At 39.9% G+C, this 57,757-nt stretch overlaps 3 protein-coding genes across 5 annotated transcripts; all 3 read left to right on the top strand.

The window, feature by feature from the left end:
- The first annotated feature begins 6,425 nt into the window (after nt 1-6,425).
- Nucleotides 6,426-22,921, top strand: cabp1b (calcium binding protein 1b). Of its 3 annotated transcripts, none has more exons than XM_085411268.1 (8): nt 6,426-7,142; nt 16,321-16,488; nt 17,369-17,399; nt 17,505-17,648; nt 18,286-18,395; nt 18,491-18,565; nt 18,679-18,751; nt 20,838-22,921. In XM_085411268.1, the coding sequence occupies exons 1-8, from the start codon at nt 6,426-6,428 to the stop codon at nt 20,861-20,863; spliced, it is 1,344 nt and encodes a 447-aa protein (XP_085267394.1). In that variant the 3' UTR covers nt 20,864-22,921. The 3 variants fall into 3 exon arrangements, with proteins under 3 accessions (XP_085267394.1, XP_085267395.1, XP_085267396.1); XM_085411270.1 differs by lacking the exon at nt 6,426-7,142 and adding an exon at nt 13,188-13,769; XM_085411269.1 differs by lacking the exon at nt 16,321-16,488.
- A 4,546-nt stretch (nt 22,922-27,467) lies between these two features.
- gpat4 (glycerol-3-phosphate acyltransferase 4) lies at nt 27,468-33,743 on the top strand. The gene is made up of 12 exons (XM_085411267.1): nt 27,468-27,635; nt 28,675-28,744; nt 29,435-29,723; nt 29,800-29,874; nt 29,969-30,058; nt 30,252-30,345; nt 30,439-30,554; nt 32,744-32,799; nt 32,890-32,975; nt 33,058-33,186; nt 33,278-33,357; nt 33,593-33,743. The coding sequence occupies exons 1-12, from the start codon at nt 27,468-27,470 to the stop codon at nt 33,741-33,743; spliced, it is 1,404 nt and encodes a 467-aa protein (XP_085267393.1).
- Nucleotides 33,744-35,559: 1,816 nt separating this feature from the next.
- rab11fip1b (RAB11 family interacting protein 1 (class I) b) lies at nt 35,560-52,137 on the top strand. Its single transcript, XM_085413833.1, has 6 exons — nt 35,560-36,032; nt 45,588-46,015; nt 46,092-48,000; nt 49,918-50,790; nt 51,106-51,220; nt 51,348-52,137. The coding sequence occupies exons 1-6, from the start codon at nt 35,692-35,694 to the stop codon at nt 51,552-51,554; spliced, it is 3,873 nt and encodes a 1,290-aa protein (XP_085269959.1). The 5' UTR covers nt 35,560-35,691; the 3' UTR covers nt 51,555-52,137.
- Nucleotides 52,138-57,757: the final 5,620 nt, after the last annotated feature.

Below are 57,757 nucleotides of genomic sequence, written 5' to 3'. Positions count from 1 at the left end.
TCTAGCAGACCTGATATACTTAATGTATAAAAAATAGTACAATGTTATTTATATTGTACCTTTCAAGTTAAATATCGCAAAGTAGTTCACAACAAAAAAATGGTACAACATGTGTTTGCTCCTGCTATTGGATTACTGTTATCATAGACATGATCTGAAATCCAGTGTTAGCTCAATTACCTTCTTTAGAAATCTTCTGTCATTTGCGATCCTCACACAATACACCTCAACTTGAGAACAGCAAACAGAAAGAGCCAGAGCACACTGATTATTTTCACAACAGCGCACCATTATTATTTTTACTGCCATATTTTTAGTTAATGTATTTTTTTTTTACACTACGCATATTTTATATGTCATTAGGTCATTTATTGTGGAAATTCTCACGTAGGAACTATTGTACTGCATGTTGGTTCCGCTGGTGCACCTGAGTGAGATGTACACCCATGTTGAAGGATGGAAGTGAAGCAGGAGAGGCCAATTTAAGTCAGAGGATGTTTAAATGTTCTTAAAAGTATCTGTAAGGTGTTTATTTCTGCCTCAAAGCAGGGGTCAGGCAGCAAGGTATGTTTTGTTTGTTATGTAGATCATTTATTTGTCTCTATTTCACCCGTCCTCCTATTTCATTGAATTTTATTTTGTGTTTTAGTTCGACGGTGGCGTACAACAAAAAAATGGTACAACATTAAAATAAAAAATTAAACTTCAGGAGTAGAACAGATTTCTACTTTCCTACCATAGAGGGTGTCACTTTCATTCTTCTTTCTCTCAAAACTTCTTTCTGGTTTAGTTTTGGCACCAGAAACTGGATAACTAATTGTCTGACTAATATAAAATTTGTCAAGCAGTCTGCTAGAAATGCATAAGTAAAACAGACACAAACAAACACAGTTCATATTAGTGGTGATGCTCATGAAATGCTTCACTTGTGGGGAACAAAACCCTTCCAGGAACTAAATATTTTACCTCGTCAGATGTATGACTGAGCGTCTGGTTCTCATGCTGAATGTTCCCATTGATTTAATGAGTCAGTAACAAACTGACTCATTAAATCATTGCCAAGCATGAAAGAAAGTGAAAGCATTTGCCTTAAATATCCAGATCACAAATTGGGACCATATGTAAGGGTGGGGGTACCCCACACCCCCACCCTTCCAATAGTTGGAAACAAGTTGCAACCAATAAGAACAACAGACTCTACTGTTGGAGGACATTGGACTTTAACAAAGCGTCTTTTTCAAAATGCACATGTGCAAAAAGTTATCAACAGTGGCAGTTAGTAATTAGCACTATTGCCTCACAGCAAGGACTGTACATCATCTCTTCCTGCTTTGAAAAATATGAAAGCTTAATTTGTCTTCAGAGTTCCCTTGACCAAAGCACAAAGCTGAAGTTAGTCCCTGAGCTCTGTGTGTGGGCAGCTGTGTGTGGACGATACGCACAGTTGCCCACTGTTCTTAATACTTATTATGGCTTAAAGGCAGACAAGAAAATTTCCTATGGGGATTATTAAAGGATAATTAACTAACTAGTGCGTAGTAAGGCTTGAGGGAAATATGACATCATACACCCAACATCCTCTTTTTTAGACACACCTCGCTGGTAATAGGCTGAAGCCCTTTTTGTCTTCAAAACTACCTTAATTCTTCATGGCACAGATTCAACAATGTGCTGGAAACATTCCTCAGAGATTTTGATTCATATTGATGTGACAGCATCACACAGGTGCTGCAGATCTGTCAGCCATGAAGCTCTTGTCCTCTCATGTTCTACTGGATTGATATCTGGTGGCTGTGGAGGCCATTTGAGTGCAGTGAACTCATTGTCATGTTAAAATAACATGACATTTGAGCTTCGTGTCATAGTGCATTATACTGCTGAAAAGAGCCATCAGAATATGGGTACAGATGGTCATGGACACGGTCAGTAACAATACTCCGATAGGTTGTGGCATTTAAATTATGCTCAGTTGGTATTAATGAGGTAAAGGTGTGCTATGAAAATATCCCCCACATCACTAGGCCACCATTAGCAGACTGAATTGTTGATACAAGGCAGGTTGGATACATGCTTTCATGTTTCATATGTCAAATTCTGACCAATTCTCTATTGCCCAGTAGAATATTTCTCTCATATTGGCTTCTATTTATTGACTCAAACACATGCCAAACACAAACTGGATATGACAATGAAACAGAGGAAATATGCTTGCAATAGTCTCCAAGATGGGCTTGAGTACAAGTGAGTGGGAATTGACGTGAATATTTGCTGACAAGTAACAACAATGGAGTCTGATGAACAGTTTGGACAAACATAATTCCACCTTAAAAATGACTTTAAGTTTTGTCACATTATCAGTTCCTGGGTTCTACGAGGCTGCCTGATGTCCCCGATTGTATTGTTTTAGTGTTGATATTACGTTTCCTCGGGCTGTTCCCTGGATGAAATGTTTTGATGACTGAGATCAAGGAACTCTTTGTTTGTATCGTAGGCCCCAAGCTGCAGTTTGGTGAATTATTTACCCAGCTGATTAATCTTTCAGTAATATGAACATGCGCCAAGGGGTGATGTTAATGAGGATGCCTGATGTGATAATATTGAATAAGGGGGAACAATTCAGGGGGAAAGAAATCCTTTAAAAAATGTTTAGAAAAGTATAGTTGAATTTTTTTTTTTACTGCAGAGGATGCAGTAAGATTGTTATCCCCTTTAGAGATTCAGTTAGTCTGTTAATTTCTTGACTTTCTAAATCTTATTCCAATTTGAATTTATTTATTTAAAATGGACAGTGTATATTAATTATATTAATATCAATGTAAATATTTCGGAGTTAGCCAAAAGGCTACTTTTCACCTCTAGTGCCTGGCAGTCCCCGTATCTATTTGGCAAACAGATACAGTGTTTTTAACAAGTGTTTGTGCCTTTCCTGATTTATTATTATTTTACATTTTTGTCACACGCACACACTTTTCATCAAAACAAATTTGAAATGCATTTTTTAAAAAATTTATTTCACTTAATAGGGGGAAACGGTTATACAAACCTGCCTGGCCTTGTGTGGAAAAGTAAATCTCCTATTTGAAATCGTGAATAAACTGTGAATAATCAATTTTTTCTAAAGCTGACTTCAACTTCACCAATCACAGCCAGGCCAGAGTACGCACAGACCTGTTGAATCAATAAATCACTTAAATAGAAGCTGTCTGACAGAGTGAAGCAGGCTAAAGGACTTCAAAAAGCAAAAAAGAAAAAGAAACTGAACAACAGATGAACAACAAAGTCATTTACATCTATCAGTCTGGAAAGGTTTACAAAACCATTTCTAAGGCTTTGGGACTCTAATGAACCACAGTGAGAGCCTTTATTTACAAACAGAGAAAACTTGGAACAGTGGTGAACCTTCCCAGGAGTGCCCTGCCTACCAAACTTACTCCAAGAGCACATCAACAACTCGTCCAGGAGGTCACAAAAGAACTCCCAATTTCCTCAGTTAAGGTCAGTGATCATAATTCAACAGAAAGTGACTGGGCAAAAATAGCATCCACGGGTGAGTTTAAAGGTCTTGATGATCCCGATCGCTTTTGAGAAAATATTCCTGAATTGATGAGAAAAAAGTTGAAATTTTTGGAAAGTTTGAGTCCCGTTACATCTTCAACTAACACAGCATTTCACAAATAGATCATCACACCAACAGTAAAACATGGTAGTGATAGTGTGATGATCTGGGGACGATCTGTTGTATAGCAATTGGTTGAAACATGAATTCTGATCTGTACCAGAAAATCATGAAGGAGGATGTTCGGCCATCATTCATACCCTGAAGCTCAAGCACACTTGAGTTATGCAGCAAGAAAATGAGCAAAAACATGCAAGCAAGTCTGCCTCTTTAAAAAGAAAGCTAAAATAACAAAATGAAGATTTTGGAGCGGCCTAGTCAAACTGCAGACTTAAATCCAATTGAGATGCTTTGGAATGATCTTAAACCGGCCATTCATGTCGAAAACCCTCCAATGTGCCTGAATTAAAACAGCAAAGAAGAGTGATCCAAATTTCCTCCACAGTCACATGAACGACTATCCACCAGTCATCACAAACACTTGATTGCAGTTCTTGCTTTTGGGATAGCTTTTTAATATGTGAAAACAAAGAACATGGGAAAAATACTTTTTGACTGCACTGTGCATCTCAATCTTAATGTTCATTTAATTTAACTATAAAGCTCCATAATAAGCCAAAAAATTAGCCTTAAAATGAGATTTATTTTGCAAAAGAGTGCTACACTGATGTACTTCCACCAGAAAATGATAGAATATTATGAATATTAGAATATTGTGAATATATATTATTATGAATTTGCAGTTTATGAACACAGGGCCGCAGCTGTGTGCACTGCAGCACTTGCCATGAAAGTTTGGTCATCTAACCCCTGTGAGAGTTGATGCTGGACTCCACTGGGTTGGGTTGGGGGGGTATGTAAAAATAGAAAGTGACGTGCCCTCAAAAAGTCTAAAAAACACGTAATTTTGCTTTTATATAACTTCATCGATGTACTTAAAAAAAATTATTTTTTATTTGTGGTGTTGTCTCTGTTGCAATATGTGTTTATTTTTGTTTTTGTGCTGCACATCTTGCCCTCCTGTTTTGTACAATAAATGGGCCATATTGCAGCCTGAGGCCTGAATGTCCCCTGCTGCAGCTCAGTGTCTACAGAAGGGGAGAGCAAAAAAGAGCAGGAGGGGGTAAGATGAAAGCAACATGATTCACACCTCTTCCAGAAATGCTCTGATAGAAATGTTTCTAAAAGCTAAGCTCATACTTCAGAGTGTCATCTCACTAGACTAAAGATGCTGCTGATTTTTACAGAACGATACAATAATGGCTCAGCACACGGTGACATCGACCCACGCTTGCTAAGATGCACAGTTGAAACGAAAAGGTATCAGAGGAGTTAAAGCGAGCCCATGTTGAAGTGTGTGTGTGTCGGGGGGATGGTTGCAGCAGAGTGAAGACACTTTGCTTCTCCCTAGAGCTGTGGAGACAGGGACACAGATGTTGTAGAACAAAAATTCCCCTGAGAGAGTAGGGCAAAATCTCAGCTTTGCTCTGTGAGCACAGTTCGTGAGAGCCCGAGTGTCTAATTGGCTGCATATATTAACATCATTACTTTTGCCCTGCATCCCCAGACATCTGCTGTGAGAATTATGACCCTGGATGTGCAGATGGGGCAAGACTGACGCTCTTATGTGCTTTTAATTTTATTTATTTATTTAATTAATTATTTTTGTTTTCACCATTTTTTTCATTTGAACTTTGCTGTTACTATTTTGAGTAACCCACAGTCAGATTTTCCATTATGCTGTTGACACCATCACACCCAGATTATGCAAGCATATTGTTTGTTTGTTTGTTGTTAGCAAGCAATGAAAATTGATTCACTGCATATGCATATTTATCTCCCCTACACATGTGCAGCCTATAGATAATTCACATTATAAAACATACATAAAATGTTAGTGAAAAAAAAGAGAAAATCCCAAGTTAACACCCTTTCGGTGTATTATTTTTTATAGCGAGATAGTAGAGATTTAACCAGTCTTTTCCTAAATCTGCAAATTGATTTGAAGGATTGGAGAAAAAATCATTTAAGAATCACTTAAAGTATTTCCCCCCCAAAGCTGTCATTTTATTTGACCTTTTGTGACATCATGTTTTACTGTTGCTTTGTGTTGTATATCTCAAGGGTGATCAGCGTTAATTCCAACTTAAAAGTCCTTCTAACTCGTGAAGTGTTTGATAAAAGTTCCAGATTTGCAGGACACAGGGGATCTACCTTGCCCGTCCTTGAAAACAATGACCACCGTCCACTCGCGTTAATGTCACTGAAGCCACTTGTTAGTCCTGACTGCTGTCTGGTCTAATACCATTTCTCTGTCGATGTTTGTGATTTTGATACATCATCCACTGTATGTAAAACATGAACGTGAGCAGAAACGTCCAAGCGACTGCTCGTTAAAAAAAAAAAAAAAAAAAAGGGGGGGGGGGGGGGGGGGGCAAAATTAATCGAGCTGCTCATTACGTGTGAAATTATGTGTAGTTACGTGGAGCGGAGTGAACTTGCTGCCGCATGTGACACGCGGCAGCGCAACACAGTGCTGTCATCCAAACTTAGCGGAGCCCCCGTGACTGACCGGCTAGCTGACAGAGCTCAACTTCTACATTTTTCTGCTGCCACTCTCTCGCTCAGGTGCTCCAACTTCCTCTCTGCGCTCTGTCAAGTGTTGATCGAGCGCGTGGATGTGGATTAAAGAGCGGGGTCCCACCGTCTGAGGCTGAACACCTGCACGTGGCGGAGGACTGCCTTCTTTTCCTTTGCTTGACCTTCATCCTTCCTCAGCTTCACTTCGCCTGTCAAACGAGCGCGGACGATGAGCTCATCTCTTCCCAAAAGCGAGTCGACCACCTCTCTTCTTAGAACATCGGGGCCCCACCGCAGGTCTGCCCACGGGGATCGCGGTCCCCACGGTCACAGGAGCCAGCGCTCTCACCACAATCATCCCGCCGGAGCTGGAGGCAGCGAGGACGCGGTCTGGAGGGAAGACTGCGAGACCAGTGTGCGGAGACCTCTCTGCCAACCAAGACATGCCGACTCTCGACATTTAAGTGACCATCATCGGACGCCGAAAAGTCATACTCACCGGCAGCCGACCACCCTGGCTGATGATGAAGATGATGAAGAATACACTCAGGAGGATGTGGGGCACAGGATGAACAGGCATCAGAAACAGCACATCGGGTCCTCGAGATCCAAACAGTCTCATCATCATCATCATCATCATCATCATCACCACCACGACTCCACTCGAGGTGAGGTGCCTCCCGCTGTGCATCCGCAGGTCGGATCCAGACACGACAGGAGAACCTCACCAACCCCATCTTATCCAAAACACCAGGACGATGCAGCTTTCTTCTTCGAGTCCAGCGAGAGAGTCGTCACCGGGTCATCACCCAGCCTCAGCTCAGACCCACCTGCGACAAGCGCACCTGTCCGGCCAGCGGCCAGCCGCAAAACCAAAAGACTAAACGCAGCATCCTCTGAGTATGACTCCAGTCTTCATCCAATAGTGAAATCAGTTTTTGGGCAGGTAAGGAGGTTTGTGGGGAGGGGAGAACATTTAAACTTCGAAAGTGTTCGAAAGTTGATCAAAGTGGGAAAAATTGAATGTCATAATTAATTTATAGATTGACCTTCTTTAAGTTTTCTAAATCTTTTTAAGTTAAATTAAACAATGTCTTGTTTCGACATTAAGTCTGCAGAGTTTTGTTGTAGCATAATGCAAAGGGCAAAATATCAAGCTGTATTACTGCTCAGTAGCAGCATGAATAAAAAAAAAAAAGCAGACTCATTAACCAGAAGAAACTGGAACACTCGTTTTTTTTTGTTTTTTTTTTTTAAATTATTTGCACTAAAGAGAAAAACGTTGTTATTCCCCCACAAAGATCAAAATTGCGTCTATTTACAAAGTGATGCGGCTTGCTCACTTTGAGGTCCTTACTGGATTGCACTACTGGATCTTCATGTTCTGTGTGGACATCACATTCAGACCATCTCCATTCACAGATAAAAAAGAAAATGTTTTGAAAGTCCATCCATCCATCCATCCATCCATCCATCCATCCATCCATCCATCCATTGTCTTTTTCTTATCCAATTCAGGGTCAAAGCAGATCTTTCAGTATAAAAGGACATAAATAAAACAATCCTAAATGAATAAAATAAATATTGCTCATTAGATATTCAGCTTTTTACTTGTGGGTTCCTGTTCGTTGCTGCAAAGGTTTGGTCCATTAACTGCAGCATACATGCTTTTCATAAGAGCTGCTGAAATTCAGCAGCAGGTTTCACAGGTGAGATGAAGGTGAGGCTGGACTGACAGGGTGTCACCCGTTCTGGGCAGATTAAAAATGAATGCATCTTTTCAGTCCGAATCTGGCTCCTGTTTGTTTTGGGTGTCCATTACTTTCACGCTCTCTGTAGTCTTTCATGCATCCCGATATGAATGCAGTCACTTTCATTGTTGCTGTCACCTGAGTGACAGCAGGGGGATCAGCTTACCCCCCTGTGTGGAAAATGTTTCAGTGATGAGAGCCCGTGTGTCTCACGCACACACACAACGGTAAGTGAAGCGTTTGTAGAGATATCATTCGTAACATTTGCCAATAACGTGGTGAGTGACAAATGCAGGCTGCGTCACTTCACCACCTGTTCACTTCCAAATAAACTAGTTTTCTACAAAGGGTGCCAAATTCCTCCTGTTACTCAGACAGATCAGGAAGCTGCACATGAGATTTTTCAACCCCCTCCACCCCATCTTTTTTTTCTCATTTCACTTAAAATCCTTCTTCATCATCTTTGGACGATAAAAAGCTAAAGAGGAGACAATTACCTCTCAGTGTGCTAATGTGTTCTAGAAATAACTCCTCAATCCAGGCCAGAGCTTCAATCAGTCTTAGGGGTTCCAGTGAGGCAAAATCCATCCAGCGGTGTGCTATATAAAGTCTCCAGAGCTGCTGATGTGCATAGAATAAGGAGATCTGATATTTTCTGCCTAGATCCCACATGGGAAAAATTCAGATTTTTGATTCAGGGGAACAGTGAGGAAGAATTACATTTGTGAAAGCTAGAAAAAGTATAAAAAGCTACAAATGTAATTTGAAAATGCAGGCTTACCAAACCAGCAAACCTACTGTAATTAATTCTGATTTTGGACGAAAATAATCAAATTCTCAAAGTGCTTTGTTTTGTGATATCGCCCGGAAGTTCAGTCATACCAAACACGGCCGTCAAAAGCTAAAATGAATTTGTGAGTGGACGCGAGCTAGTTGTGAGTCTGTGTGCATCAGTGTTTGTGTGAGGGAGCCAGCAAGCGAATGATGCATGTGTGAGGACAAAAAGTGAAGAAAGCTGAGAAGGCTTATGCAGGCATGCTTTCTTATTTATTTATTTATTTATTCTTTTGCACCTGCTCAGCGTCTTACCTAAGCTGTTTCATTTATTTGACAACACAATCGTCATAGTATGCCCTTTAGTACTTCTTAAATCGGGATGTGGCAGCTTGACACCGGGTCCAGCAATGAGGCATTAAACTCCCTGCAAACTCTTTCTTTTCATATTTTCTTATGTAACATCAAGATCTGCACACAATCCTAACAGAACACACTAGCTGCATGTAGAGAAGGCTAAAAATAGCCCAACAAGACCTGATTATGAGAGACTGGAGGAGGGCAGGGTGTTTTTTTCCTCTTTTTATTACTTTTTGTTTTGTCTTGGCAAAAATATTCAGGCTTCTGCAAGTGCGCTTCCTGATTGAGAAAGACGGTGAATGTTTTTTCAAGCCGTCATCTTAAAATTCACATTTTAATACGTGAATCATGATGACTCACGATGACCACAGAGGCAAGTGTGGGGGTTAGAATAAGGACAAATGTGTTTTGCCGCTTGCATTTTGCCGATTGCTTGTTATAGGGAGATTGTGGCACTGTGATTCACTCAAATTTTCTATCCTTAGAGCATCCATGCACCGTAATTAGCTCCCATTATCCCAGCACATTCTGGCCTTTGAACCATTCGGGTTTAAAAGGACACCTTGATCGAGGACAGAGCACTTTTACGTCCCAGTAGAAAATTTGTTTCTATTTTAAAAGTCCAACTACAGCTCTCGGTTTTTGTGACCTTGTTCTGCACACTCTCGCAGGAAATGTGGAAATGTAGTAGAGAACTGTTATTGAAAGATGTGTGATGAGAAATTATTATGAAGAGAAATCTCTTATTTTTTTTTCTAAAATAATAGTTGAAGGATGTGCATTGACCAGCAGAGGGAGCAAGTATCATTTGTACCAAGGTTTTTGAGCTGCCAGTGTGCGGGTGAGGGATAGAGGGGGTGGAGTGGGGGGAGAATGTCACATCAGGGAGCCAGGAGAAGCGAAAGGGCCGGAAAAGAAAGTGAAGGGAGCGGGGAGGAATCGCATAAATGAGGGGGACAAAGGATGTAAAATAGGAATAGTGAGCGCCTTTACTGGCAGACCTGATGATTGTTATACCAGCAAACGCTCATCACCTCTCACTTCCTCGCTCCCACCTGAAAAGACAATCTAAGGAAAAGGTCTTAAAACACAGATTAAGTCCACTTCCTGTTACTCGTCTTGTACTCGCACGCACTGATGTTTCCTTCTCTTCCTTTCCTTTTTCCTTTTTCCTTTTTTGACCTGGGTCATAGTGACGTTTGAGAGGGGATAAAAGGAGAGTGCCTACAGGGGGGGGGGGGGGGGGGGGGCACAAATGAGTAATATGAGGAGAAAGATCAGGGTGAAAATAAGAAGAACATATCTAGAACATACAAAGCTATTTTTAGACATATGGTAGGTATATTTATATCTCCAAGAAGGAGGTAAACCCCTTTTTTGAGATGAGGATTAGAGGCCCGTGCACACACATGCACATGCTACATTATGAAGTGTGTGTGTGTGTGAGTGCATGTGTGCCCATGTGATGATGCTAAATATTGATGCAGACCTGAGGCTGAAAGGGAAAATCAGTGTGAGAGACTGCGAGACAGACTAGAAGGGATAAATGACTCAGAGGGAGAGAAAAAAAAAATCAGCAATAACTGACATGCAATAAAAAGACACATGAATATTTTTCCCCTGCTGACACACTGGATGTTTAACTCCTCTCACATAAAAGCAGATGTTTGAAAGAAAAATACTTAAATACTGACTATAATCTGACTCCAATGAATGAATCAGCTGCAGGATAAAAACTGTGACGTCTCAACCCAAACACAAGAAGATGACGCAAGTGCGCACTGCGTGTCTTTTCACCGCTCGGATGTCCTTTGATGACGAACTCACAAACAAACCACATGAATTCTGTGGTCACAGTCTCCTTGTTTGTGTAATATTAACTCGGTGGCTTTAGAGGACAACGGCTGGTGAACTCATGTGAGCTTATTATTGCATCAGTCCCCTCCCTCACCCTCCTACTTCTCTCAGCTCATTTAACACAGCTGATGGCCGAGGATGGATGAAACAGGATTATGTTTGACCTCAAATCTCAAATAAATCGCAAAGGAAACGATTAATATTCCTGTTTGATTTAGATTCCTGCCTTGTGCGCGTATGTAGACTCTTGAGAAATGGTCACCCCATAACCATCTGATACTAATATCAACGAAAGTAAATGACATGCTTCTTAGTGGGTAAAGTATCCGAGAGTGAGTATGATGGAAAAGGGAAAGGATACAGCAAAAAGAGAGAGAGAGGGATGGATCTCATGCCCGTGCACACTACGGTGTGACATTATAAGAGCTGACGGCTCCTGTGTCTGACGTCTGATGTGTTCTGAAGTTCACAATGAGCCTGTGGTGAGAGGCTGGATGAATCACCCAAGGAACAACGCAGAGGAGCCGCTCAGATATTGAATGGGAGATAGATGTGAAGCAACTTGGGCGTGAATGTGTTTATTAGAACATCAGTGAATAGACAAGGTCGGACAGGAGGGGGAAATATTGATGCACGTCAGTGCCGCAGCAACCGACTGTTAAGTTACCACTAGGTGGATGTTTATGACAGAAAGAAGAACTTTTCCTGCATAAAATGACGACTACCAAAATCCTAAAAGCTTCTCCTCAGTTTTCTTTTTAAACATTACCAACATAATTAGATTTTCTATCAAACAACAGCTTGGTTGTAAGAAATAATCATTCATTTTATCATATGCAAAAAACCCAAACTGGTCATAAATAATAAATGTTTAAGGCAGAACTTGTTTACATACCTTAAAATATGCCTCAGAGGGAAGGGCTTTTACTTAAGAGGGACATGTCAATAAGAACATGTCTGAATTCTCACTTAAAACTCCTGCAATAAACACGCTGTGCATTTTAAAGTCATGCAATATATGTACAGTATGTATCACCAAATCACAACAATAGTCCCTTTAAGGCACTTTATATTTTAAGGTAAAGATGCTACAAAAAATAGAGGACACACTAACAATTAGATGGCCCCCCTAAGCACTTGGTGACAGTGGGAAGGAATAACTCCCTTTTAAGAGGTAGACACCTCCGGCAGAACCAGGCTCAGGGAGGGGCGGCCATCTCCCGTGAGCTGTTAGGGGTGAGGGGAGGAAGACGGGACAAAAGAAACACTGTGGAAGAGAACCAGAGGTCAATAATAACTAACGAGTAAATGCAAAATGGTATGGAAACACATATAGTGAGACAAAATGAAATGAGTGAATTAACTTTAAGCTCATATTTTTGTTTGTTAAGTTTTTATTGCACCCTGGAATAAAAGGTACAGCATTTACTTTAAATGTGAAGCCTAGTAGGACAAAGTGTTGATCAGTCAATTAGCCCACATTTGCATTTGCATGCATTATCCTTTTCACTACTGTTTTTACAGAGGCTTCATTTTTAGAAAGCCACATTTTTGGTCATTGTGCCTGACAACAAATGTATGCTTGTGTGTGTGTGTGTGTGTGTGTGTGTGTGTGTGTGTGTGTGTGTGTGTGTGTGTGTGTGTGTGTGTGTGTGTGTGTGTGTGTGTGTGTGTGTGAGGCTGAGAGAGAGCATTTATTTTCCGTCTGTGTGTGTTTGCATTTGCACACACTGATTTGAATCCTCCAGCGCGGTGGTTCAGAATCCATGTGTCATTTCTTGCACATTTTAGCTTTGATCTGAATCCGAGCCCTTCAAGCTTAACGTGACTTTGTGATGCTTCTACGTCTTTGTGTGTATGTGTGTGGTCGACACATACGGGGAGAGGGAGAGAGAGCAGGGATGGATGCTGGGGGTAGAGTGGTGGGAATAGGGGGGAAGAGAGAGCGTGTGTTATATTTTTAGCTCCACAGCCCCACATCCAAGAGTGTCTAATCGAGCGTGTGTACGAGTGAGAGAGAGAGAGAGGGAGAGGGAGAGATGTGTCTGTGTGTGCATGTGCGTGTGTGCATGTTTGGATTAGTGTCTCCAGCATCTTGCTCAGGGGAAGGTAATATGCTTGTCCGAACGAGCTTCTTCTGTCACATTCGTATAGATGGTTTAGAACTGTGGGGTGAGCAGGACTTGGGGGAGCAATTGAGGGGGAAAAGAGCATGAGACAGACTGACGGACAGAGAGAGAAGAGAGAGAGAGGGAGAGAGATAACAGAGACAGAGAGAGAAGAGAGAAAGGGTAGAGGGAGGGAAGACACAGTAGGAGAGAGGATAGAATGAATAAGCAGTCTTTCTTTTCTACTTCTGGCATTTGCATCTCGAGCTGATTACATGCATGCTTCCTCTCTTTCGCGCATCTTTGTGTTTTTTCTGACCTGTCCGTCATTCTTGTTTACATATTTCCCTCCCTTTGTCTCAGTGTCCCTCCCCCTCGTTCCAGTGTCCTTGCCTCCAGGTCCTCCCTGCACACTCCTCTCCGTCCTATTCCCCTCGTACCTCCTATTATATCCCTGCTCTTCTCCCTGCCTTCTCCCAAATGTCTTCCTTTATTAGTCAATGACCCACTGAACCCTCTTTCGCTTTCTAATCACTCTTATTCCCATGCATGCCTGGAAACACTTGCAAACACACATGCATACACGTGCACTTACATGCAGGCTCACTAACACAGCCACAGTTAGAGAGAAAACATAAGACAGGAAGATTTTTTTTTTTTTTTGGTTTGTTTGTTTTTGCAATGGGCAACTCTGTAAAGTCGCTTAAAATTTTCACCAAGAAGGTAAGGTCCGCTTTGAGGTTTTTCATTCTCCTTGAATCTCCTCCTTCCTGGTGCATGTTTTTCTAATGGTTTGTTCCCAACCTGACCGATGGCTAGTTGACTGGATCTGCACTGACTGAGCTGGCGTACTGTTAGATATTTTACATTCAGGCTGTGTGGAGAATAACAGCAGAATAATTTAAGATTAAAGCTCGTCTCTTATGTACTTTTAGCCAAGTCAGGAGCTTTTAGTTTTGATCTTTAAAACTCAGTCTGCATTTACACGTTGACATTTTTAAGGACTTCAGAAAGATTTCTCTTTCCTTATCAGTGCATGTATTCACATAGAGGTTCAAGGGGCTGGTCAGTCCTCTCGGTTGACCTGTCGACTGCATCTGTGAATTAGGATCACATCACTTAAGGTCAGTCAGGCTGCACACCACCTTATCAGCCAGGTGAAGATGCTACCTTGTTGAACAGCACCTGCAGGATGCGATCAGGCAGTGGAAATGTTGCAAACAGGTGTGCTGTTTTCACTGGCTCAGAGTCTTTGGGCTTATTAATACATCTAATTTTGGATTACATCTTTCACGTATCAGCGTATGCTTGAATAGACCATCAGTGTAGCAGGGAGACAGACCCACGAATAGAATTTCCTTTATTGCGCCAGCTGCACATCCTTGAGGAAGAACAATATGACAAGCAACTGTTGATGCCATCTGTGCAAAAATTGGTTGGAGTGCTGAAGAAGTTCTTGCTTGACTTCAGCGTTTCTTTGACAACCTCTCAGATTTTTCTTTGGTCTTGTATGTGCGTGTGTGTGCGTGTGTACGTGTATTTTCTTTTTTAGTTATATAAAAGCTAGCGCATGTGTTCATAGTACTTTTCTGGCACGATATAGCCACAGACAGCCCCGCTCCATGCATCACTTGGTCAGATTACCCAGTGGGCATCCGCTCCTGTGGTGAAAACTGTAGGAATGCACGAACTGGCAGGACGACTGGCATGGTAACAGATGGAGTGTGAAGGTCATTTGTAGAGCGCATAATAGTGTGTGTTTGTGCATATTGCACAAGCATGCATATTAATTTTTCATTGCATATGCATGCAGATGTCTTGTGCTGACAGTATAAAGCATCTGAACGTTGTACAAATTCATGTCAGAAAGATTTCAAACAACAGCAAAATGGTCCGCTGGTAACTCGTTGTGATATAATGTCTACTTCTCTACCTTTTAGCTTTAAATTCCTGCATTGAGTTGGATGTTAAAGTGCAGTAATTCAAAACTAGATCAATGTGACATGTTTTATAAGAGATATTGGTGCATTAAAATTAGTTAATCTCATCTTGACCAAAATGCACATTAGACTCTGTTTTTTAAATAGCAATCTGAGCTGTGTTGGTCTGCAGCTGGACCTTCTGGACCTTATTTGGCTTAGAAAAACTGTTTTAATTAACTTGTAGCCCTCTCGGTAATCACAATGACTGATGTGAGAGAACAACATTCGCCCCCTGGTTGATTGGCTAATTGGTGATTATAATTAAATGGCTGGCTGAACGTCAGCATCACCTTCAGGAAAACTGTTTTATAATGTGCACAACCCCCCCAAAAACAAAACAAAAAAACAGAAAACTAGCCACTTCTGGGTAATTTTAAGTAACAATCCCAGCAATAGTGCTGTAGCTGACTTGCATGGACTCACTATAACACTCTAAATGCCCTTATTTGACCTCGTGCTGAACTAAAAGAAAACCGTACTACTGCTTACAGATTTGCAATCTAAAAATAAATTGTGTCAGTCCAAAGCACAAGCACTCTTGTAGAAAAAAAATATTAAGAAATTCTTTGATTTTAGTAGAGCTTGGGTCTTATTTTGTTAGTTCTGGCCATTGCTTAGATAATATTGCACCCTCCATTTTCTGTGATAAGATCTGGGGAGCAATCATGCAACTGCTTTCTACTACTATTATTATTATTATTACAATTCATCCCTGTAGAGCAAAAAAACTGATATCAGAGTTAAGTGTGACCAGTGTGTGGAGTTGGACTTGTTGTTTCCCCACATCTCAGCAATTGTGGTGAGTGCAGTGTTATCGTAATCACTGGAAACAATGGCCAAAGCTACTCAAGTCAAACCACATTGTGTAATGAATCAAAATGATCACAATAACCTGTGAGGACCATTAAAAAATGATAGGCACTATTTACATTAGGCTATTGCTTTGTGACATGAAAAGAGGCCTGCATCCTGCTCTGCAGTGTTCTGCTGTGCAGGATGGTTTTTGCCGGATGGATTTATACGTAGATGGCATCAGTTGCTCTGTCACTATATTTTACACCCACTTATCTGTCACTGAGATCCTTTCCTCTGTCATGACTCACCTGACTCCACACTTTCCAATGACTGACAGACATATGTCTGTCATCTATGATCCTCCTCTGAACCCTCCCTCCTTCCCATCTCCATGTTGGCTCCTTGTTGAAACAATACCTCAACAAACTGAGTCACACTCTCTACCCCTGTCTTTGCCTCTTCATCCATATCCGGCTACCCACCGGATGCTTCTTCAGGACCAGAAGAAGAACTACAAAGCAGTGCAATCCTGTGAGGAGGGGGGATCTGGGGGGGCCTATCTTGAGCCACTAGTAGCCCTGGCCCAGAATGGAGCCAACATGCACAACATACTGGGGCCTGCATGCATCTTTCTACGCAAGGGCTTCGCTGAGAGCCGGCAGGCTGTACGTAAGTCCAGAAAATATCATGTGCATGCATGCCAAGAGAGATTATAGCACACAATGCAGTACATGCACAACAACCAAATCCCATGTGTGTAGCAATCACCTTCTACTGTAATGTCAGCACTTCCTGCATGTATTGAAGAGTGGTCGGGCTTAGAAGATGGGTTTTTTTTGTTGGATAATTTAAGTTGAATGCTGAAAGGGCATGTGAGCATCTGTTATGCATGAGGATGGATGCATTTTGTAGCTGGATGGAGGATTATTAGGACAGGTTATGGCAGCGGCAGAAATGCTACTCACATGGTGATTATTTCTCTTCATCTATTCCCAGCAGCTGACAACACGACTCAAGGTCTTGTTATTAAAGCCAGGAGCAATGCTGAAATCCTCAGTGCGGACGACTCTTCTGATGATGAGCTCTCATATGGGACTTCTTAAAGGATACAGTGGTCGAGACTAGTTATTCTAATTCAATGGACTGACACATATTATTTTGTATTAACATCTTCCTTTAGTCTCTGTATTTACCCTAAATACTAACAATTTTCACTCATTGCGCACACATTCGTTCTAAAGACACAGTAAATGGTTCTGATTCTTTTCTGCTGCAACAAAGGCCATACATTTTGTTTCTGGTATTTCACTTTGATCCCACTGCCTAATTATAAATAGAAGACTCAATGTTTTATTAACTGTGTGATCCCACTAATAATTTCTTTCTCTCTATAGCTGGAGTGAAAACTGAAAGCTCGTGGCACTCTGTGGCACTGTGGTTGCCAATTTACTTTTTTACAGTGTCATTTTGTATGCTGGGAATTGGCCTGATTTTTTAAGATATCAGCAGTGTTTGGGTACTAACTTGCAATATGATCCTCCACAGGATCGAGAGCTGAGGCCAGAAGAAATGGATGGTATGCTATGTTGTTAGTAAAAACTAAAGAGTGAATTTTACAGTATTCTGAAGTAGTTTTCAACACATCTTTGTCACATTTACACTTAATTTCATTTGGTCTCAGAGCTGCGCGAGGCCTTCAAGGAGTTTGACAAAGACAAAGATGGGTTCATTGGCTGTAAAGACCTGGGGAACTGCATGAGAACTATGGGATACATGCCAACAGAGATGGAGCTAATAGAACTGAGCCAGCAGATCAACATGAACTGTAAGTTAGAAGTGTGCCTGTGTGCTTGATTCATTGCCAAATATGCATAAAAATTGAAAGAGAGATTTCTCCCTAATATGCATTCACTTCTTTTATCCTGTAGCGCTGCTTATCCATCTAGATTGTTCTGATAAGAGCCGCCCAGTTTTGGAGAGATTGACTGTAGAGATATCAGTCTTCTCTTTTATGTAAAGGAACCAAATGCACTTACCTTATGGTGGATGCAAACTGAACGTGACACTCAGCTTGTGTGTTCTGGCTACAAGATTTGCACAGCCACAACCGGATTACCCAAACCTTTATTTGGAAGTTTAAAAGGTTGCCATTTGACATCCTAGTGTTCTTCACAAAAAGAATCAGGACATTTTAACTCATGAAATTCCCACTTCCTTGGTCTCTGGTCATCACTACATATTGCCATCTAATACCGCTATATTAAAGGTAAAATAAGCAGCTTTACGGCCAATCAGAACATTGAAGATTGATAAATAGTGCTAGCTGCCAGGATTTTGGGGTAAACTGACCCTTTAAAATTAGAGTTTACTCTTCACCATTACTATTCATATGATAATGTTGAAATGAAGAAAACAAAATTCTGCCAGTTTTTGCTCATAAAAGCTGACATTTTATCCGTCAGTGGGAGGACATGTTGACTTTGAAGACTTTGTTGAACTCATGGGGCCCAAACTTCTGGCTGAAACAGCAGACATGATAGGGGTGAAGGAGCTGAGGGATGCCTTCAAAGAGGTAAGGAAAGGCGGGATTTTTTTCAATGCTATATTTTCATTTAATACCAATAAATATTTTTTGTTTTTAGTAATATGTTTATTTCCCATTTTCAGTTCGATACTAATGGTGACGGCGAGATTAGCACTGCAGAACTCAGAGAGGCCATGAAAAAACTTCTGGGACAGCAGGTACAGAGCTGCTCTCGTGCCTGTAGCTTTCCATCCATCACTGTCCAGCCTGTCTGCTTTTAAACCTTTGTGCCACAGAAGCTCACACTATCACACCAACCTGACTTTTCTAGGTTGGACACAGAGAACTGGAGGAAATACTGCGAGACATTGACATCAACGGAGATGGACGTGTAGACTTTGAAGGTAGAAAATACTGTGAAGTATGTCTGGGAACACAGTATAACCTTTTTTTCTGCTTTTGTCCTTCTCTCTCAACCTTCAGTCTATCTCTGAAACACACACGCACACAGCTATTTCACATATAAGCAAAATCCCACTATGTGTCTGCCTTATATACCAATACCATGCTGAGAGTGAGGTGAGGGGATGAAGCAGTAGGTCTGGCTCAGATAATCTCCTTGCCAAAGGTTTATGTCACCTCATAGATTACCCACAGAGAGAAAGATGTATACAGCAGGATGCCGGGGATGAAAATTTAAGGCTGTTTTGCTGTTCTCAGCAGTGTTACTAAACTTAGAGATACATAATTTCAGGTTTTTGGGTGAAGATCAGAAAAGAACGTACAAGAAGATGTGAGGCAGGAGAGAACCATCAGGTTGCTAATGAGGCTGACGAGAGAATAAATATGAATACTCAGCACTTGGTTATGCGCTCGAGTGCCTCGGTAATTGTTTTAAAGCTAAAAATAGATATGGAAGCAAATATAATTGGGTAGAAAAAGAAATGAGGTTTAGAAATTGCTCTCATAGACGGTATGAATTGGGGTCTACTCAGATCTACTTGAAACCTCAAGTTCAGCTCTGTTTTAGGATCCTGTAGTATTAGTATGTATCCAGTACTTATTTAATATCGTGTGCATGCAAGTGGATCAGCGATTATGACTTTTATAAGCCCTGGTAACACCTGCAGACTGATTCAACCTGATGTGTAGTTTTGCTTTTTGATATCTTTATTAAACTTTAATTGATTTTTTTGTCTTTTACTGGGAACTTTATAGCTTTTTTTTAAGCTTTTAATATAGCACAGCAAACTGATATCAAGGGTAAATGTGACGTGTACTGGACACAAACACAAAGCTCAGAGAGGCAGAACTCTAATAAACAAGGACTTATTTTGGCTGTTGCAAAGTGCCAAACAAGTCGAAACGCAAGAAAAAATAAATACCATGTGATAACACACAACTCGGCAAAGGAAAGGGGACACAGGACTATTTATATACACAAGGCTAATCACGGAGCTGGGCAACAGCCACAGTAAAACACGGACACACAGAACGTGCATACCTGACTAATAACTCCACAAATAACAAAAAGCTGGAGGCTTATCACACTTTAAAATAAATGAAAAATCAAAACCTAAACCATAACTACACGTAAGAACCAAACGGAGATCAGGGAATAAATCTGGAGACATAACAAATACTGTCTGTTTAGTTGCTTAACGCTCCATCATCTCAGTGTTGTGGCTAGCATTTGGCGCTTTACCACTGAAAACAGCTGCCTGCTGCATCTGGAAACAATGCTACTGGAGATGTGAGAGTGGCTCACAGCAGTTTGTTATTCCATAAAGTTTAAAGGTATCACCTGTATACACCAGTTTTGACACCTCAGTATATATCAATAAAGACATATCTTGTAAAGAAGGTCATGAAATATACAAGAAACCACTCAGTTAAAAAAAAAGACCTTCAAGGGTTCCTCTCATTCAGCTTTTAGAGGAAGAAAAATCAAAGTGCTAGTCTGTGTAGCCAAAACAATGAGCTAAAAAGCACAGAAATGCTAAACATAGCTGTGTGAAATCCAGTGATCATTATCTTGTTTGAGCCCAAAATTTACCCAACTATCTTCAGACTAACATATTATTAGCCCCATGACATCATCAGTACAAAATAAAGGGCAAAAACCGAGTTTCTCTTACGTAAACTCATGAGCCGATGTGTCATTGACTATTTAACTTGCATATTTTCTTTGTTGACAGAGATAGATTGGCAGTAATAATACCCAAGTTAATGCATGGCCTAGAGATCAAGTCATGCTCATTTAGCAGCACACGATCTCTGGCGATATCATTAAGACATTTTTTTTGGAAGCAATATAAATATATTCAGCACTTTGAAGCAAATACAGGCTTTCTCATATTCTGCTGCTACTGAGCAAGGTCAGCTTGTGCTCCAGTATCTCCAACAACCATACCGTAGTTCTGCTCCGTTTTGGCCACCACAGGAGGTCCCTGCACTGTGTGAATAATCTCTCCTTTGTTTAATTTTCAGAATTTGTGCGGATGATGTCTCGGTGAGTTCCTGGCTGAGAGCTAAAACGACAGCCTGGATTCTCTGTTGGGTTTTGGAGGAAAAGAAGTGCAAGTAGCACAGAATACTGATGAAGCTTGAACTTCTGAATCTGTCAATGAAGAAGACAGCAAAAAAAACAAAACAAGAAAACATATCAAACCCTGCCCTGAAACTGCCACGCTGAAGCACAAATGCTGACGACTACAGTCGGGAGCAACACTGTTAAGAATAATATGCTGCTGCTGTTTCCAAGAGCATAAACAAAACCAATAGCTGCATTTCTGACTTTTGCAAAGTAGTTTTTACAAACGTATTTTCCTTTAACGACAACATTTCTAATGTTGATGTGCTTTTTTCTCCTGACTCAATGGGTGAAGCTGTTTTGCTCACCTACAAACTACATGCTATTACACTTTAATAATTGTAGCAATTAAGAAGAAGCAGCAGTATGCCAGCAAACACCCGAACTCATACAGCACATTCCTTTTTTTAATGCCGAGCGTATCTGAAGCACAAATACAAATGGCAATATAGAAACATGTTACGTGACCCCTGTCAAGCAGCGTGTTTGTGTTTTGTGCATACTGTTGTTTCTTTCCACCTTGTGCTGTACATGTGTTATGTCACTGGAGACTATCGTGACCCAGTATTTGTTCGGTATATGTTATGTAGCACCGATACAGTTCTCATGACTTTAATAACATTATACCTATTTTACTGTGATATATAGACTATACATATATATTTATGTGTGTGTCATTGCCACTGTGCATAAGACTGACGGACTCTTTCAACTGCAACTTGCTAATCTTGAAGATAGGCCTTACTTTTTATATATATGCTGTGTTTTGCTATTTCTGAATTACTTCCGCGAGTATATTCAGAATACACAAAACATGTTTTGACACTGAGAAATCATCCACGCCTGACTGTGCAAGCGTGGGATCAACAAAGAGGTAAATTATAGGTGGTAAAGAGATGGGGTTAGTGCTTTTATTATCATCAGCGAGCTTTGATAATTTTGAGTTTCTTTGTGAGTTTTGCTGAGTGAACAAAATATTTGTGAAGTTAAAAAAAATCTCACTTGGTGCAACATTTACACTTTTACCTTTAATACCTCAAAATCAGTCAAACGACCAACCTCACTCTCGAATTCCCTCCTGGCACACGCTTATTTTTAATACACTGCACGGACAAAGCTATTGGGCCACCTATACACTACACCTAAATCCCATTTCTTAATTCCCACTCTAACTCTGTTTGAAATGCTGACTATAAGTGATAGGTAAGTTCTCTGTCTAATTTTGCTACAGTGTTACAAAGTCAAATGATAAATTTAACTGAATCTAATTGAATTAAATGCACTTGATTGGCATATATTTAGATTATACAAAATATATTTTCTTTAATAATGACTTATTTGAATAAATTGACCTTTGATTTTATATAGTTCAGTTGCACTTTGCTCAAAATTATTGTTTCGTGTTTATGAGGGTGAAGAATCATTTTTTGTGTGTGATTGGTCGCGATCTCTATTCCACTTCAACCCAAAGGTGTTTGTCGGGGTTGAGGTCAGAGCTCTGCAAGTTCTCCCACACCAGCTATGCCTTTATGGACCTTGCTTCGAGTACATTGATGCTGGAACAAAAAAAAGGGGGCCTTACCCAAACGGTCCCCACTACGTTGGAGAATTGTCTAATATGTCTTGTTAAGATGAAGCTATGGGCGGTCCAATATTTTTGTCCATGTAGTGTACCAGCTTCCTTACCGTCATTATTATTTCCAAGGAAGCAGTGGAAGCTTCTTTATGGTAAAATAAAAAGCCAAAGAAAGTTTACAAACATTATTTGTGAGTCTAATCCAGTTTGGTAAGTAGATGCAATATTTTTCAGAAATTTGATGCACTGAATTACCTTTTCAAAACGACTGCGTGAAATGCGCTTTAGTTGTTGGGACAGCTAAATTATTTGTAGACTGTTCATGAATGGATGTGAGGGTATATGCATGCTGTTTAAAAAAAGAAGAAGAAAGAGTTGTGATTTTACTTGTTTTAACTGTGTGAAACTATGCATGCTAATAAACTACTGCAATTTGTAGCAGAATCTAAAAGAAATAAAGATTTTTATTCCAAATTGAGATTAGGCCATGTGTGAATGTGTGTTTCTTCTTAACCTCAAACACTGTGATGGGGATGTTTCCTTTCTTTCTTTTGACTGGAGTCGTGTCACAGAATTCACATTTTTATTGGACAATAAGATTCTTGTTTAAAGAAACTTTGAAAATATTGAGACTTGACTCTCATCAGACCTACTGTAGTATTTGCACTCCATACTAGCATCTGCTCACATCTTCACATAACAAAAAAGAAACCCTTGTTGGATGCCTCATTATCTTTCACTTCCACCCACTGCTTCCGGACTCTAGAGAAACCAAAAAGGGACATTTCTCCTCTTATGTGGAGTTTATTCAGAAGCAGAGACTGGAGGATATGTGCAAAATAGCTCCTTTATACAAATAGTCAGAGTCAACAGATAAATGCTGAGGTGGAGATAGAGTGATACAATCTGTGAGGAGTGAGAGTGCACTACTTGGAAATCTGAAGTTGCATGTTCAGTCTAAAAATGGTGAGACAGAAATACTTAATACTATAAAAAAAAACTTAGAAATGATTTGGAAATATGCTCAATGGACATTTTATTGGGTACACCTTGCTAGTACTAGCCTTGATCCCCAAATGCCTTCAGAACTTCTTTTTGACCCATTGAATGGTGCTGGAACCTTTCCTCAGAGATTTTGGTCCGTACTGACATGATAGCATCACACAATTGCTGCTCATCCATGATGAGAATCTCCTGTTCTACCATATCCCACAAATGTGCTCTGTGTGAACAGTGAACTCACCGTTATATTGAAGATACCAGAATGATATGATTTGAGCTTTGTGTCATGGTGCATTACCTTGCTGAGAAAAGAATCAGAAAATGGATACACTGTGATCGAAAGGGGATGGACATGTCCAGCAACAATACTCAGCTAGGCTATAGTGTGTAAACAATACACAGTTGGTACTAAGTGTGCCATGAAAATACCCCCAACACTATCATATAACATTTCCAGCTCGAACTGTTACTTCTTGCTTCAAGATTTGACATGCCGTGTGTTCAGATGCTCACATGCATACCTGGGTTTAAACAAGCGGTAATTTGATAGCGTTGCTTTTATATCAGCTCCCACCAGTTCTTCTTTTTCATTCTCTGTAAAACCTAGAGATGGTTTTATGGGAAAATCCCATCTGATCAACATTTTCTGAAATACTCAGACCAGCCTGTTTGGCACCAACAACCATACCATGTTCAAAGTCAGTAAAATCTGTTACCAAAACTCAGGTTCAAAAGTTAAAAAAGCATCACCAAACATTTCAGGAAAGTTTATAAATGAGCCGTGGAAGTATGGAATAAGGTAAGAAATGAAGATAAGATGGAAAACAAGGTGCTAGTAGTTTAAAATCTGCTCAAAACTGACTTCATATAGTAGAAACAAACACACTGTAAGCTGTGTTTCTCTTTCCTATGTTTTGTTTTATACACACTTTCATACAAAATAAAATGGAAACACACAAAATGGTGTTTTGACATTTCAAGTGGCCTGTAGCTGAACTTGTGTTTTGCTTTCCTTACACCTTCAGTAATTTTGGAAAATTAAACTTATGCTCAGTACATGAGCCCAAAGTTTCTCCATGCCTCCAGTGCTCCAATGCAGTTTGCACATCTGTCCAGCTTCATCCTTGTCTTTGCAGTTGGCTATATAATACAGGGCATTTTAAAATTAATGAGTTGCAAATACTTGGCAAATCTACACTATTTGCTTTTTTAACTTCAGAAATATCACAATAAAAACACCCAGGACACAACACCAAATGATCAGATAGCTTTGATATTTCTAATATAGATGGAAAATAATAAACTGCAAATATCAGTGATAACTGATGCAGGTGTAACAATGCAGCCAGTCGTATACATGTTATTTTAAATGGGTGGTTTAGAAGCGCAAGGGTGCTCTATATTACATTTTGCTCATTGGTGCAGATTAACTTCATTTGTTTCATTTATTTATTTAAAAGGGTCAATGTAATTTAACATAGTCAGAATATAAAGCATAAAACTGATGTAAATAACAGTAGCTCCTCATAACATTGTCATCTGTTTTGGTTTTCCAGGTGGGAATACAAAGCTGTAAGAACCTGACTTCATGTCATCTACAGTGTTTTCTGGCATACTTACTGTAATCAGATTAATACCACGTTCAATCCACAGTGCAGTGACAGCAGCCCTCATTGGCCACCTGTTGCCTTGTTAACTCTATACAGCTCTGTCTGCCTGTGATCTGCAGCCACAGCATGCTGCTGAGAGGCTGCACAGGCAGCACAGTGTCAGAAATCCCTGTTCTTCAGTCCGGACTGTCCAGATGGAACACCACCTGCCATCTCAATCCTTGTTGACGCGGCGGTAAATCCAATGGCCGGTAAGAACTACCTTTAGTAGTTTTAGACTTCAATGGCTAAAAAGTTCATTATTTAAATTAAGGGGCGATGATTATAAAACATAAAGTAAACTTGTTAAAACTCATAACAGATAGGTTTGAAAAAATTGAAAGAAAGAAGTAACACTGCTAAGTCTGCTAAAGTAACATTAAATGACTGTTCCTGTTTGTATCTTCGCGAATGACCACCTAAAATATCCCTGGCTATTATTCATCAAGCACATTTGTGTGTTTTGATACAACATTTATCATTTATATTATGTATAAGAACATCATGTCCTTTTTTTCCTGTGAAAGATCAGACTCTTCTCCCCTGCTACCTTTTCAACACAACTTTTGTTAATAAAATATAAAAGCATTTAAGGTAAAACGTTAAAATAGTTTATGTTTATTTCGTAACGAATTTCCTGTTCTTGACATTGCCTTCCCTTCCCAGTTATACAATAGGGTGCACCAGGCTCAAAATCTTAGCTCATTATCTATCAGTCAATCACACAGCAACTCAATGCATTTAGGTATGTTCACATGGTGAAAGGCGATTTAACTGTTCTACTGGGGAGTTTCTGCACAATCGTCTCTAGGATTTATACAGAATGGTCCAAAAGGAGCAGAAGAGGACCACATAAGGAGACACTCCTGGCAGCTAAGAGTAGAAAATTGAGCTGTTTCACAGGGTTCTCCAAAGTGGACGACAGAAAAATTAGAAACATGTTGACTGATATGATGAGTCTTGGTGTAAACAGCATGGAAGCAGAGATCCATCCTGAATGACAATGTCTCAAATGACCTCCACAGTCACCAGATCTCGATCCAATAGAGCACCTTTGGGATGGGATGGAACAGGAGTCACATTGTACATGTGCAGCTCACAAATCTGCAACAACTGTGTGATGCTGTCATGTTAATATGGACCAAATATGGACTACTTTCCACATCTTCTCGAGTTCTTCTCTCAGCCCTTGATATTTCTCCAGCTTCTCGTGTTCCTTCTTCCTGATGTAGCTATCACTTGGTACAGCTACATCTATCACTACGACCACCTTCCTCTGCTTGTCCACAACTACTATGTCTGCTGGAAGTCCCACAGGATCTTAGGTCATTCATTCTTGACAAGCCTTGTGTAGCACCCCTCTTGTCGTCATGTTGAACATCATGCCAAGTATTGTGTTGTATGTTTAGTCAAGACAAGTTTCTAGCTTCAGCCTCACGTCAAGTATAGTATTGAGTGTATCTTTCACCACAAGTTTCTAATTCTTGTACACCACATTAAATAATACCTTGTGCCTTAGTTAAATAAAGCATTTGAGAACTTTGAACTCTGCACGCCTGTCTTTCACTTGAGTTCAGTTCTGTACAGGCCCTCGGGCCCCCTTGACAGTATTGCTCACGTAGCTTTTGTAACCAGTTTCCAGATTCAGGTTAGCTACTCTTGCACTCAGTGCTCTGCCACACTTGGGGCTTGGTACCCAATCTCAGATGAGGGTGATAATATCTCCCCTATCTAAAACCTGGGGTTGAATATTTAGTCTTAGTTATCCTAAGATGCATTTGCTGTCATCACAGTAAACAGATAAACCTTTCCATTATTTTTCATATTTGTGCAGCTGTACAAGCTTCTAGCCAGTCACCTGCTCTAGTGATACTATAGTGAGGGAACCTCAAATGATTCTGTTATTAAAATTATTCTGTGCATCTACACATTGATTCTGACAGCAATCAAACATGTTCCAGTGTTTGAAGACAATCAGCCTACAGCTGTGAGCAGCAGCCACTAAGCCAGTCTTCAAAGGATGGAAGAAACTTTTGGCTTACAAAGGCTCTCAGAGAAAAGTCATTGTTTATTTGAAAAATCAGATGTTTTTTCTTAATTAATTTAATGATAAGTCACCTGAAAGGGAGCCCCAAGTGTGCTATTGCATCTCTTATCATGGTATTTTGTGCTGTGTTTGCCAAATGGTGCCAATGACTTAATGACTTACTCCATTCTGATTTCAGACAGCATGGCTTTAAACAGCACAGACGACTTTCCCTGAAGCTGAGTGTTTCAGTTGTTCTCCGTGCGATAACAGCATGCCTCCATTTACATGGGCTGTTCACAACCTGCTGTGCAGGTGTCTCAGCATCCCCATCTCTGCGTGGTTCACTCTTCTGTGTCTCTTTATCATTGTGCCAGCTGTACTCGGAGGCTGTTTTAGTATCCGCAGCTTGTATTTGAGGACACTTCTCAAGATATTTGAGGTGAGCTTGATTTGGGTGCCTAATATCACTAAAAAGGTACAAAATCAAAATCCTTTAAGTTCATATGTGTTTCATTCAAAGACTTTCTAAATGATAAAATCTGGATTACTTAATGATCATTTATTGTAACCCCTGAGTTTTTAGCAAAGTACATTTAATCATGTTGATTTGAAAAATGCATTGCAACAACAAAAGGCGCAAAGAGGATGGAGGCCTTTGTTCTTAAGGCTCAGAGGGACTGTTAGAAGCACAGGGGATGTTGCTGCTGCTTCTTCGGGGAGTAAGGCTTAGTGACTCCACCCTAAGAAGAAGCAAGCATTTACCCATGTGATAAATTCTACTACTCAGGAGAAATGTAATCGTAATTAAAGCTTAAGGAACATGCACGAGGATTGCAACTGTTTTTTGTTTTGTTTTGGTTTACGGGCTGGAGGACCAGGTTACAACATGGTCACCCTGCTTGGATGTACAGTGATGTTTTATTTGCAGTACATGCCATTATGATACTGTGACGATGATATAGTGTTTTTTTTAAATGTCTTCTCTGGTGCAAACATCATGTTCCTCAAAACTGTTTGGTTTCTTTAAAACAGTTTTTTTTTTAATTTTTGGAAAAAGGTTGGATTGGAGGTAAATTGGATCACAATATCAGAACTGTTTCTCGAGTTTCTATGCTTTGTTTTCTTAGCTGCAGGCTTCTGAGCCAAACTTGGTTTCCCATCCTTTTCCTCAGCAGAGCTTTAGTCTCCAGGGAGCATCTTGCCCAGTTTCATTACTTTGATCATATTTTTGTCTGTGCTTTCCATTTTCTCTTTGAATCTGTGAACTTGAAGGTATTTTGGAGACCTATAAGGGTTGTTACTAATGCTTATCTAATGCCACAAGAACAACCTTTGAGAGCTCAAATAGAATAGAAAAGCCCTATATAAGAATCAGTCCATTCACAGCTGCTTGTCAACAGAAGAATGAATGCAGCGGTAAATTGTTCAGCCTCTTTTTTATATACTTGTTTTTTTTTTTTTTTTTTGTCCTAAATTAGTGGGCAACCTTACGAATGGAAATGAGAGCAAAAGAAAAAAATCAGCAACTCTACAAAACACATACAAATGGTAAACCTTTTTTTCATATATTGATCAGTGTTATGATTCTGGGACGTGTATCTTAGTCATTTTGAAGTGGTTTTTTTTTACTATTTAGTTTTCCTTATGTAATCTGGTTTTCTTGGTTTTCTTTGGGTTTTTATATTCATGTATCTTTTCCCTGCAGTACATTAGTTCTGTCCTTGGTCATAGTTTTGTATATTATACTTTCCTTACTGTTCTGCCCTTTTGTGTCAAATCTCCATCGGTCATGTTTACCCTTGTTTGGTTATTTCCTGTTTTATTTGGGTAACCAGTGTCTTCTGTGTTTTGGTAATTAATTTACTTGTCTAGTTTCCCATAATTAGTGCTCCCCTCCTGTCACTGTCTGCCTCAAGTACCTTGTGTATTTATTGGTGTATTTATTGTAATTGCGTCTCCCCTCGTCCTTTGTGGGGTAGTCCCACTAGCTGTGCGGTCCTTAGTCCCAGTCCTTTTTCCTTGTGGATTTTGTCACCTATTTCTGGACTGCCTGTTACTTGTTCTTTTATTGGTTCAAATGCTCAGGTTTAAACTGAACCTTTATCTACTGCATCCTGTATTTGGATACTCCACAACACCTCACACAACTGAACCTGACAGTCAGTCATAAATGTTTATTTGACTTGTATGAGTTTTAAACAATGAAATCATTCATTTTTCTCTGCACGCTCTCTGCAGGTATCATAGCCAAAGAATCACCAGCATCTTTGCAGCAGGAGATCCGGGGTTCTGCCAGCTGTCTATGCTCAGATCATGAGTTTGATATGGCTGATATCTTCTACTTTTGCCGAAGGGGCGTGGAGAGCATAGTGGATGATGAAGTGACCAAGCGATTTTCAGCCCAGGAACTTGAGAGCTGGAATCTGCTGACTCGGAGCAACTACAACTTCCATCACATAAATATGAGACTTACACTCCTGTGGGGGCTGGGACTTCTCACCCGCTATGGCATCCTGCTGCCTCTCAGGTATGACTTGTGTCATTAAAAGAACTGTGATTGGCTGGGTGACTGCTGAGGAAACTATTTGTTCTTTTTTCTGCAGGGTTACTCTTGCAGTCACTGGCATTAGTCTCTTCCTATTCCTGACCACCTTAGTGGGGTTTTTACCAAACGCAGCGTAAGTTTGCACAACACCTAAAGTCTCCAGTGTTGTGAGCACCAGCCTGAAGAGATATAAAGTGACTCTGTGGCTACATGCTGTATGTCTTCAGGTTAAGATCCTACCTCAGTGAGAAGGTTCACATGATGGGCTATCGCATGTGTGTAAGCTCTCTCACGGCAATCATCACCTATCATAACAGGTACAGTAAAAAAAAAACCAAACAAACATCAGCCTTATTCAAACCCATGGCAGCATCACGTTGTTTGACAGGAAAACAGCTTTAACGTAATGTCTCGATTTAAGATATCCTAGAGACTAATCGGGTGACTTTTTAACAACAAACATGGCAGATTTTCACTATTTTGTACTGTGTCTATGTGTCTTATCTGCAGAGAAAACAAACCAAAGAATGGTGGTATATGTGTGGCCAATCACACGACACCCATTGACGTGATCATCTTGGCCAGTGATCGCTGCTACTCTTTGGTACAACATTTTGTTTCTCTGAGTTTGTGTACATCAGCATTTATCAGAGTATTTGAGATGAGCAGAGTTTTTGTTTTTGAACTTGGCTCTCAGGTTGGACAGATGCATCGTGGGTTGCTGGGGATGATCCAAAGAGGAATGGTCAAATCCTCCCCGCACATCTGGTTTGACAGATCAGAAGTCAAAGACAGACACCTAGTGGCCAAGAGGTAAAATTGCATCGTCTTTATATATAAATCCCCTTTCCTCATGAGAGACAAAAAGTAAATCAGTGTGGGTGACCCGGGATAGGAAGGATCAAAACTGCCAACAGAACATATAAAGAAAGAAAGCAATCACTCATTTATTCAATGAGTGATTGCTAATAATATTAAGTTAATATTAAAATTAACTTTGAAGACAAATAGGAGAATTCATTAATTCACTAAATATATCATATATTGCTATTTATGTTCAGATTTGTTTTCATATTTCATTTATTTGGTATTTTTTGATGTTCTTTTTTGATGTTTACATTTATATCTTTACTATTTCCCATCATTTTAGACCCCGTTTATTGACTGACTTTATGTAAAGTGTATTTTTCTTTGCAGATTCATTCATGCATTTTTCTGTTTTAATTTCTGCTTCAGTATGCAAATAAGTGTGCTGTCTTTGGCTGCTCCCTGTTCTTCAAGAGGTCACCACAACAGATTGGTCCTCATATTTCACTGAGCTTAGATTTCACACCCAGTGCCCTCGCCGACTAAATGTGCTTGGGAACTGCACTGGAGTTGTGTTCTTGTGTTTCATCAGGAGGATTCCTTTTTTGGGGGATGTAACCACTTAGGATGTTAATGTGGTTAGCAACGGATAGGAGGCATGGCTGGATAAATACAATACTGTGCAAAAGTCTTGATCCACTGTCATTTTTAAAAATATTTTTCAAGGAAAATGGGAAATAGGTGCAGCGATTTATTGAAAACATACATGACAATACAGCACATAAGAAAAAACTGTCAGCTTTGTTTTCATTTATTTAAGCAGTCGTCACAAACAGTTTTCTAGGCGTCTTAAAGCACATTCAAAGCTCTTCTTTGGATGATGTTGTTGCTTCACATGGGTTCAATAATGTTGGGGTCTGGGAAGGCCAGTGCATCACTGATAGTATTGCATTGTGTTTTTGTTTTTAATCAGGTGCTATTCTGGATTGGCAGTGTGTTTGGGATCATTGTCATGCAAAACAATGAAGTTAGTCAGATACTTTCCAGATTGTATTGCATGGTTTATTTAAATCTGAAGCTACTTTCCCACTTTCATAATTTTGTTGATTTTGACAAGATCATCAACAGCACTGGCTTAAATGCAGCCACAAAGCATGAAAGAGCCTCCACCTTGCTTACAGATGGCTGTCGATGCTCACTGTTGTCCCTCCCTTCTGAACTTATTTGTACACAGTGGCAAAGATTTTAACCACAAGCTTCAAACTTGAATTCATCACTCCATAAAAGACATGTATCCACTGATTTTCATTTCAGTTCTTGTGTATTTTGGCATCCCTCAGCCTTTTCTCCCTGTTTCCCTTTCTGAAGATTGGCTTCTTGACAGCCGTCCTTCCACTGAGACCATTTCTGATGAGGCTTCAGTGAACAGTAGCTGGATCAGCTGAAGGCCCAGATGCATCTCACGTGTTCTGTGTCAGATCTTTGCTGATTTTTTTCCTATATCTTAAGGACATTAATTTCAGATACTGTTCATGTGCTTTGGATAGCTTTTTAGGTCTGCCATTTCTTCTCTTTTCCTCAAACTTTTTAACAACATGCTTCACATCTACATTACGTGTAGACACAACATTGGTTCGTCTATTGTGTTATAGGTGTGTTTTTTATGCTTAAATGATCCACAGGGCATTATTAAGTGGCTTAAAAAAACATTATTGTGAAAATAGTCAGGGACAAGAACCGGACTCAGAATGAGTGAAAAGGCAGCCAATGTGCAAAAGACAAATTTCGGAAGATCTTCAGAAAGCCTGGAAAACTATTGCTTAAGAGCACTTGAAGAAACTATAAGAAAGTCTAGAAGCTTGGAAGCAAAGCATAAAGCATAAATGAGGGGTGACTCAAGACCTTTGTACAGTAGATGCAATAAGGGGGTGTATATAGTTATGTGTGTGTATTTGCATATGCATGTATGCATCATATCACAGCCAAAATACTGTGTGTCAGGCATTTACCACTGCATGATTCCCACTGTGAGTTTCACTAAATTTGGTTCACGTGATTAAAAGTGAAGTATTCAGCAGTCAGTGTAATACATTGGTTTCGGCTATTTGTATAATTGCAGTAGGTAAGACTAGATTTAAAGTGGTTAGATTTCAATACAAATATTTTAATCTGTTTGTTCTGGTTTTTCATTTCAGGCTTAGTGATCATGTGGCTGATAAAACCAAACAGCCCATCCTCATCTTCCCTGAGGGTGCGTATCATAATGGGTGTATTCTAAGCAGAAAGCAGCCGAAACAGCCTCGTTAGTATTGTTAAGATCCTCACACTGTGTAATTTTCAGGTACTTGTATTAACAACACATCAGTGATGATGTTCAAAAAGGGCAGCTTTGAAATTGGCTGTACTATTTATCCCGTTGCCATTAAGGTAGGAGCTTCAGTCCATTTCCTCCTATCTCCTCATACTGCTCTTACTCACTGCTGACGGGCCGTTTATGGTCATCTTGCAGTATGACCCTCGCTTCGGTGATGCTTTCTGGAACAGCAGTAAGTGTGGCCTGGTGTGGTATCTTCTCAGTATGATGAGCAGCTGGGCCATCGTATGCAGCATTTGGTACCTGCCACCTATGAACAGAGAGGTAAAGCCCTGCCTTAATTTAAACAATTTAAATCATATAATGTTTAATTCATCTTTTTAAGAGCCCGATTTTTCTTATTGTTCATATGCAGGAAGGAGAGGATGCAGTACAGTTTGCCAATAGAGTGAAAGCCGCCATAGCTGCCCGAGGCGGATTAGTAGATCTCATCTGGTGAGACACGTTTATATTTATATATAATTTATATTTCCAAACAATGACGTGTTCATTGTTGGAAAAGGGAAATGTGAACAGTGGTGCAACTGGGACTTAGAAACTATGCAGTGTTATAGTTGCCCAATTTTACTTGTTTCCTTCAAGCTTTACGGAAGAATTAACAAATGCCGACTTTGCACTTGTAACCGCTGACAATTCAATGAATAATACCCCTCAATGTATGTTCTCTCAGGGATGGTGGACTGAAACGAGCCAAAGTGAACAATGCTTTTAAAGAAGGGCTGCAGAAACTTTACAGCAAAGTTCTTGTAGGTGACCATGAAGACCAAAGTGAAAGGATGGAAACCCAGAAAAAAAAAAAAGATTCAACCACAAGACAATGAGGACACAGTGAATGTATGTTATCACTGCAGAGTTTTACTTCTTAAAGAACATTTTACATAAGGTGAATGTAAAATACCACAGGCAGCAATTTGTACAATAGCTGCTTTGTTGGGTACAACTTTCTAGTACTGGGCTGGACCCTCTTTCATTTTGGTCCAAAATGTGCCAAGAAAATATTCCCCACACTGTTACACCATCACCATCAGCCTGAACTGCTGGTAAAACGCAATATGGATCCATGCTTTGATATTGTTTACACCAAATTATGACTGTGCCATCAGCAGAAACCGAGACTCAAACAGGCAATGTTTTCCAATCTTCTGTTTTACAATTTTGCTGTGCACTCAGGGACACTCTTCTCCATGCCACAATCAGAGTCACTTATATCGTCTTCCTTCCTCATTCTGATACTCATTTCAAACTTCAGCAGATCTTGTACATAGACCATGTACATATTACTAAATGCATAGGATTGTTGCCCTGTGACTAGATGATTAGATATTTGCTGTAACAATGAGTTACACTGTTATTTCTACCAGGCTGTAGACCAAAGAAAATGATTTTATGCATCTAACTATCTATATTGCTTTGTATCCAAGGTCAGTCTAAATGTATTTAAAGTTGTACTTTATTAACTTCTCTTTTTTAACTGTTTGCATTAAGGCCAAAAGCTGAACATCTCTGCAACCGTTTTGTGGGCATGTGAGCTTGTTGTTGTAGTATCTGATTAAAACATTTTCCTCTGACTGCAACAAGTGTTTACTACTAAAGCTGTTACATCACAGCCAGACACTTTGGCAGTGCTAGCTAATGTACTAATCGGCTCAAGTGTCTATATGTGACTTTGATCTTTGCTGAATTTTGTCCATGAAAAGGAAAGCGAGATCACACTTTTTCAGGGCTGCTCCACCGTTTAAGCCTTAATAATGAAGAGCTTCAGTTTACTTGTCCTTGACTCTTACAGCAGACTTTCCTCTACAAAGCAAATTAGCCACATTTTTCTTTAAAGTTTGTTCCCTTCCTCAAACAGCAGGAGTCAGTATTTGAGCAGCAATTTGTGACATGGCAATCCATTTACCTTCATCAACAAACATCTAAATTGCTCTATGGACTCGTTTAGATAGCAGTGACAAAAATAAATAAATAAATTTACCGTGCCTATGCAAGTGTATTCAAGGTCATATGTATAGAGGAAAAAGCCTGCAAGGAACCAGCTCTGAAACTGGGGGAAAACAGACCTGAGAAATATCATCTCACATTCGTGGTTTTTCGGAGACTTACAACCTTGATCTGCAGGTTTGATGTAATCCATGAAGACACTGGCACTTCAATTTAATTACAATTCAGCAGAGCTGAAGGTGACACTGAATCCAGCCAAATGTGGCTTGTCGGGTATCCCATCCCCTCTCCAAGTGACAGAATCATTAGAGCAGAGGTATCAGATTTTAGACATCAGTGGCATAGCTGCTATGGAAGGAGGATTTTTTAGTTTTAAATTATGACACAATTTGGAGCTAGTCTAAAAATACAAACATATAGAGCCAGATTATTATTTAAATGCATGCACCGTAAATACATCGAGGAATAATAAAATCTTTTACATTCAGTCCTGGTGTTATTTGGGCTCATTCAGTATGCGATGACGCTGATGCAGTCTGACAGGTACAAACAAGCATCAGGTGTTCTCTGTCATCTAATTGATTGCTGTGTCGCGAGTTTCGTTGGAGAAAACGTGTAACCTGTTAATCTGAGGGCGTGCTTTATACAACCAAGGCCCCTTTCTCCGTGTAACCACGCCCAATCAGCTGGTTCCTGAAGTTCAGCGAGCCTGAGGAGGAAAAAAAAACTTTCCCTCGCTTCTGTGCGGTCTCTTGGTGAGCCGATGGTAGCCACCACTGTGTTTTGTTTTGGAGGATTACATTTTTAACGACTCTGAGCCGTGTCAGCATGTCCTTGACGGATCAGCAGTGGTGTCCCACAAGCGTCCAGGTAACGGTACTCCAAGCCAGGAGCCTTAGGATAAAGGGGAAAAGTGGCACCAACGATGCGTACGCGGTCATACAAGTGGGCAAAGAGAAGTACCAGACTTCAGTGGTGGAGAAATGCGTGGCTCCGGTGTGGAAGGAGGAGGCCTCTTTCGACCTCCCGCAGCTGAACCAGGGAGGAGGAGGCAGCACGCTGCACGTCCACGTCCTTCACCGGGCTCTGGTGGGCCCGGACAAACTGCTGGGACAGGCGGTCATTAATCTGTCACAGCTCAGTGAGGACAAAACACGCAACAAAACCGAGTAAGTTTTCGAGTACAGCCCCGAAGTCGGTGTTATCTGACGTAAAAAGTATTCAAAATGTAGTCACAGTACTAAAAATAAAACAAAACTACACAGAGTGACTCATTTCACAGTAGCAAGGGGAAACAGAACTATAATTATCGATGATTTCATATAACTCTGTCATGCAGTTGCCGATGATAACAGCATTTATTAAAATGGGTGGGAGCTTTTCACAAGCTGCAAATTTTTTCCCCTCCTTTAAAATGATTTCACTTAATTATTCGGCTATAACTGTCTTTAAACGGTTATCGATGTTGTGTCAAAGAGTGACCGTCTGCCAAAACTGATTTCCACTGTTTCCATGTTTTGTTTTGTTTTGTTTTTGTTTTTTTTCTATGTAATGTCTTTACTTATATTGGTAAATTATATTGGTAAATAGACTTTAGTGAACAGTATTTACCAAGGGGTTATTTTAAAAGTATCTTTATGACTCTGTGTTATTGTACATCATAACCATTGCAGTTCTTTCTGGCCATCTAAAATATCTTTAGAGACCTATTGTTATATTTGTTGCAATTTCTGCTATCCTCTTGGCCTGATTACTCTTAAAAATACTTTTTAAATGGATAAATAAAAGCTATATAGAAGTCACTTTGCCAAAAACAGATTGGGGCTTCTACCTTGTGATAGGAATGTTGTTTGTGACTCAAGATGACTTGATATAATTCATGAGGGATTCATATGACATGTGACATATTATAGGCCAAAAAATTATTTATAGCATTTTAAATATGGGCAATCCCTTTTTGACAAATACCAGATCACATTAAAGTTACTTCAAAGGAAGCATCGCTTTGCCTGCAAAACCGTCCCCTTGGAGTTTCTCTGATCAATCACTCTTGCTATGCAGCCAGCCTCCTTGATCTCTCTAAAGACGGACACGTCAAAAGAAATCAAATGAGGATTTGTTGGTTTCTACTTGCATGTAAATGGGGACATTACGGGAGGCCAAGTGAATAATAAGCACCTCTGATTTTCATCTGTGACACAAGGGGAGGGAACCCTCGGTAGCTCCTTCTGTCAGTCATGCTGTAGTTTCTCGATCTTCATAACACCCCATTAAATAACCAGTATGGTCAGAATCAATAAACGTGGTATAATTTGTGAAAACTGGCTAATGGTTGCCCTATGAGTGTTTTTATGTGTTTGCAAGCCTCACTGGGCATGACTCCAATATTTATCTGTTATATTTGGACTTTTTTTTTTTTTTTTTCCCTTAAAGTTGTTGTGATGTGAGCTATTGGAGGATGCACGCTGTGCACTGTTTATGCATCAGTGCCCAGACCTGCTCTGGTGGGTTCGACTTAAGAGTGCCGCCTACTTGCTCCAGTAGAGCTTAAGGGATTTGTTCCCACTAAAGCAGCCTTTAAGAATGCCAAGCAGCATTATTTACCCAGGCAAATGAAGTGAGCTAGATGATTTACTTTCATTGACTGAAGGTGTCAACAAGAGGGAAATTGCATCAAGAAAACCCAAGCTTCTGTTCAATTTTTTCTTTGTTTCAGAAAATTAAAAACTTAAATGTTTAATTTAACAAAACTGCTAAATATAATTAACTATGTGAAAACATCCACACCCATCTATTAGTGTGCAGTAATAATGTAAGTGAACATGTTTTACTGGCCTTGCTGGTACTTTTATATCTGCTCCTTTAAGCAGAAAATGCTCTTTACTCTGTTAAGTGTATTAGTGCTGAAGTTAAATTTTATTTATTATCCAAGACAAATCTGTCCAGGTCCACAGTGAGACATCTGTATCTCTGTAAGAATGGAAAACATTTTCTTTGTAAGCTGTTCCTGAGTGATTTATTCCCCCCGATGTGTAGCTGGTATTATACAAAAGCACACAACAATCTAGCCTGTTAATCTTAACTCAAACACACACACTTGTTCTCCTACCTGTTGAAAGGTTTTCTTGTTGTTTTTGTTTTATTTGGGTTTTTTTTTTTTTTTTTTGGTTCCGCTTTGTTAAAGGTCTTTGGATAACTGCATCAACAAGAAGGCTGATTTGATGTTGTGATTCATTAATTTTCATATTTCCTCCGCCATGAGGAAGCAAAGAGGTCTAGCCATACTCTGGCATTGTGTTTTTTGACTGAAATGAGCTGTGACTGAAAGGCATTTGGTCACAATTAATTTTTTATACCGCTCTGCCTGTTTGGCTAGTGCCCAGCTCTATTATGCTCTGGAAAGAGGATGCTCGAGTATGCAAATGTGAACTCCACCTGCCTGCAGGTTGGACTATCTGATCATGGCTGATTTAATATTTAAGTTTTCCTCAAGCAAAACTGCAGAAATCTGCATTTCTGCAGTATTTTTATTATGTGTGAAGTCAGAAGCTGGTGCTGTGTAAACACTAAGTTCGATCTCTGTTGATTTTTATGTGAGCTCTGCGAATGCACGTTGCCTCCGAGGTTTCATTCTGGCTGCTGCCTTACATTCCTGAACACCTTATCAAGGAAAAACAAACAGTGATGGCAACAGCAATGGTCATGCAAGGTCACTTTGTCTGAGTAAGACCACTGTGGTAGTACCAAGCTTTATCACACAAGCAGGGTTACATGTGTCATGCTGCTAGCACAACAGTGCTACTGTTAAATGTGCACGATGTGTTTGTGAACTCTGGAAATCAAGAATTCGACCATGTTTAGCACTTTTTGCTTGTTGCTTGCAATAGACATTGGTATTTTATTATGAGGAACTATAGTTTGTGCAGCTGTGTGTGTTTGTTTGTAAATAATTAACAAGGAAATCTTCCATTTTTAGCAAACAAAACTGATTATTTAAAAAAAAAAAAACAATCCCACTATGAGGTGCAGTGGTAGCTGCTCTGGTGCGCTTGTGGTCTTCCCGTAGTATGGTTTTCCCAGCTGTCATGGACATTTTCTTTTTAATTTCACTTATTAAAAAATGTCTGTCACACCAATAAAAAGACACTTTTAATTACATGCACATTAAAATAAAAACCCACTCATTGTATAAACAGACTCGTGAGTTTTGTTATATAAAATTTATGGGCTGCAACCCTGTCTCCAGAAAAGTTGGGGAAAATCTGCAAAGTTAAATTATTTTAATTATTTTCAAATCACTGAAATCATTTAGTTTACTGAAAGCTGTACAAAGAGCACACAGCAAATGTTGAAACTTAGACATGTCTTCAATATTTTTAATTTGAAGCTAGCAGAAAGTTCCAAGTCAGGTAGGGGCATGTTTACTTCTGCGTTACATCATCTCTTCTTTTGGCAGTATTGGGTATTTGAAGACTGAGGACACTAATATATAGTTATTTATGCAGAAAAGCCTTTCAGGCTTGATGTAGGACTTCTGTTCAGCATTTTTCGAGCTCCTCTGTCACATTTTTGTTCCATAATGTCCCACATATTTTCAGTTGGCAACAAGTCTGGACCACAGGTGGGCCAGTTTGCATCCAGGCTTGTTTGCTATGAACCGTAATGTTTAATACCTGGATGATTTGAATTGGCAGTTTCTTGCTGAAATGTAGTAATGTGCAAAAGTTTTGAACCACCCCTCATTTCTTTATGTTTTGCTTCCAAGGAGCCAAACTTTCTTCTAATATCTGAGTGTGGTCCTGTGCGATCGTTTTCCATTTCAAAGGTTTTCTGTGGACAGTGGCTGCTTTTTCAATCACTTTCACTTCAGTCCAGATCTGAGCAATTTCTCTTTCTTTGCTAAACGTTAGCCTAACTAGCATAACTATCTGCAGCAGATGAACAGTATCTGAAAGTCATGTTTTTAAGAAACTGGGAAGGGAGATGGGGAGGAGGGTGTGGGGATCATCTTGACAGAGAACAGAGCAAAAGGCAGCCAACATCCAAAGATGCTTTAAATGTCCTTCAAGAAGCCTGGAGAACTATTCCGGAAGACTACTTAAAGAAATTACAAGAAAGCTTGTCACAGAGTTTATAAAGGTGGTCATGCCAAATACTGACTTTCAAGCTCATTTCAATGGTTTTACCTCATATCCTGTTTTCCATGCATGTTTGCCCATGTTTCAGTAAATAACTTCACCCTTTCCAGTTTTCCAAGAAAAAATATAAAGAGATGAGGGGTTGCACAGTCCTGTATGCCAGGCTTTCCCTTTAAAAAGCATGACCTGGGTGGACCAGCATGTTGCTCCGAAACATACACAGTATGGTCCAATATCCTAAATATATACTGTGTGGACACACATATTACACCATCTATACATTATACCTACAGGAGCTACTTATCCATGGAAACCCACGCCATGAAGCTCTTGCACACCGTGTTTATGCTGATGTTAATACCAGAGGAGGTTCTAACTTATTCAATCATCAGTGTTTTGGACTTTGATGCACTATTTGTACTTGGCGACCTGCTCTGTAACATTTTATGTGGTGTGCCTTTTTGTGGCCAAGTGCTGTGGTTCCTAAACACTTCCATTTTGCAATATTACAGCCTACAGTTGATTGTGGAATATCTAAGAGGAAATGCATTTCCTCTTAGATGTATGTATTCTCACTTTTCAACTAATAACAAGTGTCAATAACCAGCCAGATATTCCCTCATAGTCTTTTTTTTTTTTTTTTTTTTTTTCAGAGTGTAGGAAGAACCAATTTTTAAAAGAATTTTGAATGTTTTGCTTGCCAGTCCACAGGACTGTTTTACACTTTGCCTCAATCAGTCTTAAAAAGACTTTGAGCAACAGTGCTTTTCTTCCATCTTGTGGCTTTTTTTTTTTTTTTTTCTTCCCTCTCCTGTCCTTTTGTAGGGTTATGACTTGAATTTGAGGACCAACAGTGGTCTTCATTGGCTTTCATTGATTTCCACTACAGAGCATAGTCTGTTTTTAATGCTGTGCCACCTGAGGGCTGGGAGATCAGGACAGTTCAATATCGATTTAGCTTCCCACCCCCCTCTTTTTTTTCTTTTTTCTTTGCTAGATTCCAAATGTCTTTTCCATTGTAGATTTCAAAATGTTATTCATACTTTTATTTATTTATTTTACTTCTGGAAGAGGCTCTCTGGGATGTGCTTTTTATGCACAATCATGCTAAGTCATCTAGGTGTGTGTTGTTGTTGTTGTTTTGTTTTTTGTTTTTTTTTGTCTACCATTAACTATTTTTAAACATTGGGTTTGGGAGATTTTTTTTTTTTTTTTTTTAAACCTATTAAAAAGGAGTTTCAATTTGTGCAATGTCTCATTTGTGCTACAGTTACACAAATATATGGGGTATTTGCATGACATACACATGGAGTTGTACAAGGGCATTACAGCAGCCGTCTTAGCGAGAAGCGTTAAATTAAAGGTGCTATCAAGCAGCCAACTTAATTCAGTTTTATTAATATAGCACCAGGTCAGGGAGGGACAAACATCTGATGCGACTGGTTGGAGGGCGATGGGAAGTGGTGGAAATTAAAAAAAACTGTGTGAACTGCTCAGTGTATAAAGGGGAAGTCCCTGAGCCATTTGAGCCTATAGCACTATAAATAAATGATGGTTCAGGGTCAGCTGATACACACCTGACTGTCAACTATATCAAAAAAAGGTCTTAAGCCTAATCTTAAAAGTGGAGACTGTGTGTCTCCAAAAGCCTAACTGGGATCTAGTTCCATAGTAGAGGCCTGATAGCTGAAGGCAATGATTCCCATTAAACTTGTAGAAACTCCAGGAACCACAAGTAAGCCAGCAGTCTGAGAGCAAAATATTATGAAGACTTTAAGATGTGAAACATGATTAAAGGAATAATTATACACTTGTCATGAAACGGTGTAACGAGCTAATCTAGTAAGGACAGATCTCAAGTATAACTTCTGTTCATCATTTCTGACTTCTTACATAGCTTCATTGCCTTTTTCAAGTCACTGTGTGATCTAGCATATGTTATACAGTTTTTCCAGTTTTAAAAGGCACCAATTTCATTCTCTGTTTTGGCAAAACAATGGGAAAGTGAGTTTCTTTTCTTTGCACTGACCTTCATTTTCTTTCTCTGACTCGTGGATACCAATAAGCCTTGAACATTATCACTGTTGAGCTGTTTAACTCACTCAGCTCTTCTCCCACTCACAGCTGGGTTCTGTGATAAGAAGACAGGGCATTGTCTTATCAGTAGTTCACAAGGAAATGCGTGTGTGCACACGAAGTAAAATAGCTTTACAAAATGTTGAGTCATGCATTATCCTCCCCTGGCTCTGCCTGTCCAGCAGAGCTGCAATCTTTCTGCTACTTACAGAGGTGTGAGATTAGTCAAATGGCCTCATCATCACCCAGGATGTCTTGTATGAAAGCCATCAAAGCAGCTGTAACTCCTGCACAGCACTTACTACATTCAGCCAGCTAACGCCCAAACATTTTTGCAACTTCCCTTCTCATTTAACTGAAGTGACTTACTACTTCTGCTCTTTTTATTTTATTTTTTTCTTGTTCATGTGGGATGCAACTGTGTTGCAATGCAGTACTATTTTTGTACTGTCAAAGTACTCATCTGCATGTGTTTTTGTCTATTTGTTTTTATATAAGTATGTTATGCATATATACGGCTGTTATTGTGTACATTTAATATAATTATAAAGATTTTACATTTGGTATAAAGAGGTTTGACAAATTGTCAACTTACAGTGAGGGGTTCTGGTGAGTTTAATGCTGCATATTCTGAATATTTAAGCACTCAGTGGAGTGGTTTCTCAAAGGGCGAGACTGTAGCTATCCAGAAGGCCTAAGTGACTGCTGATCCACATGCTAGACAGCAGACTTTAACACCAGAAATGCCAAATGGATATCTTTTGGAAGAAATCTCTTCATCTGTTTAGTAGGCCCCGAGAGGTTTGAAGTACAAATGATGAGCTCCTTAGACTACAAATGGGCCATTGTCATTAGTCTGTGCTGTCACTGGACACCTCAGTGTCACCTTGCTAGTACTGGGTGAGAGCCCTCTTTTGCCATCAGAATGGACTTAATTCTTTGTAGCATAGATTCAACAAACATTTCTCAGAGATTTTGCTGGATGTGTACGAAGAATGATGGATCCATGCTCTCATGTTGGTTGTGCACAACTCTGATCATCTAAATATGAGACTGTTGAAGGAGAATAATGACTGTTTAATTTTGGTCAGACATTAGAAAATGTACCTTCAGTTTTCTGTTCTTGGCTGACAGAAGTGGAGCCTGGTGTGGTTTTCTTCTGCTGTAGCCCATCTGCTTCAAGGTTTGACACAGTCAGATGCTCTTCTGCATGCCTCCATGGTTTTAACAGTCATTTGTGTTACTTTGTCTGCATTCTGCCCCCTCCTCTGACTTAAAAAGGTGTTTTTGCATTTAGAGAACTGCTAACCACTGGATATTTTCTTTTTCTTCTGTAAACTCTAGAGATGGTTGTTTAGGCAATTACTAGCAATTTCTGAAATATAATGGCAACAGAAACTACAGTATACAACATTCAAATTCACTTATCATATTTCGTCTTTGTACTTCAGCAGTTCAGTCTGACCATGTTTACATTAAATTGCTGATTGACTGCTGTATGTGCATTTTAAATTCATAAAATTAAGAATAAATAGTTAATCAGTTTTAATCCAACAATTAACCTTCTTGTACTAGATTGCATGTAGATGATGAACTATCCTAATTTATCTCAGTACACACAAAGAACGGGACAGACAGTCAAGTTATTCTGGCAATGATATGACTGAAAAAGTGGAATTTTTTGTTTTGTTTTTTACTTGTATTGAATGAAATATTATTTTTCATAACTTTATATCACTTGTAGATGTGTCCCCATCCCATCTAGACGCGTTCTGTTGAATGGCATTTATCAGGCAAGCATGAAGAAGCCACACATGACACAGTTATGTCAAGGCCTGAAATCTGCAAATCACAACCAATTACTCATCAGCAAGTAGGAGGCTGTGGATCGTTGACAGCAGTAAGCCATTTCAAAACTTCCAGGAAAAGGCGTTTTCCCCAGCTTCTTAATTTGTTTGCATGACATCTGAAGCATTCCTAGGATGATTAAAATCTCACCATATCTAACTCTGGATCATCCAAAGGAAGCGCTGTATTCAGTTCTTTTAGCGTGTGTGTGTGTGTGTGTGTGTGTGTGTGTGTGTGTGTGTGTGTGTGTGTGTGTGTGGAATTTCAGTGGGCTGTGTTTTGTCAGGGCTGAAGTTGGAGGGAAAAGTCTATTTATGGCACACAAACGCGTGCATGCACAAAGCATCTTTGGACAATAATGTGTAATGCAGAGAAAGAGACAGAAGCCTGCAGCACAACAACAAATGCATGGCCTCGTCCTCATTTCCTCATTTCCCTAGGAATCCAGACTTCAGTGGGACTTGTTTGCTCAGTGGTGAGCTGACCTCAGATTTTTGCCTGATGGGCACTTTTTATGCTGACTGACTTTTTTTTTTTTTTTTTTTTTTTTCCTTTTTCCTATTGTGTTAGATTTCTTCTGCCTGTTCTGAGACCCTTCTGTCAGTACTGGATGGCGAAGGTGCAGAAACACTGGAAAGCTGGCCCTGTCTGGTCTTGCTTGGCATTTTTAGGATGTCTGTTTAGGATTTTTCAGCATTTTAAACATGAGACTTTAATTTTATGAATGAATTTTTAGGGCGTAACCAGCATTTATAATTGGTTACTTTATTGTCATCTTGGTGTGTTGTTATTATCCAGCTGTATCAAAATTCTCTTTGGTGTGCATGTGTTGTATATTTAAAGGATGAAGGGGGGGGGTAGAGGGGGGTAATAACAGAATAAATTCCCTTGAACCTGGCAGGCTAAGTTTCGCAAGGATCCGACTAAATCTCGGATGAAAGCTTTCTCTTTCAAAGGGGCAGTTGGCTTGTTAACTCCCTGCAGGGTTGGTTGCATTATTTAGGAAAACTGGCATAAAACATTTTGACAGTGAACATCAGCACCGTACACCTACCATGCTCTGAAGATTTGATCATGTGAGACAAGCAACAAGGGAACAGGATTTAATAAAGGTTGTCAACTGCTGAGGGTACACACAGTACAAGCTTTCATAAATTCTGCAGGGCTGCTGTAGACTTGACAGAATTTATATTTTTAAGACTTTCCTTTATGGTCAGTTCGCTGGTTGAGCTTAGATCATCACAGACTTTCCAAAAACATTCACGCTGCCACTTTCCATTTGCAGTGAGATGGGTCATGATTTCTGCAAAGAGGAAAAATGAGCAGGACTAGACATTCACATTACTATAAATGAGTCCAAGTCTTGGTGACTCTCATTTGTTTAAATCATTTAGATCGTGATCAGTATTAATTTCTTTTGTTACAAGGGGTTTGTGGTGCATTTGATCTTTATAATCATTACAGAGACATTCAGTTTGGACCTTCAGACAGGCCTCACTTGACTTATAGATTGAGTGATAGATTTTGGTCACAAGTAGCTTGATTTTGTGATTGCACCCCACCTCTAAAACGACCACATATTTCTAGATATTTGATTTGCACTTTTATACAGTGGATGTGTAAATAAGTACAAAACGCTAATAATTTGTGTCTCTTCAACAGATGGTTTAAACTTCTTGATAAGACTGGTAAGCCAGACAAAGACAGAGGAGAGGTGCTTCTGGATATCCAGTTCATGAGAAACAACATGACTGCCAGCATGTTCGACCTTTCTGCTGCTGGCAAATCTCGGTCTCGTCTGGGCAAGTTCAAGGACAAAGTTCGTGGCAAGAAAAAGGAGTCAGATTCTGTGACCAGCGTGGCGCCGTCTTTCAGTCAGGTCCTGACGGACAGCGAGGAGGAGGGCACCGGGGATGGTGAAGCGGCGACGGGCAAGGATGGAAAACAGAAGAAACACAAGATTAAGTCTTTGTTTTCTCCAAAGTCCAACTTGCAGAAGAGCATGTCTCAGTCTATGTCTGTTCTGCCTGGGAAGAACTCCACGCTCACCGGCAGCCAATCATCTGGTCTGAATGTCGATTCCTCAGAGGGTCAGGAATGTACTTTTTCACCATTAATGCTTTCCTTTTTCATTATGTTGTGTTAACGCTCTCATCTTCTTTTCAGGTAAAAAGAAGTTCAAGTTCATGATACATAAACGCTCGGGCAGCTCAGGCAGCAAGGATTCATCATCTGGTCGTGAAAAACAGGTTTCTGTAGAACAGAGTAATTTATGCATCAATGGCAGTCACGTATACTGTGAGGAGCCGCCATCTCGGACTTCTCGCATCAGCTCAAACTTCAGTCTGGCCAGTTCAGGTCATGGATCAATGGAGGATGTCCCTGAAAACTCTCCACCACCTGAGCAACAAAAGGCAGCGAGGCAGTGTTCACCTTGGGAAGAGGATGAGAAGGAGGAGGAAGACACTCCTGAAGTTGAAAACGTTAAAGCGAATGTGAGTGATTTAGAAAGGACTATAATAGAGGAGGAGACGAAAGAAGAGAAGGTTAAGAGGCAACAAGAGAGGCTTGAAAGTTTAGCTGAGGACAGAGAAAAACAAGAGGAAGAGGAGACAAGGAGTAAAGAAGAGGAAAATATTAGAAGTGAGGAAGAAAAGAGAAGACAAGAGCAAGAGGAAAGGGTTAGGATGGAAGAAGAGCGTGAAAGATTGGCAGAGGAAAAGAGATTACAAGTCCTAGAGAGAAGGAAAATAGAGGAGGAAGAAAAGAAGAAAAGAGACGAAGAGGAAAGGATTAGAATTGAGGCAGAGAAGAAGAGGTTAGAAGAAGAGGAGAGGGTTAAGATGGAAGAGAGAAGGCAAGAAGAGCAAAAACTGGCAGAGGAAAAGAGACTTGAGGAAGAGATGAGGGCACAGGAAGAGAGGAGACGGCAAGAAGAGGCAAAAATAGCTGAGGAAAAGAGACTGAAAGAAGTAGAGAGAAGGAAACTTGAGGAGGAAAGAAGAAAGCAAAGAGATGAAGAGGAAAGGATTAGAATTGAGGAAGAGAAGAAGAGACTAGAAGAGGAGGAGAGGGTTAAGATGGAGGAAAAGAGAAGGCAAGAAGAGCAAAAAGTGGCAGAGGAAAAGAGACTTGAGGAAGAGAAGAGGGCACAAGAAGAGAGAAGGCTAGAAGAGGCAAAAATAGCTGAGGAAGAAGAGAGGATTAGAAAGGAAAATGAGGAGGAAGAGAGGAGACAAAAAGAGGAGGAGGAGCTGCTGAAAAAACTAGAAGAAGAGCAAAAGAAAAAAAGGATACAGTTGGAGCAGGAAAGGAAGCAAAGGGAGGAAGAAGAGAGGGTTAAGAAAGAGGAAGAGAAGAAAAGGCAAGAAGAGGAGGAACGGGCTAAGAAAGAAAGGGAAGAACATGAGAGATTAGAGGAGGAGAGGAAACGGATTGAGGCAGAGGAGAAAATTAGACGACAAGAAAGGATCAGGATGGAAAAAGAGGAAAAAAGGAGACTAGAAGAACAAGAAAATCAAAGAGCTGAAGAGGAAAGACTTAGGAAAGAGGAGGAGAAGAGACGGGAGGATGAGGAGAGGGCTAGGAAGCAAAGAGAAGAATATGAAAGACTGTTAGAGGAAAAAATGCAACAAGAAGAACAAAGAAGACTTGAGGAAGAGGAAAGAATTAGAAGGGAAGAAGAGGAAAGGGTTAGGATGGAGGAAGAGATGAAGAGGAGAAAAGAGGAAGAAGAGAGGACTAGAAAGGAAAAGGAAGAAATGGAGAGGCTGGAGGAAGAGAGAAGACTGCAGGAACAAGAAAAGTGGAGGATTGAGGAAGAGGAGAGGATTAGGAGTGAGAAGAAGGAAGAGGAGGCAAGGAAGCTGGAGAAGTTGAGGAATGCAGAAGAGCAAGAGAAGAGGGGAAACAAAACAACAGATGAAGTTAGGGCTGCAGGGAAGAAACCCAAAGTGAGCAGTCCTGCAGTCACTTCCACTAATCCTTTTGATGAAACCTTCTCTTCCAACCCCTTTGAGGAGATTCCCAAGTCCCTCGACAGCAGCACAGCTGACGAGCCAACGGTTCAGCAACGGTTAGTTAAAGCTATACGCTACGTCAATCACAAGCACTGCAGTAAAAGTGTGATTTAATAGTCTTACCTTGAAATACTTGAATTCATTCATACATGTATACATACAACCTCCTTAGCTCTCGAGAACCTCTGACTTTACAGAGGGAGTTTATTTACAGTGCATTTAAACAATTTTGTTAATGTAATTTTAAAACGACCAGACAACAGCTCAAGGTGGATGGAATTTTAAGGTTCTCAGTCTTTGTTTAGCATTTTCTCCATAGCACTCAGTACCAAGTACAATTGTGGATAAAGACAATGGAATTTTTTTTTTTTGTTTGTTTTTTTTCTGGTCACGAATGTAAAAAGTTGGCAAATCAAACCTGATTTTAGCGATTCAGGTCACTCTTTCCAATTCATTTATTTATTTATTTTTTTCCTTTTCAAAGTGGTGCATTAAAGTCCTTCCAAAGTTGTTGTAAAACAAATTAGAACCACAGGTTTCAGGCAAGGCTGGAGGAAATGTCAAAGGAAAATTGAAATCTTTGTAGTGTCCTCCGGGAATATTAACACTTCGACAAAAAAAGTTTGTGCAAATTAATTCAGACGTTAAAATGCTTTTCCTTTTAAGAGAAACTGCCCTGTGCTGGTAACGCTTAAAAGGCTTGGTGATCACCCCAAGGTAGTTACATTGAACCTCTGTAGACCTTTCCTCAGCTAAAGTGTTAGACCGCCTGACATTGTTAAGCATTACATAATGTGCACGGTTGACCAGGCTTAAAAGCAGAACAGGACAGCATCAGGAGCAGAAGAGAAAAGGAGGTAGTGGAGCTGAATTATAATGGTTGATTTAAAAACAACACAACTATGATGTACATGCAGGGAATGTGTTATCTGAAGTTACCTTTTGTGCTTTTGCTCCGTCACAGGTCAGCAGCAGTTCTTCTCAGTACTTCTCTATTTAATAGAATAGAATAGAATTCAACTTTATTGTCATTGCACATGTCACAGGTACAGGGCAACGAAATGCAGTTTGCATCCATCCAGAAGTGCTTTAGCCATGATATAGCTATATTACAATATATATTAGCAATAATATAGATATGTAAGTATATTACAGAATGGGTCTATTACGGTATGTAATATGTTATGAATATGCTATAACTATAAGTATGTACAGGCTATGAACAGGATATAAATATGAAAAAAAAACTACACAGAATATGAAATAAAGAACTATACAGAAATATGAAATATACAGCTATACAGAAATGGGAACTATGCAAGTTGTAAACAGTTGTAGAATTAAAAGTTATCGTATGATTATTTACACAGAACTATACAGTAGTGCAGTTAAGAGGCTATATAAAGTGCTAGTGGTTGTGAGTGGTGGTTCAGTCCATGTTATTTGTGTGTGTGTGTGTGTGTGTGTGTGTGTGTGTGTGTTAACATGGGTCAGATGTCAGGAGGCAGAGTAATGGGAACATAAGTGACACATGTGACTGTTGCACAGCTATGTGTGCGTTACAGTTTATATAATTTTGCAGACTGGGCTGAAAGATTGAGCTCACTGCATAGTTTTACCTCATTATGTGAAGTGAAAAATACTAGAAACTTTGTGAAGAAGTCAGTTTGACAGAAGAAGTAGATGGAAAGAAACTTCAGATGTGCTCAGCACATTAAAATACATTTCCTTTTATAATAGTATCTCAATATCTTATGTTACCTTTTCACTTTCTTTTGGTTGTCCTATAACATTGCAAGAGAATTTGGGACAAGGTATCTTTAATATTGTGAAAAATAAAGTCCTATTATATCAATCTATATTACTTGCATCATTAGTGTGTTTAGCCCCCCACGCCTACCAACCCTCAGTTGAATTCCTGTAATTAAATGCTGACGTATGCCCAAATGTTATATAGTCTGTCTCATTTCCAGGTGTCACTCTGCCATGTCATCGGTGAGAAGTAAGACTGGTTCTGTGGATGAAAAGGACCTGATTAGTACTCAACGGGAGAAGCGAGCAGCTCCTCAGCCGCCAGTAAGGAGTCAAGCTGGCAAGCAGCCTCACAGGGAGCAGGATGTGCCGGCACGACATCTGGCACAAATTAACAAGCAAAGCAAAGACAAAGATGTCAAAACTGTCAGTGTTCCCCCACAGCGCTCGGTGCAAATGATCGCTCCGCTGTGTAGGTCTCCCACAGATTCAAAGAACTCCCAGAGCCTGATGCAAAGCAATAACGCTAATGGAACAACAAACGAAGCCAAACACAGCAAACGTCCTGCGCCGTCCGTACCTCCTCCTGTGGGAGAAAAGCAGTCATCAGAACCAAAAACGAGCTCTAATCTAGGCGGCGCAGAGACCAAACAAGTTAAAGTTGTTTGTGGCTTAAATCCTTTTGAGGATGATGAAGATGAAAGTGAGCTCACAGCTCAAGATGACACAGCAGTCTCTAGTAATACTGGTTCAATACACTGGCCTGCAGCTGTGTCACAAAGTGCAGATAAAGATGCTGCCTCTCAACCAAAAATCAAATCCTCAAAGACGGCCCACGCTCCCCCACCTCCTGCAAAGAATGACATCAGCTCGAACACTTTAACGAACCCGGGCACGGAAAGAAGCCATGCTACAGGTGATCGAAGTGCAGCTGCGCCCGATAACGATGCACTCCAAGCATGCGACCCGTATTATGAGTCCACAAGTCCTGGGCATGTCCCAGTGAGTCCACTCCAAGAGTCCCAGTCCCTTAAAGTCCAGAATATAGTGGAGACAGATGTGAAGAAAGACTGGGCCCCTACACCTTCACGCAGGTGAGATGGTTTGGTTGCTAAAGAATAACTTTTATAGGTCAAATGTTACTATATTTATATTTTTATCTGTACGCACGTTTCATTTGTGTAATTTGCAACATTCAATCTTATTAGCTTTCACTTACACAAATGTTCAATGTATTCTGTACAGTATAGTAAGCTTGATATGGGTGAACTGAGTTTTATTATTGGGTATTATGTTCAGTTTAATTGTTGAATGGATTACTGCGCAGTGTACTTGGTTATACGGTTTCCTTTACTCCCATTCAACAGGTGCTTACGTCTGTCTTTTATGCTTTGTTTTCATCATTTCAGGCTTCAGCCGGTAAGACCTCTTAATCCTCTTGAGCAGCAGGGTGCCTCAGTTGTTCAAGAGGAAAATGAAAACAAATCCACAGGAATCCCCAGTGGACTTCAGGACAAAACAACGGTATTTGTTTCTAACTCCCTCTCTCTCTCTCTCTCTCCCTTTTTAAGATTTTCAACAAGAAATAGGCCGATGGAATTTAAGTTTCTTATATCCTGGCACTTTTAAAGCATGCTTTGTCGCTCCACAGGTGGATGACAGTGGGATGAAAGGGCCTTACTCCCAGCTGACCCGGGAGGAACTGATCTCTCTGATCTTGAAACAGGAGAACCAGCTCTCGGAGAGAGATTATAAGATATCGGAGCTGGAGCAGTACATTGATAATTTACTTGTGCGAGTCATAGAAGAGAAGCCAAGTATCCTCATGTCCTTGACCGCTATGAAGAAAGCTGCTTAGGTAGCTTTGCAGGCATCACTGTATTCTTGCTGCACTTAATCAGACCTGTTTATTCACAGCTCGTCCACATTAGAAATATCACTTTATAGATGTATTGGTTACGTTAATGCAACTGGAATACTTTTGCTGTAAAGTGTGGAGGAACACTTTAGATTTCAAATATTTCATCACCCAATAAAATTAATGATTTGAGGGAAAGAAAATCTTTGAAATCTTTGAAATATTTAGCTCTCTCAGCTAAAGGATTCAGTTTGGAAAGACTTTGTAGTTTTTAGATGATCGATAAATTTAGACATTTGTTTCATGTGAGTTTAAAGGATATCTTGTATATATCTGGTCATGCCTGTCATCTTTCTTCTGGAAATAACTTTGATAAATGTGTAATCCTGCCAGCATACCAGACTTGTTGCATTTCATGGTGAAACTCGAGTTGATTTCTCTCTGTAGAGCTTACTGTCAAAGTTTACTGCTAATTCCCATGTGCACTTTAAGTAGCTCACACTATTAACTGTTAAGACACTGAACACTGTACTGAGTATTTTTACTGCTTAAATAAATTTGAAAAATAAAATAAAACCATGAATTAATACAAACACTGTCTGCTACCTTATTTAGTTTCTGATCAGATTATAGCGCGTTTTAAAGATTAGTTTTCCTTTCCTGAAGAAACAGTTGTTCTTGTTTTTTAAATCTTAATTTATATCCTGGAATATTTTTCTGTAGGCTTAATTTCATCTAATGTCTGTACGCAGTACTGAAATTTAAGTGTACATGGTCTTCTTCATCATCTTAAAATTAATCTTGACATTAATTTACTAAAGCTTGTTTAAAACATTTGCTTTTGGTGATGTCAAAGGAGAATGGCCAGACTGCTTTAAGCTGATAGGAAGCCAACAGGAAGTCAGATAACCACTCATTATAACCAAGGTGTGCAGAAGAGCATCTCTGAATGAACAGCATATTAAAGCTTAAAGCAGATGGGCTACTGCAGCAGAAGACCACACCGGGGGCCATTCCTGTCAGATGTAAACAGGAATCTGACCTCAGTCCAACAGAGCACCTTTGTGATGTGGTGGAATGTGAGACCTGCATCGTTAATGTGCAGCCAACAAATCTGCATCAACTGTGTGATGCTGTCAGGTCAATATGGACCAGAATCTGTGAGGAACGTTTCCAGCATGTTGCTGAATGTGTGTCATTATGAATTAAAGCATTTCTCAAGACAAAAGGGGCCCAGCCCGGTACCAACACGGTGTACCTGTACGCGAATCACATGGTTAGGTCACCTAGCAGTATTTATAAAACTGAGGATTACTCTGATTTAACATTTGATCTCCTTTTGGAAAAATAAAAACAATAATCATATGAAAATTTCTAGTAATGCAGAGGCTAAGGTTGAAAATCGTGTTTAATCATATCGTCAACATGACCCTAAGATTGCTTAGTCTAAAGTTTGTCTGAAGACAGTCTGCTTGGATATCCTTTTATGCTGTACAAAACATGATGTTCTTGGATATTTCTTCAAGAACTGGTCATGAACAGATGGAGTAATTTGAGATAAACAATCCGGTAATATGAGTACTAATGGGAAACTTGCCTTGGCTGTGATGAGTTCTCAAGGTCTCAAACTGTGAAGTTCTGTGTACCACAGGGTGGAAATCAGCCTCTAATCAGCCTCTATTCAGCAAGTCTTCCAGCAGCCACAACATATTCAGTTGATCTGCATGTGCAAAGGGCATTGCTCAACAAGATTAAGATTATGAACAATAAAACTGTAATCACTGAGGCATTTGAGAAAATCACTATTTTAAGCTGTTAAATACTCTGACTGCACCCCCACCCCCCTCAGTGTTTCTTAATTCTTCCTTTCAAATATTTTTGTTGCACTGGGAAGTGCTTAGTAGTTTCAGACTGTAAGAAGACTTCATTTTAATTAGCATTAATCATGAATGAATGTTCGGGTTTTGTAAGTGCAAAATTTGTTACTGACAGTGTTTGCCCAGCCTTCATGATGCAGAGAGACAAACGTTGTCCTAAAAAAGGTCCCTGACCTCCGTTGCGTCTACCTTCTCAGAATTTATAGTTTAATAATTCAACAGTAACTTCTCAAAGATGGGTTAAAATGTTAGAGCTACTAATCCACGTCAAAGGGGGGTGGTTCGAGCATCTTACAAAGGTGCCTCCTGGGTGTTCCAGGCATGCGTGACTGAGAAGAGACCCCAGGGTAGACTCGGGACGTGCTGGAGAGATTATATCTCTTGGCTGGCCTGGGAACGCCTCAGTGTTCCACCAGATAATTTGGAGAATATAGCTGGGGAGGGAGAGGTCTGGGTCTCTCTGTTTAGGCTGCTGCTCCTACGATGGATGGATAGATGGGTGAATGAATGGGTGGGTGGGTTAGTAAATGAGTGAGTGGGTCCACAGTTTCAATCTACACAGAAAATGGCGTCCCTCCCACGGCTTACATGGACCATCAGTCATATATCTTACCAAATTCCCTCAGAATGGGAAAAATGACTCCTAATAGCAAAAGGTTATCAAAACTCCTGATCAGTAGTCTGTGCGCAAGTGTCTATATTATTCTCTCCCAACTATCCCTGTAACTCTCTCAAAACCTTCCATAATTACATAAATGTGAAAGGAGTCCAGCCAACATTTTTGTCAGTATTTCTTCTTTCTTCAGTATCTACCTTTTTCTGTCTCTTTCATGTTGGGAATCTTAGATTGTTTTTCTTCTATACTGCCTTGAGTTAAACCAGGACATTGTTGGTGTTGGGTTTCCATATTAACACAGTGTCCGAGTGAGTAGACAATTTTAGGTGAAGGAGTCACTGAGTTTTGCAACCTGTAAGATTATTTCTGGGAATTATTTGCTTACCTCATTGCCCTGCAGCCTTGCTGGCTCTGGTTCCAGTCTTAGAGTACCAAGCCTGTTTTAGTCCATTTCCCTGCTCTGGACACCTGCATGACTCCATTATACCTGCCCCCAGTCTTTACAGCCCCTACAGTGTGCTTGATTGTTTAGGACTCCTGCATGCTTCTGATACTGCTTCACTTGTTCTCTCATTCAGGAAATTCAGCAATCGGCAGTGTCTTTGAGTTTTTGTGTGCGTGTAACGCATTGTGATATCCTTTTCTACCTTCCCTTTCTAAGTAGCTGACAGTGATTTCTCTTATTTGCATTATATAGTGGTGACCAGCTGTTATCCTAGTGTAGATTTGTGTAGTGTGGCACTTTGCATTTGTTAGCATTTTACAGACTGGGAAGACCGCACATTTTAAACAGATGCATTTGTCAAATGAGCTTTTACACTCTCAGAGGAAACATTATGTGCATTATCTGCTGTAGATATGTTTTTGGGGTTTTTTTGGTCTTCTTTCTCATGTGTTGCACAACTATGCTTATTGTTTTCCCAGTATGGGTCAACAAGCTTAGTTGCATCACTTTTTTATTCAGATTAGAGTTGGACTGATTCCTGAAATAATTTCAAGGAGGGCTGGTCTCTTTAGGTTTACTATAGAAAGGTTACCTCCCTACTTTATGTAGAGTTCTAGTCTGGTCTTAATTTTTTCTTTATTGTAGCACAAATGTATTGACCTCAGTGTCTTTCGCTGGCCCTATTTGCCTTTCAAATGCACATATTTTGCACTGTATGGATGGATCTAACTGAGATATTATGATATGTTGGCTCTTGAAGAAAAGAGTGAAACAGGGATTTTTCTTTTGAACTACTTTTATAACCACTGGTAATTTTTGGTATTGTTTTTTTGTTCCTGTCTTTTTGTGTTCATTCCAGCCTGTAATGGCATCCTCTGTTGTTCATCTTGTGTGAGTCTTCATTTTGATTGTGATGACGTCTGTGATGACGCATTTGGCCTCCTGATTCTTTTGTGAGTCTTCTTCGTGAATACTCACACTACTTGAAGTCCACTTTTTCATGGCTTTTTGGGGTTGCTTTTCTTCTCCATCATTCTTTTTGTTCTTTGATGCCTGTTCTTTCACTGGAACTTCTCTCTGCACTGACATTTTCTGTTATTTATTACTGCTCCATTCTCCATGTTGCCCTCAAGTCATTCCGATTTCATGCTGTGAGTCGTTCTTGGGTAAGTAGTTTATCCTGCTGTGATGAGTAGCCTAAATGCCCTCTCTAACATTTCTTTCTTCCTCAGTCTTTTTAGTCTTGCAACATCATCAGAATCCCTTACTCATTTCATGACTTTCCTTTTCATTTATTACTCAACTCTCTCACACCATTTTGAATTTCTGGTCCATGCTGAGGAATGAGGTTTACAGAGCTACCAGGCCTACAGAGGACACCATAACCACAACACTCCTTACTGTTGTCCTGAGCTACACGAGGCTGCTCTTTGTAGATTTCAACCTCCCTCACAAACTGGTGACAAAACTGACAGAGTGTCCAGTCACTTCTGGTCTGACTTTCTGTCTCTTTGACTCCCAAAAGGTGAGAGTAGGCTGCTACAAGTTCTCAGCCCTCAGTCTCAGCACCGGCTCTTCACAGGGATGTGTGCTGAGTCCCTACTCTTCATCCTCTATACTCACAACTGCACCCCCACCCATTCCAGCAACAACCTCATTAAATTTCCAGATGACACCACTTTAATGGGGCTCATCTAAGGGAGTGATGAGTCTGCTTATTAGGTGGAGGTGGAGTATTTATCTGGTTGTCGTAGTGATAACAACCTGATCATTAACACCACCAAGACCAAGGTGTTGATTATTGACTACAAGAGGTAGAAAATGGATATTCAGACCATTTTCATTTCATGTGTGGATAAATTATTGGACTGATTCCTGGGCATCCAAGCAGAAGAGGAGCTGACCTGGAAGAAGGCAAAGCAGAGACTTTGCCTCACTCAAAAATCTGCTTATGTCCTTCTGTCACTGCTCAGAGAAGTAGAGAGTGGTTTCCCAGCTGCACAGTAGAAGAGAGAAAAGCGCTTTCAGAGGGTGATCACAGAAGATCACCTCTCTCCTCCCTGGAAGAGCTTTACAGTTCCCGGTACCTCATAGAAGGAAAGAGCATCCTGAAACATCCATCCCACCTCGGACACTTTCTGTTTGAACTGCTGCCCTCGAGCAGATGTTTCAGGACATTAAAAACAAGGACAAAAAGATTTAAAAATAGCTTTTATGCAAAAGCTTTAACAGCAAAAAATGCTGCTGGAACTTTGCAATTTTGTGAAGACAGAGAGCTATGCAAGCTGAATGCCTGGAGAATGCAAAATGTCTTGTGTGATGTGTGAAGTATGATGCGTGTTTTATCTTCCTTTTAAGTTGAGTAGAGAGTTAGCAAGTATAGAGGTTGCTCATTTATAAACTTTTTATACATATATTTATGGACACATTCTAAGCCTTTTTTGCCTTTGCACTGATAGAATTGCATCTGATGATACTATCAGATGTACATGTAAAAGTACATGTGTACTTAAATTAAATCTATTACTGTCATTATTATTATTATTATTATTATTATTATTATTATTATTATTATTATTATTATTATTATTATTATTATTATCATGACCTTGATTAAAAAGGGTTATTTTCAAAATTCAGATTCCTGATGATAATCTCTGTTTGTACTCTTAACACTCTTTGTTATTCTGATCAAAGCTTTCATTCAGCTGGCCACCCTTTGGACATGTGCCTTGTTCTTTGTCTCTACCAAATGTCTACATCTTACATCAGACCTTAAAGAAGATGGCAGGGGAAGCTAGGCTCTTATCAAGATAAAAAAAAAAATTCTGGTAAACAAATTTTGCAATACAAAAGATGAGCAAATGTATGAAGCTACAGTTTGAAATTCAACACAAACAATCCTGAAACATATATGAATGCATACCGAAAAACAGGTAGTCACAATTCCCGTTCCACAGAAATTCGTGCCCCTCATGACGCCATTTAATTATTTTAAATGTCTTGGGAGCTGACATTCAGTCAAATTTAATTTCAAATATCGACAAAAAAGATTAAATCATACAAAGAAAACGTTACCTACATATAAGAATGTTATCAAGCTGATTCGGGGATACTGAAATAGCTGAAGAAATCCCTGCAGTTAAGCTTAACTGAAAGTTTATGTCTGTTTGGCTACAGTGACTTACACCCACTGCTTGAGTGGTTTATAGACAGAGGCCACGATGCACCCGTAGGATGGTCTGTTAGTAACAGCATTTAATTT

The sequence above is a fragment of the Rhamphochromis longiceps genome, linkage group LG7 (assembly GCF_057381845.1).
Source record: "Rhamphochromis longiceps isolate RC_006_pf linkage group LG7, R_longiceps_female_GT1.1, whole genome shotgun sequence".
Taxonomy (NCBI): Eukaryota; Metazoa; Chordata; class Actinopteri; order Cichliformes; family Cichlidae; genus Rhamphochromis; species Rhamphochromis longiceps.
The sequence above is the reverse complement of the archived record's forward strand: the minus strand, read 5'-3'. Positions and strand labels throughout refer to the sequence as shown.

Excerpts from the sequence above, each read along its gene's own strand:
- cabp1b (XM_085411268.1), top strand. The coding sequence starts at position 6,426 with ATGAGCTCATCTCTTCCCAAAAGCGAGTCGACCACCTCTCTTCTTAGA. Across the intron at positions 18,396-18,490 it reads TGAGGGATGCCTTCAAAGAG|TTCGATACTAATGGTGACGG; the intron begins GTAAGGAAAGGC and ends TCCCATTTTCAG. Across the intron at positions 18,752-20,837 it reads TGGACGTGTAGACTTTGAAG|AATTTGTGCGGATGATGTCT; the intron begins GTAGAAAATACT and ends TTTAATTTTCAG.
- gpat4 (XM_085411267.1), top strand. The coding sequence starts at position 27,468 with ATGCCTCCATTTACATGGGCTGTTCACAACCTGCTGTGCAGGTGTCTC. Across the intron at positions 30,059-30,251 it reads ATCATCACCTATCATAACAG|AGAAAACAAACCAAAGAATG; the intron begins GTACAGTAAAAA and ends TCTTATCTGCAG. Across the intron at positions 32,976-33,057 it reads TTTATCCCGTTGCCATTAAG|TATGACCCTCGCTTCGGTGA; the intron begins GTAGGAGCTTCA and ends GTCATCTTGCAG.
- rab11fip1b (XM_085413833.1), top strand. The coding sequence starts at position 35,692 with ATGTCCTTGACGGATCAGCAGTGGTGTCCCACAAGCGTCCAGGTAACG. Across the intron at positions 48,001-49,917 it reads GAGCCAACGGTTCAGCAACG|GTGTCACTCTGCCATGTCAT; the intron begins GTTAGTTAAAGC and ends TCTCATTTCCAG. Across the intron at positions 50,791-51,105 it reads GCCCCTACACCTTCACGCAG|GCTTCAGCCGGTAAGACCTC; the intron begins GTGAGATGGTTT and ends TCATCATTTCAG.